A 62,246-nucleotide genomic window follows, 5' to 3' on the forward strand; every position below is an offset into this window, starting at 1 on the left:
GTCGCGGTACCTCCACTCAGAGTCAAAGATTCCAAATAATCCCTCGACTCCCACTTTCTGCCTCCTCCAAACCTGCAGGAGAGACACCGGGATTTGAAGAGAAATAACTTTCAGATTCTGAGTTTCAGCTGCAGCCGATCAGAGACGCTGCCAAAAGCCGAAGAGCCCCTAACCCCTCTGGGATCCAGGACCCCATTTCACTCCCATCACAATTAGAGCAGATAACAACTGTCCAACAAATGGGATTCGATTTTGGGTTTAAAGGCTTGGAGTGAAAGCTGGGATTCTTCGTGATTTCATGTTTTCACCAGAGCAGCGTTTTTTTTTTTAATTAAATAATATTTAATTCACTTTGTGTCCCCTTGCTTCCTGGAGGGAATATAGAGATAACTCTAATCTAAATTCTATTAAATTCTATTTAATCACGGAAATCCTAATGTCTCAGTCTTCTGTTGGATGGAGACTTTACTCAAGGATTTTGTCATTAACAAAAACAATTAAAGAAAAAGTTTCTTTAAACAGAACCAATCGAATTATAGAAAAATAAGTGAAATATGACGACAACATTTTAAATAAATCTTTCCCATTTTATTATTTTTTTTAACAGCGTAAAACCAAAGTTAGATACCAACAAACTAGGGATTCAGGACGGTGTGTAGTTCCAGAGCGGTGACGTGAGATGGCCGTGTTTTCCACCACGCCTGTTGAAAAAAATATGTATATTCTCACAAGGTTTGCGTTTCGTGAGATGAGCCTTTCAAGTCGCCTTTGCACCGAATCCGAAAAGCGCTACGACTGTCAGAACACGGCCCCTAGGGGCCCCCCAGCGCATGTGTCTGGATCTCCCACCTCAAAATATGTCGTAGAAGACGGGAGAGCTCCGTCTTCTCCAGAACAACAGGGGAGTTTGCTCAGCAGTTTCGCATCCGCGAATAATAAGCTCATCCCCAGAGGGGGATGAGCTTATCAAAGAGGGGCGGGGTTTGCCTCCAGATAGGCAGAGTTTATCACGTAGGGGCGGGGCTTGTCACATGCGGTTTCTGACTTGTAGAAACGAATGAGACTTCCGGTGAATTGTTGTCGTTAGTCGGATTTGGTGCCAAGCCAAGAGACTTAAGGCGCCCGGTGGAGGTGGAGTGTCAGGTTTCGTAGCCCAGCCCTATAAAGAATATCACCATATTAACACATTCATTTATACTACGTCTTATTTTACAGATGCAAGTTATTTACTTTGTTTTAAGATTCCCAAAAGGTCGTAGACTCAGATCCCAATGAATCCCCGGAGCCTCTGCTGGAGCTCTTCGCCTGCGGTTTCCGACGCTCCGTGGAAATGAGTGACACCTCTGCTTTGTTGTTGGATTATTTGTCCGATGCTAATTGTCCAGCGTTAGCCTTCTGGTGGAGGAGCGGCTCCACCTGGCGGTTTCCTCCAGAAAAAAACAGGAAATGTGGACCTGTTGCAGGTGCGGACGGAGCTGAAGAGGAAGCTCCGCAGTTGGAGGCAGGAGGTGGAGATACTCTGCTGTGGGCAGTGACTAACATGGGACTCGCGGGTGGAGACCTTCTCCATCACCTCGGCGCCGGGCCACCACCGTTCCTCGGGCTCCCAGAGGGGAACGCTGCCGGACAGCTCGGCGGGCCCTGACACCCTGCTCGCCGCCGATGGCTCGCCGCTGTGCCGCCCACCGCCGGCCACCGGGGGCGACGGCGGCGTGCGGCGGGGCGACAGGGAGGGCACCGGGGAGGGCTCCGCCTCCATGCCGGTCTCCTTCCTCATCCACCTCCGCGACCCGGTGGAGCTGCTGCCCCACGTCGTAGCCATAGACTCGGACTGAGACCACGGACTGTAAATACATCCTTTCCGTGTTGGTTAAAAGGTTGAATATTTTACGAGCAGGTAAAACGTGTGTGTGCTCAAAAATAAACGTGTACAGCGAAAGAAAAACAAAAAGGATTTTGTGTTGCAGCCTCTGCTGTCGTGATGCAAGACCAATACGATTCATTTATAACGAGAAGATCTTCTAAATTACTCGGGGTCACTCCGGCAAAAGACTCGCTTGTTCATCGCGATTCTGAATCTGGATTGAACCTAGTCTGAATCAGGAGCAGCTGTTTTCCAGTCTTTGGTTTTATGTCAATGAGCTCTGCTCCGATTCGCTGCCTGCTGGAGGGCGGGGCCTGTCAAGGAGCCTAAATAATATGCAGATCATCGACCCTGTGTGATGTCACTAAGGGCAACCGGTTGAATCGCCTGATAAAATAACCAAATAACGTTTTCCAAATAACTCTGAAAAAAAATTTAATTCACTGCCTAGATACGACAATAAGGTTTTTATTTATGGAAAGAGAAAAATGTTTTGTACAAAAAGGGACTTTTAACTGAGTAAACACTGCAGGAGACGATCTATGAAAATCTAAATGGTTATTTTCCTCCTTTTCACTGTGCGACGGATTTTTCAAATGGATTAAAAATAACAATAAATGTATGAACATGCAAGAGGTTTCTGCTCCATCCTGGAACTTCACACTGAACGACATTTTGTCCTTTTTCTTGTTTATTTTTTCATCTTTTTTGACAAAGATTTGTGGGTTTTTTTGTATTCATTGGATATTAAATTATTGAAAATAATTAAAAGGAAAAACAAATCCAGATGTTGGGTCACTGCGATCACTCAGGTCACATCTCTGCCGAGGCTGAAGTGGAAATCTGTCTGTTGTGGGTGTGGGTTGGGGTGCGGGGGCGGGGGGGGGGGCTGTCGGCCTTCACTCCTGCTGCGCGGCTTGTCTGCGGCGGGCGCCCCGGGTGCTGGGGGTGGTGGAGGGCCTGTATATCTGGCGGCCTGCTGGCATCGGCGGGGGGCCAACATCCAGGTGCCCCGCGCTGGGCACACTCTGCTACGTGTATGGGCGAGCGGCGCTCACGCCGGGTGGGGCGCCTGGTCGGCTGCGGTGGGGCGAGCCTCGCCATTACGTGGGGCGTGGTTGGGCATAGGAGTCCTCCATTTCGCCTGCGGGGCGGGCGGTTCGGGCGGGGTGTCGGTCTGTCGTCGTGGGGCGGGGATCCGGGCCTGCGGTCCGTGCCTGGCGCCCGCGGCCTGGGTTCTGTGCCGGTGGCCGCGTCTTGTGCCTGCACCTGGGGGTGGGTTGTATGTGTGCGCCCCTGGGGTGCGGCGTCTCCTCGTGCTCCCTGGGACTGGGTCATGCTCCTCGGGGCTGGACGTGTGGGGTGGCTTCGCAAGCCTCCGGCTTCTCTGGGGGGCTCGGGGGTCTTCTGTGGCCGCAGGGCAGGGTGCTCGGGGCTTTCCTGCAGCCGTGGGGTGTCTACAAGGCTGCGGAGCTCGGGGGGGCTTCGGGGCCCTTTCCGCTGCTTGGAGGCGCCGCGACATAATACCAACCTTATACACCAGAACCAACTGGGATAAGTTATGTACACTCACCGGTGGGTGGACACGCACCCGCACGCACACACACACACACACACACACACACACACACACACACACACACACACACACACACACACACACACACACACACACACACACACACACACACCCACACCCACCCCCCTCCTGGTTGTACCCCTCTCCTTTCCTCCCTCATTTTCCTCCATAACTATGACAGGAAGAGGCCAGTGATCACAGGAAGCTAATTCACTGTTTTTCAATCCGTGTTGTCGTCCAATGTTTATGTTTTTGTGTAAATGTTGTTTGGTTCTATGTTTATTGGTCTCACCTGTGGTGATTCTCCCTCTTGGAGTAGTAATGAGGATTAGTTGTTAAAGAGCAAAACATGGTAAGATGGTTCTCCAAAGAGAGGGGTGGTGGTGGTTGTGTGCTCTGCTCGTACCACAGGACAGAGTTGTTGCAGCAGTTGTTGATGAATAAACAACGAATAAAGAGTTGCATTGCGGGTTGACAAGTTGAACTCCACTCGCAGACTAACTCTGTCCTAGATGCAATGGAACAAATACTCTGTGTTACGTTATAGGAGTCAGTTAGTCGGTCTATTAGAAATCATTTTTTTTCCTAGGACATATTGTGTGCTATCACCGGGTGCGTTGCATTACATTTCACTGCATATATGTATGAAAGTATGTATATGTATGTGACAAATAAAAATCTTGAATCTTGAATCTTGTATGTCCAGCAGCTGAAGACACAGGGTAAAAAAAAAAAAAAAAAAAAAAAAAAGTGGAAATCCTTCAGATTTTTGTCAAATAAATTGCAAAATGTATACTTTACTTAACTGGAATTTATAACAAACAGCCATTCAATGTGGTGCGTTCCGTGTGTGCTCCTCTATCTGCAGTTTTCCATTGCTGGTGGTGGGGTCCGCCACACACAAATCGTGATAGGCAGCTGAAAATGTGAAGGGGAAATCTGGATGTTGAAAAAAAACCAACATTGCCATTTTGGAAATGTGGTGTACTCCACCCAACACATACCATCTGACGGATTACCACTTTAAATGTTTGATACAAAGTGGTGACATTTTGGGGTTTTTCTTTCCTCTTCAGCCATGTTTGACCATAACGCTGCAATAAGATCACTGTACTATTGTAGATAGACATTTTGTTTCTTAAAACAATAAATAAAGATTTATGTCACCTTTGAACCCGTGTTGACATGTTTTGGAATGTGTAGTTTGGAGTAAACATCAAGTCACAGCAGAGGAAAATAAAGATATTTTGTGAAATAATTGTGTCTGGAAGCTTTTGGAAGGAAGAGAGAGGAAGAGATTAGAAACTGAATGGTTGCACAATAATAACAAAATGTTTACTCCGTGATCAAGTAGTTCTGTAATAACTGGCACAAAAGGTACATTTTTAAGCGATTGGAACGTAATGTTTGCAATTTATTTCACAATACTGTCATCCCGCTGCACCCATTATTTACTAATTTGGGGTGGGGATGGCAGCTCAGGCGGTAGAGCTAGTGGTCTAGTGATCTAAAGGTTGCCGGTTGGATCCCAGGCTCCTCCTGCTAGCATGCTGTAGTGTCCTTGAGCAAGACACTTAACCCCTAATTGCTCCTGATGGCTGCGTCCGTCAGTGATTGAACAATTGTAAGTCGCTTTGGATAAAAGCGTCTGATCAATGTAATGTAATGTAATTTAGTCATATTTACTAATAAATGATTTACTCTTAACTACTACTTCTAATTTAGTGATTACGTGGCACAAAGGCATTTACGTGTAGAAATCACCATGATAAAGGCAATAAAGTAAGGAAGTTGTTTTTACTGACACAAAAGGTACATTTTTAAGAGATATTGACATGAATTCCATTGGTGTGACCATACTGAATCAACCAAACTGTTAGTAATTGTATAGGATTTACTGGTATAAAAATAACATTATTTGGACATTAGAAGCTTTATTTTGCAGTAAAAAAAACAAAAACGATTTACAATGTAATTAAGTAGTAATGGTTGAATTAATAATAATAATGGTTGAACAAAGACATTTTCTGTGGAAATAAAAATAAAAAAGTGAATATGCAGAAACGACTGAACTAGAAAGAAACTTGGACTAGACAAGTATATGACTAGTTAGTAAGTTCCTCCCGTTCCTTCTGGAACATTGGGCAACGAGCCCCCACCATTTGCTCCTTACCAGAATGGCTTCTCGTTGTTTCCGTAACATGCTGTTTTTTAACGGGGTGAGGTTGTTAACCCCACGCCCAACCCCCAACCTGGAGGACCGGGTGCTGACTTACCCGTGTCACAAAGGCATTGAGCGTTAGAGTACTCTAAAAGTATTATCTTTGAAGGAATAATTCCGCTGTCTAATCTTCATAAATCCCAGTATTTGGGAGTACAGTCAGACCTGGAGCAGCTCCTGCCCTGAAGCTCCTGGATCCTCAGAGGAGGGTGGGGGGCTGCAGCGCCCAGCAGGTGGTCCGGGTGTCTCCTGAAGTAGCTGTTGAGGTCCAGGGCGTCGGCCTAACAATTCTAAAACCCTGTGTTCCAAATTAAAATCCTGGATAATTGGTCTCGGAGGCTTTTTGCATGTTCACGTGATTCATATGAATGTTCACACGTCCCTCAAAAAAATTCTGCTTCTTCGCTGCCATTCCAACGCCCCGGCACTGGAAAACATCTGGATGTGATGATCCAACACAGCATCACTGAAGGCTGCCGTCGCTGGGAGATCCCTCCCTTACCTTCCACTCCTCAGGGAATCAATCAATGTGTGCAATTAGAAGAAGTGGAATATTGGGATTTATGAAACACAACCCTGTCTCGTCTTAAACACATTTGGGAGACGCTGATCACCTTTGGAGCGTTTTTACCGACTTGCATGACTTTGGTCTCCTATCCCATTGACTAACATGTCGTCACCTTCCTAAAAAAACAGCATAAGGCATTTTTTCAGGTTTTTCAGAAAACACAAAAAACTGAACCAAACATATATTTATTAATGATTTCATTCAAAAAGGTTATGACAATAGATGATTATTGACATACTGAGGAGGTGGGCGATTTTACCAGAGGTGGCCAGCATCATGAGGAGATGATTTAGGCCAAAAAATCACTTTTGTCAAAAAATGACATATGCCATTATTTTAGGAAGGCGACGATGTAAACATGATTGAAAACCATTCCACAAGTAGCCAGAGTGGGCAGCAGTGAGACCTTCATACACAGCTACTTCTTCAAGCAAGAGGCAACATTGCTGAAGTATCTGGAAGGTGCTCCCACGTGGGTGCTTCAACACAGGTACTTCCAGTACCTTCAAGGTGCATCCACATGGGTACTTCCAGTACACTGAAGGTGCTTCCACATGGGTACTTCCAGTACGCTGAAGGTGCTTCCACATGGGTCCTACCACTACCTTGAAGGTGCTCCAACATGGGTTCTTCCAGTACCTTGAAGGTGCTTTCACTTGGGTACTTCCACTACCTTGAAGGTGCTTTCACTTGGGTACTCCAGTACCTTGAAGGTGCTCCAACATGGGTTATTCCAGTACCGTGAAGGTGCTTTCACTTGGGTACTTCCACTACCTTGAAGGTGCTTTCACTTGGGTACTCTAGTACCTTGAAGGTGCTCCAACATGGGTTCTTCCAGTACCTTGAAGGTGCTTTCACTTGGGTACTTCCAGTACCTTGAAGGTGCTTTCACTTGGGTACTTCCACTACCTTGAAGGTGCTTTCACTTGGGTACTCCAGTACCTTGAAGGTGCTCCAACATGGGTTATTCCAGTACCGTGAAGGTGCTTTCACTTGGGTACTTCCACTACCTTGAAGGTGCTTTCACTTGGGTACTCTAGTACCTTGAAGGTGCTCCAACATGGGTTCTTCCAGTACCTTGAAGGTGCTTTCACTTGGGTACTTCCACTACCTTGAAGGTGCTTTCACTTGGGTACTTCCACTACCTTGAAGGTGCTTTCACTTGGGTACTTCCACTACCTTGAAGGTGCTCCCACATGGGTACTCCAGTACCTTGAAGGTGCTCCCACATGGGTACTTCCAGTAACCTCGAAGGTGCTTCCAAAATGGGTACTTGCAGTACCTTGAAGGTGCTTCCACAATGGGTACTTCCAGTATCTCGAAGGTGCTTCCACAATGGGTACATCTAGTGCATTGAAGGTGCTCCCACATGGGTACTTCCAGTAACCTCGAAGGTGCTTCCAAAATGGGTACTTGCAGTACCTTGAAGGTGCTTCCATATGGATACTTCCAGTACCTTCAGTTAATTCCAGAATCAAAGTTACTTCCACTATTTGCTTGTTAAGCAAACTGAGCATGACCATGCACGACTCTGTTCACATTGACTTAACATGTAAAGAATAATATTTAAAACAGTTTCACAAGTAGCCAGCAGGGGCAACAGTGAGACCTTCCTAAACTGTGCAGCTTCACTTTCAAGCAAGATGCGAGCACTGCAGCAACGTGTTGGAACCAATGCTGAAGTACCTTCCACATTGGTACTTCTGGTAACTTACGGTACTTCCATGATCAATCAGTAATATTTTATTCGCTATATTTGCTCTGGTCCCATAGACTTGTGACATGTTAAAAAAAGATGTATAAAACAGTTCCACAACGAGCCAGCAGGCGGCCACGTACCGGTTGCCGGGAAAAGGTACCTTAAAGGGTCAATCAGTAATATCAGTGGGCGTTCACAAATGTTATTGATCAGTTCCAGTCAGTCCATTTGAACAAAAGGCACAGAAGCGATCTGCCATTACTCCCGTGGGCGGTTCCACCTCATCCGGGGAGCTGTCTTTCCTTGTGCAATGACTTTTCAACAGGTCAATGCTTCGTTTCCGTGGTTTCGCTTCCAGTGAGCGGAGGCAGAACCGCTTTACGGCAACGTCACCTGCACGTGGGAGCGAGTGTGAACAATGGAGAAATCATGGTCTCATTGGGTTTATCTGTCTGTCTGTCAATGATGAGACCCGATCACGTGATAGGACGGCTGCACGCACGGCCCCGCCCCGACGCCATGTCGCAAATCAGCGGCAGAACCGCTTTACGGCGATTCGTCACGTGGCGGTTCTCTACGTTATCTGCGCCTGGGGGCAGGTGTAAAGTGGACAAACAGGGATGCAGGGAGATGAAAATGCCTGGTTTGATGGATCATGGATTATGACAGTTACACCTACCTACTGCTACCGCACTGCAACAACGTGAGGTGAGAGGTGACGACCGAGCCAGCGGCGTTTTACTACATGTAGGACACACAGGTAGCATCAGTACAACTTCATTTGCTCTTTTTCTTTTCCCCCGTTGAAAATAGCAACTACAACGTTCAAACAGGCAAGTAAAGGATACAAAAACATTGTTTTTGTTTATTATACTTTTAAAAATATATTTAAAAATCGGGACACATGGCTGTAGCACCGTGTGACTGTGTTCTTCTCTTCCTCATTGGGAAGTTTATTGTCTGAATCAATCGATACAGGCACAGAAATGGAATGTGACGACTTCACCATATTACATTACGTGGGCGTGGTTGGACGACTGAAATTTTTGCAGAATCACCCAAGCCGAGAAGACGTCGCTTTTCCAAATTTTCACCAAAAACATGCTGCTTGTTCTTTGCTCTTTTTTCCAGGTTATCCAATAAAATTCTTCTTGTTTATTGTATTTTGTAGGTTTATGTTATATTTCCAATTGTGATGGCTCCCACAGGTCACATGATAGTCAAGTCAAGTCAAGTCACACTTAATTTATAGAGCGCATTTCATACCAGGGCAACACAATGCGCTTTACAAAGAAATACAAAAAAGAAAGAGCGAACGTAGTTGTCAGCTGGTCATTACAAAATAATGCCCCTGGAACAACAGCAACAACAAAAGCAGCAGCAACAACAACAACAAAGACAACAAAAGCAACTCCAACCATAGTAGCAACAACAGCAACAGCGGCAGCAGCAGAAAACAACAACAGCAGCAACAACAGCAGCAGCAGCTGCAGCCACAGAAACAACAGCAGCAGCAACATCAACACCAGCAGCAACAAAAGCAAAACAACAGCAAAAACAACAACAGCAATGCACACACAAAGACGTCACCGGAACCGGAAGTGATAGCTCTCACCATTACCGGAAAAGTCACTCAAGTTAAAGATGTTAGAGATGGTTAAGTAGAGGCACAAGGCTAGAGATGTTCAAATCAAGGCATAAGGCTAGAGATGGCCAAGTCCAGGCACAAGTCCAGGGATGGTTATGTTTAGGTTCAATGCAGCATTGCAGTCTAGTGATTGGTCAACCACCGGGACCTCACCAAGATGGCGGCACATGCAGATGTAACTGACGTCAGAACTTTAATGATGTCATGGATTCGATGAACCCAAAGACAATCGGAATAAGATGTGTATTCGGGGCGGATCCAACATGGCGTCGTCCGAGTTTCATCCAGATCGGTTCAGTGTCGTGGGTGGAGCTTGTGATCAACTGTCACCACCTCACCAAGATGGCTCCACGCTCAGAAGTTTCCTGCCACGGAGGAATCCTTGCGCGCATGTGCAAGTTGATCACCTGAGTCAACAATCCAAACCTCCCCAAGACAACGCAATGGGACTTTAACTAAAGGAATATGATAAAAACTCTGAACCATACCAAGTTACTACGTGACAGGTATTATTTTATTATTATTAATCTTAATTGTGTTGGAAAATAATTTGTTCAAGTATTATCAGAAGACAATGTGATGAGACAAAGAGCAGCGTTTTAAACCTCATAAATATATACACTGCTGAGGACAACTGACACGCACCAGAGTAAGTTCTACAAAATAAAAACCCAATAACACCACTGTCAGAATTTATAGACATTACAGAGATATCAATGTATACAAACTTCCTGAATTCTATTTACTATATTATAGGTATTGTCAGCTATTATAGCTTTACTATAGCTATATTACAAACTACTATATTAATAACGATAAGCAATTATATCATACAAGGAACATGTATTTATTGGGTCTGTGTTTTGAAATATTTTCATTGTTTTTGTGTTTTTGGATTCCCTTACAGATCTCTCTCAGAAGCCCAAATTCCAAGGCAGCAGAGAGAGGATGGGCAGAACGTGCTGCTTTAGAGGTCAAGAGGAGGTCAGCCGCTCTCCTCTTAAAAAAAAACGAAAAAAAAAAAAACCACAAACACTTTCTGAAACAGTTGAACAAAACTCAAACGTAAGGACTACCTACTACTAGCTACCAAAAGTGCTCCAAGGAAGGACGACCAGTGAACAGGCGACAAGGTCATGGGCCCAAGGCTCATTGATGCACGTGGGGAGTGAAGTCTAGTCCGTCTGGTTCGATGCCACAGAAGAACTACTGTAGCACAAAGTGTTGAAACAGTGAATGTTGCTGTGATAGAAAGGTGTAGAACACACAGTGCATGGCAGCTTGCTGCGTATGGGAGCTCACAGTGTCCATGCTGACCCCTGTCCACCCCTGAAAGCTCCTACAATGGACACGTGAGCGTCTCAACTGGATCATGGAGCAATGGAAAAAGGTGGAGGTCTGATGAATCACCTTTTCTTCTACATCATGTGGATGGGCGGAGTTAGGGTCCGATCCGATTGAGCATCCGTGGGATGTTCTGGAACAACAAGCCTGATCCATTGCCCCACCTCCAACTTGCAGGACTTAAAGGATCTGCTGCTAACGTCTTGGTGCCATATAGCACAGGACACCTTCAGGGTCTGGTGGAGTCCATGCCTCCACCTAACAGCTGTTTTGGAGACATGAGGGGGAGCTACATAGTATTTGTGTTATTGTAGTGTTAGTGGTGGTTCTAATGTTGTGGCTGATTGGTGTATGTCCATCCATCTCTCTATGCATCAGTCTATAATCTATCCATCCATCATCTATTCAGTATCCATCCATCTATCATCTATCCATTTCTCCATCTATTTATCCGTCCATCACCCATTTATCTATCCATGCCTCCACTTTCTCTCCATCCATCTTGAACCTAAACGGCGGGTGGTAGTTTCCTATCGTGTCTTTTGACAGGACGTGGCTGAAATGTCCTAAATGCTTTGTGTTTGTCCTGATTCCATCCTGTCAGCGTGTGAGGGATGGAGGGCAGACTGCTGCAGCTGGAGAGGAATATCATTATTAGGAGTCAAGCCTGCATGACTGTTGTATGATTGTATGATTATATTATTATTATTATTATTTTTCCATTTGGCATTTTTCCGGCTGAAATTGTCTGGTGCACAGCAACCGCCGAACCCAAGGATACAAATTAAGTGTCTTTGGATTCAGGGCAATTATATCTATATTTGGAGCACGAATTAGTGAAAAGCCGTTGCAAATTGAAGTAGCCGAATATTGGCGGAGCGGGGCTGGCTGCGGTTTCACCACGTTTTCTCAAACAGAAAGCTCACAACGGACTGACTGGGATGTGTTATTTCACACTGTGTGTGTTAGTAGTTCCATCAGAGACCCAAATGTGTGCACAAGCAGTGAAAAAGTGAGTTTCTCATCATAGCTCCCCTTTAAAACGTTGTGCTCCTGGGGAGCGGTTTTCGGCGCCATCTGCAGGTGGGGAGATCCAGCACTGGCAGCCGGAAGGGGACGTAGTAGCTGCAGGAGATTGAGGCACTTAACAGAGTTGTCTAACTCTCTGTTAACTCTCTCTCTCTCCTGACAGCGGGGCGGGGCTCCATCCCCGGACGTAGCGACGTAGCAGCACGTGTCTGCAAGTGTCATTTTCATTTCAGTTGCTCTGAAAGGATCATGTACATGCTGACAAGCTCTTTTTTGTATTGTTTATTGTTAATTGTTGTTTGGTTTATTGTGTACTGCCAAAGTTTTTCCATCGTCAGGGAAATTGTGTTTATTGTGTTTTTCTTTGTTTTAAAGTTTGTTTTTCTGGTTTATTGTGAATGTTCAGGTTTATTGCATATCGCGTTAAATTCTAACTTGCCCGTTTTAATCACGTGAGCTGCTGCAATTTCCCTTTGGGGATGAATGAAGAATGCATCCATCCGCAAATCCATCCATCCATCCATCCATCCATCCATCCTCCCATCTGCATATTCATCCATTCATCTGCATATTCATCCACTCATCGATCTGTCTATCATGCATATCCATCCATCCATCCATCTATCATCTGCTTATCCATCTATGGATTACAGGACTAATATGACAAACCGTGTCCGCCACTATGGATTCTATAATTGGTCACATTTCAAAGTAAAGCGACCAAACAACCAGTAAAAATAAACATTTAAAAAATTGTAGAAAATACAAATATAAAACCACAGCAGATACTTTTATAATTCGTAGCATTGATCGGAGGCGGGACGGTTTTTAATCAGTCGCTCTGGTTCACTCCCAGTGATGAGGAAAACGAGATCCATGTTTAGAAAGATATCTGTTCTTCAACCTGGAGGAGTTTGCCTCTAACTTTCCGAAGTTTGTAGCTTGACTTGTGGTGTCGATCTCAAGTTTCAGCCCCGTTGCTCTGGACTCGGAGCAGACTCCACGGGGTCACCTCGCTGCAGGCCAGGAGCAGGAACACCGGGGGGCGTCCATCTTGCCTCGCTGACCAGGAACACCTGTCAGATCCTTACCCTGGCCTGCGTTTTTGGGAGGAAATGAGCCTTTAGTCCAAGATTTAGACGAGGAGGTCGATATCTCTTTCCTCACTGTGTGTCCAGTACAGAGCTAGCAACAGGCTGCGGGCTAACTGTGATAGCACAATGCATGGCTGCAGATGGGATCGACTAGCCTAGCTCCTGCGGAGTTAGGGAAATACACCTTCCAGCATCTCATGCTAACTGTGTTAGCTCAATGATGGCTGCAGATGGGATCGACTAGCCTAGCTCCTGTGGAATGGAAGATAGCCGTAGCCATCTGGGTGCCTCGGTAAAACATCAAACCTACAGCATATTTCAAATGAACCCTTTCAGACCCAATAACTCAAATTGAACAGTCGAATTTTATATCTTATCATAATGATCTCCAGCTGTCTGCTTGCTGCCAGTTCCTGCGTTTTATGAGCGTCGCGGGAAATGGAGCCGCAGAAAAAAAAAAATAATAATAAAAAAAGATTTTCCTGAAATGACTTTGTCATTTCAAAGTTCACCTCGAGCTGAAGAAATAATGAGTTTGAAGCAAAATATTAAAATAATATTAGGGTAAAAAAAAGAACAAGAATTCAGAAAGTTTGAAGAAAGTCCATGAAAGAATGTGTGAGATCTGGTCTCTGTAAGAACATTGTGGACACTAATAATTCATAATTCACACCTTATGTACCAAAAATGCATCATGCGCACAGAATCACACTTCTGTTCCTTTTTATAGATTTATTATTTCCGCACTTTATTTTTGGATATTATTGGATCTCTGGCCTTTTAATTATGATTTGGCTATTTTATTTATTTAGCAATCTTTTTATTATTGATTCAGATGTTTTTTATTTTTATTTGGCTATCCATTTTTACATTTGGCAATGTTTTTGCCATTTTGGTATATTTGGCTGATACACTTTTTGCATATTCTTTTAATTTGGCTATTTTTCATTTGGCTTTTCCAGCCTGTTAAACTGTTTTTATGCTATGCACCAATCACCAGCACGAAAAATTTCTTCTGCCCTAATTAGGTCCTGGTCCTGATTCTGGTCCTGGTTCTGGTCCATCCAGGACCTCATTTGGACCTCAGCGTCTGTGTGACTCTCCCGCTGTCGGAGCCGTCTGTCGGTTCCCAAAATAGAAGGAAAAGAGACGGGGGGAGCTGGGAGGGCGTGACACATGGAACCGGGGAAGAGGCCATGTCTCGAGTCCAATCAGCGGCTGCAATCAGACCCAGAGGGATCCGGGCGCGCTCGATCGTTCATTCACGCCTCTGTATATTTGGCAATTTTTATTTTTGCCTTACTTTTTATTCTATTATATATATATATATATATATATATTATTATTTTTTTTTTTTTCCTGCTAATCGTCTATAGCAACGCAACGATTCTCACGTTACAGATTCCTCGATCACCGAAATGCACCTGGAGGAATAAACTCATTCTGATTCTAAACTCGCTTTAAACCCAATGCCACAAACGTCAAGAAGAACAAACCGGGAGTCCATTCATCCTATGGAGAGTGGGCTTCCACACGCGATAAGTTCCGCCTCCACTGCGGTAAGCGTTTGGGGCCCACGCTATGACAGAAAGTGGTGTCAGTCAAGTTGTTTATTGGAACTGGAGTGAAACTCGGTAAATAAGTCACGAATATGAAAATAATTACGTTATTAATGTTGGACGTCATCATGAATCTCTCTTTATATCAGTGAATTTATTTTTATTTTGTTCGCTCTTTGCATATTCGATATCAAGGGAGTTGTAAACTCTTATTCAGGAACATGGAAAAAACAGGTCTCCTAATTTTCATGAATTATTTTGTGATGCAAAACTCAAACGCAGTTCATCCGGCGGCCACTGGGGGAGGATCCGATTGTCGGATCCGATTCCAGACTAGGTGACAAGGAGGCTTAAAGCTGATTTTCACTGAACCCCAAAAACAACAACAACAAAGTGTCTTCCATTTCTATGAAAAAGTCGGATTCCTCCAGAAATCCCAGAATCTCCCCACGGCTGGAAATGCGACGCCAAACTCCTGTGTCACATTTTGGATCTGACGTTACGACTGGAAGTCATTTATTTTCGCTACGAACTGGACTTAAAACTGAGAAAATAAGTTCGGTTTATTGAATAATGACGTTATTGATGTTAATGTTGGATGTCGCCATATTTACTATCAATAAATCTCTTTTTTAATATATTGTGTGTATTTTGATATAATATTTATAGATATTATATCACATGACATTTTTATTAACTCGGGGTTGTCGCCGTTTTTCCACAACATTTTGACGTGCGAGATCCAGACGCGTGCACTACTATTGCAGCCACTAGGAGGCGATGTTCCGACAGACTCATGAGTTTTCGTAAAGCGGGCTCAACCTGTCGACCTGCCTGGCGCTTGGAGACAGTTAGCCAATGGGAAGCTTCCTGTTTGCGAAGCTGGTGATTCAGTTCCTTCCGCGAATCTACTGTTGCACTTTAAGCTTATTTGTGTAAATAAATCTAATATTAAAAATATCAGATTATTATTCCTATTTGATCAGTGTTCCCAACAATGAAATATTCCCACAAAACTTTACCACCTCCTGTTTGCCACAAAATATCACATAGAACTGTGGTTACTATTATTATCATTATTATCATCATTATCATCAATATTATTATCATTATTATCATCATCAATATCATTCTTACCATTATTATCATCATTAATATTATTATTATCATTATTATCATCATTATTATCATTATCACCATTGTTATTATCATTAGTATAATTATCACCACTATCATTATCATCACCATTATTATCATTATCATATCATTATCATCACCATTATTATCATTATTATATCATTATCATCACCATTATTATCATTATTATATCATTATCATCATCATTACTATCATCATCAGCACCATTTTTATCATTATTATTATTATTATTATTATTATTATTATTATTATTATTATTATTAGCATCATTTTTATCATTAGTGTCATTATCATCACCATTATTATCATTATTATATCATTATCATCATCATTCCTATCATCATCAGCACCATTTTTATCATTATTATTATTATTATTAGCATCATTTTTATCATTAGTGTCATTATCATCACCATTATTATCATTATTATTATCATCATTATTATTATCCTCATCATCAACATTATTATTAATATTATTATTATCATTATTATCATCATCATTATTATCATTATTATTATCCTCATCATCACCATTATTATTATATAGTCCACATCCTCAACATGACACCTGACCCTGAAAATGTAAGAACCATAACACCCAAACAAGTTCCAGGTTGCCATCTGCGAGTACGCCCTGTTGTGACGCTGGACAAGTCTTATTTACCCCACGTGCTTTTAAATCCAGAAATGTCCTGAGGTTGGTGCATTTAAACACCAGAAGTCGATGCAAACAATTTAAATGAGGCCGACCCCGGCAGCCTGGTTCTGACAGTCCGGGCTCTAACAGAGTGTACACGACTCAGAGGATTCCCGACATAACCACAACCTTTCACGTGAAGTCATGTCGGTCTGTGTTTTAAATGCTGTCACTGTACCTCATTCCTTCAAATGTATCGCCCTGAAGGTTAACTCCTCCAGACATAATTCAGTAAAAGTGGAGGGTGTCGACAGACTCTGCTGCCTCCGAGGTGACTGACTTGATCAGTACAATAACTCACAGCTGCGGCGCCTCGGTGACTTTAACCGAAATGGGTCGACCAACGATTCAAACAGTTCAACGGAGAAGCGTGAGAACCTCAATCCGTCACAGCCGATTGATGAGCTGACCGCACCTCATCTGCGGGACCCGGTCGTCCTACAGGACAAAGTGACCGCCTCTGGAGTTTTTGGACTTGGCGTTAGTGACCACTGTCCTCTGGTCGGTGTTGGAGGTGCCAGACTGAAAATATCAAGCCCTAAGATTGTCACCAAACGAAATGTCAGAACCTTTCATGAACAGGCTTTCCTCGGTGGCCTCGCTGCCAGTGATACACATCACACAACCGAAAAAACCTTTTAAAAAGCTGAGGGTGAATGATAGATCAAAGCCCCTGGTTCTCCACATAAACATCATCATGATGTTCGATGCCAGGGACAAGGGCAGGGCTTGGAAGCAACCCGCCAGCTGACTTCAAGATTCAAGAGGTTTACTCGTCACATACATGTACATACTTTCATACATATACATACTTTCATGCATATACATACTTTCATACATTTACATAATTTCATACATATATGCAGTGAAATGTCAACGCAACAAATATGTTCCATACTGAACACAGGAGCTTCCTAGAAAATTTCTACTTGACTAACTGATTCCTAACACGTTATGCAGTAAGTTGCATACTATAGAATAATATAAAATATATATATATTTTTTTATAAAAATAATAATAATAATAAAATAACAAATAAAAAAATTAAAAACAGAAAAAAATACTAAAATGAGCGAAGTCGACCGGAGCGTCTTCCAGACAACTCGCAAATAAACGCAGATCCTCCCAGAGAAAAGCAAATGCCAAGTACCACAGTGACTTCGTCTCTAGCTCTCCTACGAACCCGTCAAAACTCTGGGAATCAGTTAAAACAAACAAAAACAAATCCTCTCCGTCTATTCCTCCATGTGTCATGTTTAGCGACCGCTTGATGAATAAGCATCAGAGACCTGCCTTAAACACACACTTTGATACTGACGGAAATCTGTTAGATGTGGTGAACTCAGGGTCCTGGGTCCATGTTCAGTTCACCCTACGAGCCTTCACTTCCTCTGTCGCGAAGGAGGCACTTCAAGCTGTCGATCACAGGAAAGCGACTGCACAGGATTTATCACAGAGCTAATGACATATATTTTAAATCCCTCTATCCCTACGGGAGTTGTCCCTCAGGTCTGAATTTCCAGACCTGAGGGACATGTGGTCCCGTTGCATTAGGGCGGTGACCCAAACAAGCTGTCGACCACTTTCCAAGCCGTCCTGTCTTTGAAATCCTGGATTCCCTGGTTAAGTCATTCCTCTCAAGAAGCTGCTTTCAGGGCTAAACATCGAGCTGTCCCTGCCTCCGCCTCGCTTACGAATGACATTGCTTCTGCCGTTGACAAAGGGCAATAACGTGCCGCCTGCCCTCATTGTCCATCCATGGAAAGCATTTGACGCCGTTGACCATGCTCTGCTCCGACAGAGGCTTTGTGAAATTGGCTTTCGCCATAATTCCTGTAATCGGTTTCAGGAGGACCTGTCCCACACACAGCAATGTGTGATTTCGCGGAAATGAGCGCTCAGTATTTCTACCGCTGTCGAGAGGGGTTCCACAAGGTTCAACACTGGGTCCCATCTCATTTAACGATTCATATCAACAATTTCACACCCTTTATAACAAACTGCAACGCTCATATGTACGAGCATGATACGGCTCTGTATTGAGTTGTTGATACTTTACACTCAGCCGCTGACATCCTACCACAAAGCCTTGGACAAATTGTGCGACGCACTTTTAAATTTGAAATGAGTCCTGAATTCATATCACCAATGTGAATGGACACAACATCGAGAGGGTCTCTGACTATAAATATCTTGGCATCTGGATCAAAAAGTCCCTTTAAAATTTCACATTGACACACCCCTCAGCACGCTGTGACAAAAGAAAAAAAAGGATAATTTGTATGGAAGCAAAGCTAATTTTTCGATGTTCAGTAGAAAGGGGACAATTGAGGATGTCTTCTCGTCTGTTTTAGATGATGGGCGACGTCCTCCATAGACACGCCTCTGCCTCCACTTTTAACCCTCGGATTCAGTTCATCACTCGGCTCTGAGGCTATCAGACAGTTATTCCACTTATCACTGCATCTCATGTCAAAGGGTTGGGTGGGCGTCTCTAACAGTAAGAGGTGACGGGAATTGTTTTTAATTTATTTAAAAGAGCCCAAAATGGCAACTTGCTGTCACGCATCACCTCATTATTAAATTGATCCTGGACTTGACACAATTGCATCTACGGGTTCATTTAGCTCCATGATGGCAAACCGCTCCGCCCATGAATCGAACTGTTTTTAACAGTGTTTGACTGTGTTCTGCTGTTGTCTGTGTTGGTTTTGTCATCCGTAGGTTTTTTGGGTGTATTTATCCATTAATTCTGATCTACTCTCGTCATCATTGTAAATCAGGGCATGGCCTCAAGGATTTTCAAGAATAAACAACTTGTTTGCATTTAACAAATCTATATTTGAACAAGTTATTATATGGTCTCTGGGGTCCCCAAAACATGTTTTTGGATTTTTCTTGCTGAAAATACCACTCACTGAGGCATTCTAACATCTCTCTAAATCACCGACTCTTGGACGCGGGGATACTTTGTTTCATGTAATCGTCGTAAAATTAAATAAATTAATCTACAATAAAAACACTGTTTTTATCGGTTTTGTTTGGAGAAACGCACAGCGGATGGGATGGAGCAGACGACCGTACAACGAAGTCCGCGTCCAGCTGACGCCAGCTCGTGAAGAGAGTAGAAAAACGGAAACGAAGCGTCCAGAACCTCCACAGCCATCAGTGTCATTTGTTGACCTCATTATTTGCAGAGGTGTCACAATTCTTGAAATCCACGGTTCGATTTCACTTTCGATTTTAAGGTCACGATTCCATTTTCGATTTAAACCTTTAAATCGAAAATCAGCCGACTCGGAGGAGGGGCCCGCCCCCTCCTGCGCACACTGCATTTGTTTACCCGCGGATCTTGACCACCCTGATATGGCAACCATGCCGGACAGCATTACCCACAAAAAGTAGGGGGAGAACGGAGAACCCGCTGCTCGTGATTTCGAAGTTGGAAATCGAACGCTCGTTTCGATCAATTTTCAATTTCGAATGGAGCACTCCTAGTTATTTGAAACTTTGGCCACGTCTAACATGGACATCCCGCATTGTAACATTATGCATAGGGCAGAAAACAATGGAAAGCATAAAAGGTCCCGCTTAAATGAGTCAGGAGTCTGAAATCACTGCAAAAAAAAAAGAGTGTGAGCGTCTCTATGGTAACGCCATCATCACAGCGGGAAGAACTGTCGGCGAAAACGTCCAGAGGTCTCAAGGTTTCCACGACGGAAAAGTCACGGATGACGTGTGGGAGGGTGACGGGTCGAAAGCGCCCCCCTCGCTGGCCCCGGAGGACAGGAAGCAGACGTTTGGCCGACACCTGAAAGGAATCACGTCGCACGAGAGAGGAGCGTTGAGTGTGGAACTGAGACGCCGCGGCCTGAGGCCTGCGCGGCCGGCTTCCTGCCGCTCGTGACCAGAGGGGGCGGCGCCAAGGTCGACACGTTCCATCGAATCCACGCGCTGACAGCAGTGCATACCTGGCAACCCGCAGGCGAGCAGGGGGTTGAAGTGCAAGACTCGAGAAAAAAAAAAAAAACGATTCGTTGATCGTGAACCGATCTTCAAAGCTACTCGGGAGTCCGGGGTCACCTGGAGGCAAAGGGGTCGTCGTTCGTTGGCGACTCGGTAACTGGAACCGAGGAGCAAATCCGCGCGGGAAATCGAGTGAAGACATTTGGAGCAGTTCATCTTGAATGTGAGTGATTTCCTTCTTCGCGCCCCGTCAAAATGAACAGTTCTGACGGAATGAAATGATTCTTGTGAGAATTCTGTTGGGAGCTCGGCGCAGAACAGGCTCCTCCTCCTCTCGTTCTCTTCTTACCGAATGACTCGCCGAGAAGCGAATCTCAGAAAAGAGTCGTGAAACTCGTTCTGATCAACACGGAGCTGCTGTTCTGCCTGGAACTCAAGAGTTAGTGTGGCCTTGCAATTTTGATCTTCCAACACCTGAGATTTCATTTCCATCATTTATGTATTTCAAGTGGAAGTTTTGGTCTCCCGCAAAAAAAAAAGGCTCAGTTTGATCGGTGCGACGTTGAAAACTCACAGTGGCTCAAATAATTATTATAAAAACAATAACAAATATAGCTTCAGGCAGAAATACACGGGTCCAGTTGAGTCGTCTTTGGTGCGTTTTACAGTTTTCCGGGTTCTCTGAAACACAGCACCATTTTCCGAGTTTACGTCGACGCCGCATCAGCTCCTCCCGGTCCGTCGTCTCCCGGTCGCTCGTCTCAACGTTATTCTACTTCTGGTAAAATTATGACAGTTTTTCCCACAAATTTCTGCTCCAAATGTAAGTTGATATTATTCAAACTCGAACGACAGGACTTCGGAAATGTCCCGGTTCCAACGAGACCACAGCCTTGTCTGTGAGTATTGGAGTTGTTGGGTTTCAGATACTTTTGGCCCGAAAAATTCCAAGAATATTAAAAGTAAAGGGCCTCTAATAAGTACCGGGCTTGGTCGGCACTAACAAATAAAAGCCTGCCTCAAATAAAGACGGGGGGAAAAGCTGATGGGAGCTGCGGTACCATTCAAACAAAGCAAATAAAGAGAAGGTTTTTTTACCGTAGATATATTTAATTTACTCCGTTTCCTACTACCGTGCAGCACATCGCTGCTGCCCTGAGGACCCCAGTTTATTCTTTCAAAATAAACAGATTCTGACGAACATTCTCTCTTTTTTGGGCAGCAAACAGCCTGCTGATGAGACGGACACAGGAGCTACTGTATGTACGGCAACAGATGTGGAAATGTTATGAGGTGGTGTAGAGGTCTCATCAGAAAGACGCCCACGTTCAGGAAGACGCCCACATCACACTTTGTAGACGTCTCAAATCAGACACGTCAACACCTCGTTGAAAAGGACAAACGCCGCTCGTCTCAGGACAAGTTTCTTTCGTTGGACGACCTTCTCGTGCAGAAAAAAAAAAAAAAAAAAAAACCACCACAGTTTCCGGCATTTAGTCCGATCTTACTTTTTTGTCTCAGAGGTTTGCGTCCCGCTACAAACCTCGCATTTTTGGACGTCAGAGGGGGAAAAATCTTCCAAAGTGAAAGGAAGAAGAAGAAGAAGAAGAAGAAGAAGAAGAATCTTTAATCGTCACACAGGCTTGTCCTTCCTCCGGGGGCACAGCCAGGAGCAGTGGGCAGCATTCGTCGTCGATGCCGCTGGTGACGAGTGTCCATCGCTGGTCAGACCATGATGGGTGCATGTTTTTGGTGGGGGTCCTTACTGACGTGAGGTGGAGGAAACCCCATGTGAGCACGGGGAGAACATGCAAACTCCACACAGAAAGGCTCCTATTTGAGAGATAACCCACCTGGAGCACGGTGCCAACAGCACCCCAGGCGGGAATCGAACCCAGGACCTTCTTGCTGTGAGGCAGCAGTGCAATGCACTGCCACCGTTCCTTTTCACTCCAATTTCGCAAAACCAGCGTCCGCGTCACAACCGCCACGGTTCAGAGATCCGCTGTTCGCGTGGCATGCCCGCCGCCGACCTTCTCAAACTGGGTTTATCATTTCAGGCCCCGAGAAGCAGCGCCGGGTGCAGGACCCCCGCCTTGTCTGTGGTGAAAGGCAAGTGAATAACGAGGTCACGCGAGGGGAGGGGGCGTTCGAGAGTCTCTCTCTCTCTCTCTCTCTCCCAGTCTCTTTCTGTCTCTCTCTGTCATTCTCGCTCTCTCCCTCCCTCTCTCCCTCTCTCCCTCTCTCTCTCTCTCTCTCAGTTCTGCCAAACGCCTTCCCACTCGGAGCAGCGTTCCTGGGGGCCGTGCCCGTCATAGAGGCCTCATGGACATAATATCACTAACGGGTCCACTTTGCAGGGCCGTAGAGGGCTTTCATCCAATTTGCCGTCCGTGTTCTGGGAAATTGTTTCCGTGCCGACTGGGGAGACAACTGCATTTCACCACAGCGACGTCACAACAAGGGAGGCAATTTCTACGGCGCGGGGATGTTCAGCGAGACGGGAGGAGGAACGTCCGCCTGGAATTAACACCACCGGGGCGTCAGGGCCCCAAAATGAAGCTCTTTGGTCCATAAACGCCCACGGACACCGCGGGAACACACCTTCAGATCCAGTAGAACCCCGGTCTTCAGAGCTGCGCTTTTCACTACGTTCCAGCCACAGTTTCCGCACAATTTTAATTGGTGCTGGGCGATAAAGTTATAATTATCATCATATTTTTTACCTCGATGTCAAAATAAAATAAACTCGATCATTACGATAAGAAAAATTCTGCAGATCTGTTCAATTCGGCGCTCGGCGAGTCGCAACGGAAAGGCGATCCGTTTGGACGATCCAAAGCTGACCTTACACCTCTGACCAATCACGTTAGCGGCTATATAAATAGGCCCCGCCCCCTCCCCGGTGGACAGGTTGTGCTTGTAAACACAGTGAACACAGAGCGCAGCGTCCACAACTCACAGGAACACAAAGATGATGTCATGTGACAAGCAGGACACATACACCCATAGTTTGGTGTTTTTTGAGATTTAAGTTCTGACCCAAAGCAGAGGCTGAGTATTCATTGTGTCAAATATGTCGACAATGCAAAACACCACAAACTGTTATATTTTAAGATCTACTTGTCATATTTATTTTGGATTTTATCAAAATTTTATTTTAGTTAAATATTAATTAAAGCAGCTGCACTTGTTACTTATTGTTCAGGAACGTAAATTATTTGTTTTCAAATCGTAATATTTGTTATATATATATATATATATATATATATATATTTTTTTTTTTTTTTTTTTTTTTTAATGTCATTAACTGACGGGACACATTTTATTTTGAATAGTCATGATGTCATTCTTTATATAACCTGCTTAATTCTTGTTATTAAGCTCAATAAACACAGATCATAATTGAAGAGAAGTTCTCCCAGGACACTCTGGTTCCAGCTCCTTCAGCTCCTTCCAGCGCAGGCCAAGTTGCTCGGTTGCCAGTTGCCGGGCATGGAGGCCACAGCGCAATACAGAAACAACGTGCCTGTCGTGCAGTACGACTTGGAGAAGTCACCGATAAGTATGGACGAGGCCGAACAGGGTCTGTCGCTATGGTAACACGAAGACCAGTCATACATAAATACATGAAAACCTGACTAACATGGCATGTCTCCATCACAAACTGGTTTCAAACACAGAACACCTTCAGGACGAGAGAGAGAGAGAGAGAGCGAGAGACAGGCAGAGTTATACACATTGTATATTATTTATAAATATACAAGTTTAAAAAATAAATAAATTGTGATGTAAATTGGAAGTTAAATTATATGGTTTTGCACTGGAAATGTCAGATAGACCGACCGACGGACAGATAGATAAATAGATGGAGTGAAAGAACGACAGACAGACAAACTGACAAGACAGAGGTTAAAGAATAAATCTAAAGTTAGATTTTCAGATCATAAACTGGAATGCTAAAACACACACACACACACACACACCTTACTTTCCCTATAATAATAAATGGTGACGACAGCGCTGCAATGCGTCTGACATTTCGGGGCCAGGGAGGGAGAGACAGAGCGGGGACGTAGAGAGTGAAGTGACAGAACTGAGAGGAAGCAAACAGGAAGCAAACAGGAAGCAAACAGGAAGCCGCGCCGCGTGTTCCTCAACGGACGGGGGCGACGCCCGTCGCCGTCCGAACAGACGACTGGAAGCGCCCGGTCGGGCTTCGCGCTCGTCGTGCTGGTGGTGGGAGAACGGAGCCGGAGCCTTGTGGGTGTGTGCAGCAGTGCGAGTGAAGCAGCGCGCCCACCTTGCACCAGATCACAACCAAGGCAACCACAACCCATAATATACCTCCCTTCACAAAAGCCTCAGTAATGCTCTTTATCCAATAAACGACAACAACAAACCGGAAGTCCATTCATTCCTCTGGAAAAGTCAGGTTCCGCACGTGAAAAGCTGTGATGCGCTGTGATCGGCCCCGCCCCCTCGGTCATAAGCCCCGCCCTCTTCTGCCATAAGCCCCACCCCCTCTGCATAATGTCCCCGTCCGATCGAGGCCACGGATGCTTCCCTTTTGCCAACTCATGCGACGAGTTTGAGTCGGAAACGACGACAGGAAGTGACGTCTGTCCAATTATTATTTTTTTTATTGGAACTGGATTAAAACTCAGTAGATAAGTCACAAAAATAAAATAACGACGCTATTAACGAGAGGTTGACTGCTCCACATTCACAATCAATATATACATTTTTGCATCAGTGAATTGTGAGTATTTAGTACCGGGGGGAGGGTGGGTGTGGTGTGGTTCAAGCAGCCACGCCACGTCCTTGGGGATAGGTCATTGGGCCTGGGACCACGGTGGCTGTACGCCTGTTGCTCATTAGAGCAACCAACGAGCAACAGGTAAAAACCCCATCCCCCCCACACACAGGAGAGGAGCCCCCGTCATGACATGTGTCCACCTGCTCCGGGCTTGCTCCACCTAGCCCACTCTACAATAAAACCGGTGTGTTTTCAACCCCGTCGCCTGGGTCTCCGTGTCGGAGGGCCCCCAAAAACGCCACTCGGGTGGGGTGCGGCGGGCAGACCCGCCGCAATCTGACTCTGGGATTATCTTTTAGGCGGTCGTTCAGGGCTAACTGGCTGCATGGTCTTCATAATGTCATTCCATAATCCTGGCGGGATCCTCCATTGAAGCACATATCACCAGGTTCCACAAGAGAAGGCTCCAGCAGCTGCTCCTGCCGTGAAGATTCAACCCATTTCTAGACGAAGCCGAATCAGTCATGCATCCATTTGTTTGTACGGAGAAAATATGAGTCACTGGAAGAAAAACGGTTTAATTGGTCACACGCCATTTTTTAGGTTTTCACAACTTAACACATTACATCCAATGCGTCTGAAATCTCCATGTGTCGGCGACGCTCGGGCGTTCATAAATATGACATAACTGTGTTGAAGGTTCGCATAAGAATACATTTAGTGAAATAAAGACTTGCCCAATCGACATACTGTACATAGCCAAAAAATACAGAACCGAATAAGCCAAACATGTAAAAGTACACAGACTATACAAAGTGTGATTCAATGCACGGATATGTTATTATGGGGGAATATGAGGTATCAATTATTACCATGCACTTGAACTGAATCCACCGTGATTGAGTACATTTTTCAAGACCGACGCGTCTCCTCTGCCACAGGCGGAGGCAGCGTTACACAATGAATGAAAATGAGAGATGGATAATTTGTGAAAATGGCTCCAAAGCAGAGTGACGGGAACCCCCCCCCCCGCTCCCATCCCCACAGCTCGATACGACTCCAGCAGATGTTTTGGCAAAACCTTGAAAGGGATGACTCACCTGCCCTCCCCTCCCCTCCCTCTCCTCCCCCTCCATCCCCAGATCTGTCCAGGAACGGCCCGACGGCCAGGACCACCTTTGACCCGGAGCCGTTTGATCCGGGCGTCTCCGGGTCTGAGGTCTGGAAGCGCCGACATCCCCGCAGCTCCAGCTCCAGCCCAGAAATTAAACAAAAAGTAGACGCGGCGGTCTACAGTGACAGAAATGAAACAGGAAGTAGACGCGGGTTAGCCTAAGCCTAACCCTAACCCTACAGTGACAGAAATGAAACAGGAAGTAGACACGCGGTCGATAGTGACAGAAATTAAACAGGAAGTAGACGCGGGTTAGCCTAACCCTAACCCTACAGTGACAGAAATTAAACAGGAAGTAGACACGGTGGTCAAAGATGACAGAAATGAAACAAAAAGTAGACGCGGCGGTCGATAGTGACAGAAATGAAACAGGAGGTAGACACGGCGGTCGATAGTGACAGAAATGAAACAGGAAGTAGACACGGCGGTCGATAGTGACAGAAATTAAACAGGAAGTAGACGCGGCGGTCGATAGTGACAGAAATTAAACAGGAAGTAGACGCGGCGGTCAAGGATGACCGAAATTAAACAGGAAGTAGACGCGGCGGTCAAAGATGACAGAAATGAAACAAAAAGTAGACGCGGCGGTCGATAGTGACAGAAATGAAACAGGAGGTAGACACGGCGGTCGATAGTGACAGAAATGAAACAGGAAGTAGACACGGCGGTCGATAGTGACAGAAATTAAACAGGAAGTAGACGCGGCGGTCGATAGTGACAGAAATTAAACAGGAAGTAGACGCGGCGGTCGATAGTGACAGAAATTAAACAGGAAGTAGACGCGGCGGTCAAGGATGACCGAAATTAAACAGGAAGTAGACGCGGCGGTCAAAGATGACAGAAATTAAACAAAAAGTAGACGCGGCGGTCGATAGTGACAGAAATGAAACAGGAAGTAGACAGTCTTCACTCGTGTCTGATCTACAAGGCATCACTTTAAAGGTTAATTCCCACGTGTATTGCTGTGCTCCAGGCTTGTGGGGACACCGCACCAGGACGCGGGATATTTTATGTTGTTTTGTGTTTGTGTTAATTTGCGTTATAGAAATTAAACAGGAAGTAGATGCGGCAGCCTATAGTGAAAGAAATTAAACAAAAAGTAGACGCGGCGGTCTGTAGTGACAGAAATTAAACAGGAAGTAGACGCAGCAGTCAGCAGTGACAGAAATTAAACAGGAAGTAGATGCGGTGGTCTACGGTGACAGAAAGTAAACAGGAAGTAGATGCGGCAGTCTACGGTGACAAATGAAACAGGAAGTAGACACAGCAGTCTATAGTGACAGAAATAAAACAGGAAGTAGACACGGCGGTCCATAGTTACAGAAATTAAACAGGATGTAGACGTGGCGGTCTATAGTGAAAGAAATTAAACAGGAAGTACACACGGCGGTCAAAGGTGACAGAAATGAAACAGGAAGTAGACACGGCGGTCTATAGTGACAGAAATGAAACAGGAAGTAGACACGGTGGTCTGACTCACCCCCGTCTCTGGTGCACATTGGCCCTTTCTCAATCTGCGTTCTCGTCTGTACTTGTGTTGTTGTGAAACGTCATCAGTCGCAGCCCAAGCACTGTTCCAATTCAAAGTCAACATCAAGCCAAGTCCAGTCCAAATGCCCGGATGTGGACTTGCTCCGCCCATTTTATGGAGGACGCATCGGTGGTGACTTGTGTGGACTTGGGACAGACAAGTTTCCCAGAATGCATTTCGCAGAATGACCGTCCTGCGTCCTCCCGTCCCAGTAGTCTGTACTCCCGAGTCCAACTTGCCAAGTCTGAACTAACAAGTCCGCAAGTCCGGACTTTGCGTACTTGCTGTTGAGAAATGGCCAGTCTTTTGGTGTTAAATCACAGGTGAGCAAATTGTCCCCACATGGGGGTCAAGGGTCATGCTCCTCCTCCTGCCATGTTTTTATTTCCGTTCCCGTGGAAACGTTATACAACAAACAAATGGATGCATGTCAAGCTACGATGGTTATTTTACCCTAAGTTACTCATTTTATTATTTTTCGATAATCATCACGATCAAAGTGCGGAGCCCATGAAGGCTGGTGGGCGGGGCCTCCGGTGGCATGTGGGCGGAGCCTCGGCCACCTGACCAGTACCTTTTTGCACAGGTTGCCAGAGTTACAAGTCTTATCACGTTACTCTGAGCAGCAACAGCTTGTGTCCAAACTGTGTCTCCAAGTGAACATGAAAATTCTAGAGATAAAATATTAAATAATCATAAATACGAAAACATCGATACGAACGAACGACGTGCCAAGGAACTCGTCGAGAAAATGAGGGGGCACCCGGATTTGAACCGGGGACCTCTTGATCTGCAGTCAAATGCTCTACCACTGAGCTATACCCCCGCTGCACACAAGGCGAGACCAATAATATGTATAAGCAACACCCACAATTTAACCATTCCTATCATTGTGGTTTATATTTCTTTTTTGATGAGGACATGGCTGTCAGACACGGGTTATTGAGCCAGTCAGCTCATCAATAAATGAATAAGACGAAAGCCACCTCACACTTTCGATAGTCCGCATGTTGTATGTACATGTTTTGTTTTATATATTTATATGAGTATATATTTGTGTGAATGTGTCCGTCACCGTTGTCAAACCGCTGCATGAACATTGAAAAGTGACTTTATTCAGGGAAACGAGTTATCTGACGGACCAGGGGTGACGTCGCATAGATATGATGTCACGATTTAACGTCAAAACACAGGGTTGCGTTGCAACTGATGTTGTCAGAGAAAACTTGAAAGTTAAATATGTTTAATATTCTGATGAGATTTTCCTTCTTTTTTCAACGCAATATCCGTAGCTGGGTTTTTTTTTTAATTGTGGAAAAAATAGCAGCAAACAGAAACATAGGGTTGTGAAATCAATCACACATTAATCGTAAAAATAAATAAAATATCGTAGTTTTCTATCACAATTCAATAAACACGTTGAGGAAAGGGAGACATTCACCTCCGGATGCGGTTTACAATATACACTATATTTCTGGTGATTTAAAAACTTTTTTTTTCTTAATATTTATCAGATGGAAAGGTTTGAGGAGTCAATGTAATTAACTGATCAAATTGGGGGACAGTGGGTTTGGAGTTTCCGCGGATAAAATAAGAATTTACCACGTAACATTAAAAAAAAAAAGTTGTAATATCGCGGGGAACTCCTTGTGACGTCATCTCCTCGCGACTTTAATTCGTTGCACACCTAGCCGTTTAGCATCTCAGGGGTTTTGAACTAATTAACAGCTTTGCGACATTGGCAGCAACATATGTGACAGAGCCCAGGTACCTGTTCTCATTGGCGTCAGAATAACAGGAGGGTGACGACCGACTCGGTGGAGGCGGAAGGAAAACGAATGAGATCGCCCAGATTTCCACCCTTCTTCCGGTCAGGGACGCCCCCTACCGGAAGTACGCATAACGGATTCCCAGGTGAACGTTATTTCCTTTTACTATTACTTTACTTGAAGTCTTTTCAAAGTCAACGTTGTTTTAATGTAATCTTCATCTACTTCTTTCACACCTTATTTGAAGTTATTGAAGTTGTTTGATATTATTAATCTCAAAGTTTCACGCTGGTGAAGAGGCCACGCATATCGATCCTTCCATCGTCTCATCTGATACGACGCGGTGATGACGTCACCTGACAGCAGGTTTGTAACGTCATAACTTTGAAAGTAATCTTAAATTAGTCATCGTAAAAGTAATTTACTTTTTTTCTATAACTTATTGAAAAAATTACTTATATATAAAATCTTATGTGTTAAAAAAAAAACGAGTTAAAGTAATTTAAAAGTCAGTCATTAACTTTAATACTATAACTTATTTCAAGTTATTTATTCCAAGGGTTCTCATATACTATGGAATCAAAACATATCGATTATTATAATAATAATTCTTATTTTCATTTTTATTTTTATTATTGGACATAGTGTGCATGTCATGCTTCCCCTCCTCCCAGCCCCAGAGCACCACTGTGCTCCATATATGGACTCCACACCAAGCAGCCTCCTGGAAATAAGAGCACCATCCCCTAGAGCCTGGTGGAGAACGCTCCAGGACTCCACTTTGTCTGGGCCTAGTTTACACACTTTATTTCACTTTACCTCCTCGGCTCTTATTTCTGGGGGAAGTGTGAATTTATTATCATCCATTTGTTATCCAGTCACCATGAATCCTCCGTGCGGAAGATGCAAGAAAGCTGTGTACCCCACAGAGAAAATAAACTGTCTGGACAAGGTAAGAGGTCAAATATTAAACTGAAAATATTTGGGATGCATTATGTCTGTATTGAAAATGTGTTTGTAAAATACTTTTCCAGCACTTTGAATACATAAGTATTCAAAAAATTGCAATTTATTATTTTACAAATAATCCATTTTGTCACTTTAAACAACGTTAACTTTTCTTGTACACTTGAGGTACATTTTAAATAGAAATTAATTATAATTTTTGTTAATCAGTTTCCCCACAGGAATTAATAAAGTGTTGTATTATCTTATCTTGTCTTATCTTAGTATATTCTAATATATCAATTGCACATTTACATTTCACTCAGAGTTTACTTATGAAATGTATTGTTTATAAATAAAGAGACAGACATGGATGGATAAACAGACAGACAGATTTTGGGGGGGTTATTATTATCCCCCAAAAAATATAAGATAATCAAACCATTGTGGTGTGTGACATCCACCCACCGCAATCGTTAGAATATTTTACATTTTTTGTCATTGTGCATGTGTGTCAGGGGGTAAAAACATACAATCATCATATTAAGAGTCATATCATATTGAGAGACATTAAGAGTCATATTAAGAGTCATATTAAGAGTTATATTAAGAGTTGTATTAAGAGTCATCATATCAAGAGTCAAATTAATAGTTATATCAAGAATCATATCAAGAGTCATTAAGAGTTATATCAAGAGTCATCATATCAAGAGTCATATTAAGAGTCATCATATCAAGAGTCATATTAAGAGTCATCATATCAAGAGTCATTAAGAGTTATATCAAGAGTCATCATATCAGGAGTCATCATATCAAGAGTCCTATTAAGAGTCATCATATCAAGAGTCATTAAGAGTTATATCAAGAGTCATCATATCAGGAGTCATCATATCAAGAGTCATATTAAGAGTCATCATATCAAGAGTCATTAAGAGTTATATCAAGAGTCATCATATCAGGAGTCATCATATCAACAGTCATATCAAGAGTCATTGAGTCATGCAGTGTTAAGATTCATATTAAGAGTCATCAGATTAAGAGTAATATTATATTAAGTGTCATTAAGAGTCATATCAAGAGTCATATCAAGTCATGTTAAGAGTCATATTAATAGTTATATCAAGAGTCATAATATCAAGAGTCATTAAGAGTTATTTCAAGAGTCATCATATCAACAGTCATTATTTCAAAAGTCATCGTATCAAGAGTTATATTAAGTCATATTGAGATTCATATCAAGAGTCATCATATTCAGAGTCATATTAAGAGTCATACAGTGTTAAGATTCATATAAAGAGTTATCAGCATGAGTCATATCATATTAAGAGTCATATTATATGAGGAGTCATAGTCTTAAGAGTCATTTTATTAAGATTTATTAAGAGTCATCATATTATGAGTCATATTATGACTCCTATTAAGAGTCAAATCATATCACGACTCATTAAGAGTCATTAAGAGTGTTACCCTTAGATCAGCCACAACATTAAAAGCACCACTAATAACACTAATACTGTGTAGCTTCCCCTTGTGTCGCCAAAACAGCTGTGAGGTGGAGGCATGGACTCCACCAGACTCTGAAGGTGTCCTGTGGTATCTGGCACCAAGACGTTAGCAGCAGATCCTTTAAGTCCCGGAAGTTGGAGGTGGGGCCCCCATGGATCAGGCTTGTTGTTCCAGAACATCCCACAGATGCTCCATCAGATTGAGATCTGTAGAATTTGAGGCCAAGTCAACACCTTGAACTCTTTGTCATGTTCCTCAAAAATTGCACTTTTCAAGAATTGTTCAGGAATGGTCCTGAACAATTTTTTCCATGTTGCAGTGCACATTATCTTGCTGAAGGAGACCACTGCCATCAGGAAATACCGTTGCCGTGAAGGGTGTACTTGGTCGGCAACAATGTTTAAGTAGGTGGTACGTGTCAATGTAACATCCACTTGAATGCCAGGACCCAAGGTTTCCCAGCAGAACATTGCCCAGAGCATCACACTGCCTCCACCAGCTTTCTTCATCCACGAGTGCATCCTGGTGCCATCTCTTCCCCATGTGAATGACATACACCGTCCCACCATCCACATGATGTAGAAGAAAAGGTGATTCATCAGACCTCCACCTTCTTCCATTGCTCCATGGTCCAGTTCTGATGCTAACATGTTCATTGTAGGAGCTTTCAGGGGTGGACAGGGGTCAGCATGGACACACTGAGCGCTCCCACACGCAGCAAGCTGCCATGCACTATGTGTTGTGACACCTTTCTATCATTGCAAAATTCACTTTTTCACCACTTTGGGCTCCAGTAGCTCTTCTGTGGCATGGAACCAGACGGACGAGACTTCACTCCCCACGTGCATGAATTAGCCTGACCATGACCCTGTCGCCGGTTCACCGGTCGTCCTTCCTTGGAGCACTTTTGGTCGGTAGTAACCACTGCAGAGCGTGAACAGCCACAAGACCTGTGCTTGTGGAGATGCTCTGACCCAGTCGTCCAGCATCACAATGTGCTCCTTGTCAAAGTGGCTCAGATCCGTAAGCTTGCCCATTTTTTCTGCTTCGAACACATCACCTTCAAGAACTGACTGTTCACTTGCTGCCTTATACATCCCACTCCTTGACATGTGCCATTGGAGCCAGATGATCAATGTTATTCACTTCACCTGTCAGTGGTTTTGATGTTGGCTGATAGGTGTAGAGTGTTGCAGAAATGAATCCAAATGAGTTAGCATTTTCGCACTTCCGGTTCCCTCATCTGAAAGCCAATGGGTTTTTTGAATGGGTTTTTGGTTATATGCCTGAAATAAGGTCTGTGCTTAACACAAGCTTAAGAGATTTTTACGTTTTGTTCTACGACATAAAATATGTTAGTAAATACCCCACTTGTGAATTTTGAAACTTTTACATGTCTTAAAAAAGGCGGTTGCTAACAAATCATTAAATGAGACTCCAGAGGTTTTCGGGGACAATAAACCTCATCATGCCGAACACGGAAAGTCATCAACTTACCAGTCCGCCTTTCCAGCCTCTAATTGTGTTTATACTTGCACTGTTGCAAACTATTCTAACTCAAACTTTCCAGACTTTTGTAGCAGAGGTTAACGCGCCAAATCAAATTACAAGTTGGAAGCGTAGCTGTGGTGTTGCTGAAGTCATGCGACCGTGGTGTAATTCGTTGAGCTTTTTAATTAGTTTGCTTTTTACATCTGGCGATTGTAATCATAAATGTGATGATTATCTTGCTGAACAAAACGTGTATTATAAACTTTTCTTTGCCACTTTTGTGTACATCTGCAATAATCCAAAAGCCAATGGAAAAATCCCATTGGCATTTTCAGCGATGCTGACTTCCCGGTTTGCCGACAATAATACCTCATCCCTGCAGCACTCTATTACGGGTCATATTAAGAGTCATTAAGAGTGTTTCATCATAAGAGTCAAGAGTCATATCATATTACGAGTCATATTAAGAATCATATCATGTGTCTTTTAGTTATGGTATCTGTATTTATTTTCAGGCCAATTGAGCTCGTTTGTGCAGGAAATAGAAGGAACGAGTCACAGCGTCACTGTGGGAAACAGAGTGGGGATTTCCACCGAGCGGTCACAGCAAATTTAATAATAATAATAAGTAATAGCTTCTGTAGATTTCAGACCCAGTGTATCCTGAAATAATGACAGGTTGCTGGGTGTTTTGTATTCAAATGGAAGCTGCTTGATGTGGGTATTTTGACTGGAAAGGTGTCACTGAGTGTTTGTTCTCCCTCCCTCTCTCTAGTTTTGGCACAAGCTCTGTTTCAGCTGTGAAGTTTGTAAGATGGCTCTGAGCATGAGCACCTACAAAGGTTTTGACAAGAAGCCGTACTGCTCCATGTAAGTCTCACTAATATTTACACTGTATATATTACTATCTAATCTTATTATAAGATAACACTCTGTTCATCAGGAGAAGCAGCAACAACAACAACAACACAGTGGAACTTAGGGAATTCTGTGGTTTTGTGATTTGAGCCTAAAATATTGGGTAACTCCAAAGCAGCTGTTCAGCCTGTGGATTTCCTCTAGCTTTATATGAAACTATTATTATTATTATGGTGTCAAGCACTGAAAGTTATACTTAGTTTTATTTTTTATGTTTTTATTATTATTATTATTATTATTATTGTTTTTATTCGCCATGTTCCACCCCGTCAATCTTTTTTGCAATTTTGAACATTGATCCCAATGGTTATAATCAAAAATTTGGAACTAATCGGACCATATGTGTCTAGCGCCACCACCAGGCAAAAGTCGCACATTGACTGTCACCAGATCAAACTGTCTGTCATTTTGAATTTTCTGAAAAACAAGCCTTTGAACATTTGTCCAATTTCATCCAAACCAACTTTGTCCAACTTGGACTCCCATTGTTCAAAGTGGACGTGTTGGTGAAAGAGCCACATGAACAGGAAGTAGGCGTATGTTCCTGCAGCAGTTCTGCCTGCCACAGGGCCCTCCGATGCAGGCAGAGATGCCGCAAACACACCAGTTTATTGTAGAGAATTGGCAAGATGGAACAGGCCGGGAGCAAATGGACCCTTCATGACAGAGGCTCTCCCCCTGTGTGTGTGGGGATGGGGGTTCTACCTGTTGCTTGCTGATTGCTCTAACCAGCAACAGCCGTACAGCTACCCTGATCCCAGGCCCAATTACCTAGACCCAAGACAGATGTGGCTGCTTAAACCACACCACTCCAACACCACATTTCCCAACACAGACTGATGATAAAATTTTAAAACATGCATGCAACTCACACTTTTTGCTCCATGATCCCAACAATTCCACAGTGGATCACTGTTGCTTGACGTTCATTCAGACACTCTGTGGTAGAACTTCTCACTATTTTGCTTCACACTGCTGCTTGCAGCTTTATTAACTATTAGGGGTCCAGTCCGCAGGGCTGGATCCCCTCTTGATATTGTTCAGGGAAATTTCTCTGAATTTAGAAACCTAAGACTATTTGAAACAGAATAACGGTAGAAGCTACGAACACGGCTAAGTCTTGTTTTAACCGGTATGTTACACCTCGTGGTTGAACTTTCATTCGAATCAGTCCACATCCAGAGCAGAAATTAGTGAAAAACAAACCAAATTTGACCAAAATCACAGACAGTCCAATGCATTCAACGCCAAAATATGTCCAACCCGGCTAAAAGTATCTGGAACACAACAATGACATAAGCTAGCATAAACACAGTTGAGGTTTTGTTTAACCCGATATGTCACAAACATCTCATGGTTTAAGTTTCATCCAAATCGATCCACATATGGAGCAGATATTAGTGAAAAACCAAACAAATTTGACCCCAAGTATTCAGCTGGTCCTGTTTGACCGACATGCCACAATTCATAAACAAAATAAAGAAGATGAGATTTACAGTTAGACGCTTCATGAAGTCATCATATTATTTACTATGAATGATATTTACAGTAAGACGCTTTATGACATATTATTTACTATAAATGATATTTACAGTAAGACGCTTTATGACATCATCATATTATTTACTATAAATGATATTTACAGTAAGACGCTTTATGACGTCATCATATTATTTACTATAAATAATATTTACAGTAAGACACTTTATGACGTCATCATATTATTTACTATAAATGATATTTACAGTAAGACGCTTTATGACATCATATTATTTACCATGAATGATATTTACAGTAAGACACTATTTATTTACTATAAATGTACAGGTTCTGGTTCAGAATGTACATTGGACATGTGTCCAGTGTGTGGTGTAGACTGTCACTCTGTAGTGGTTAGAAATTAAAAACTATACGTTTATGTGTATATTTATGTACTTTCTTACCTTTTTTATCTCTTTGGTCCACATTACTTTGCCAGATCCGTGAGAAAACACAAAAAAAGTAGTTCACAAAAACTTTGACCACGTCAAGTGGAATCCACTCAAATGTAAGACTGAGTGATATATTCTATTGCATCTGATGCATTCAAGCTGTGATATGGTAATTACCCACAGAAATACCACCATGTTTATCGTGTTTCGTGGAAACAAAACTTATTGAAAATGTAATTCAAATGTAATTCACAAAAAAGTCATCACTAAAATTACATAAATTTGACTTCTATCGTAAATTTCTGCAAACATGTAAGCCTGTCTGAATACGTCAACACAAGAGACACAACGTCACCTACAGTCTCTGAGACTGCACATGTACTTATATACAAGGTAAGTTATAACAATGAAAAAGTTTGGTTTAAAGTGAGAAATACACATATTTTAAAGAAACATCATGTTTAAACAGTTTCCTACAGCTAAACGTAGCAGATCTAACTGAAAAGATAAAGTGTTACGTATTGGCAAGTTCTTCCATAATAACTGTAACACGTACCTAAAATTTATAAACTGGGCTCCATGTGTTGCTGCCTGCAGCTATATTTATTATTATTATTCATATTGTTATTATTACTATTATTAACGTTTCGTGTGTTCGAGAATATAATACAAATTACATCTCAACACACAACACATCCAACATTGTGCCTTTTTAACACACCGCACTGAATAAAAACAATGCCTACTTGCTATTTGTAAGGGATAATGTAGAACCAGCCGATTATTATCTCCAAATAATCCAGACAGGTTGTTCAGGGTCTTGTATCACATAGCCTTCACCACTTTGAAGTATTACAACACTATATAAATACACTCAGGAAGAGAGGAAAAAAGCCAGTCTGTGGTGTGGGGGTGGTGTGGTTTAAGCAGCCACATCTGTCTTGGGTCTAGGTAGTTGGGCCCAGGATCAGAGTGGCTGTACACCTGTTGCTGGTTCAAGCAATCAACAAGCAACAGGTAGAACCCCCATCCCCACACACACGGGGGAGGAGCCCTTCTCATTTCCAACTGCTCCAGGCTTGTTCCATCTTGCCCCCTCTTTACAATAAAACTGGTCATTTTTAGTGCCATCGCCTGTGTCTCCGTGTCGGAGGGCCCTGAAAAGTCGCTCGGGTGGCGTGTGGTAGGAAAAAACTGCTACACCGACACGTCCAAAGAATCAAACCTCTGCAGGGAACACTGTGAACATCTGAACAAAGAAAAACAGGAAGATCTAGCCAACAAAACAGAAATGTATGGCTGAAGCACTTGACTCCATTTGATTTGGTCCCATAGAGAAGAACAAACAGCAGAAATACATACACGATGAACTACAAACTTTAGAATAAACCACCAAAGACTATAGAAAGCATCTAGATTCCCCAATTTCAATAAAATTGCAGTATTTATTGTTACACGAATGTTGTTGTTACACTAATCTCTTGTATCACATAGCCTTCACCACTTTGAAGTATTACAACACTATATAAATACACTCAGGAAGAGAGGAAAAAAGCCAGTCTGTGGTGTGGGGGTGGTGTGGTTTAAGCAGCCACATCTGTCTTGGGTCTAGGTAGTTGGGCCCAGGATCAGAGTGGCTGTACACCTGTTGCTGGTTCAAGCAATCAACAAGCAACAGGTAGAACCCCCATCCCCACACACACGGGGGAGGAGCCCTTCTCATTTCCAACTGCTCCAGGCTTGTTCCATCTTGCCCCCTCTTTACAATAAAACTGGTCATTTTTAGTGCCATCGCCTGTGTCTCCGTGTCGGAGGGCCCTGAAAAGTCGCTCGGGTGGCGTGTGGTAGGAAAAAACTGCTACACCGACACGTCCAAAGAATCAAACCTCTGCAGGGAACACTGTGAACATCTGAACAAAGAAAAACAGGAAGATCTAGCCAACAAAACAGAAATGTATGGCTGAAGCACTTGACTCCATTTGATTTGGTCCCATAGAGAAGAACAAACAGCAGAAATACATACACGATGAACTACAAACTTTAGAATAAACCACCAAAGACTATAGAAAGCATCTAGATTCCCCAATTTCAATAAAATTGCAGTATTTATTGTTACACGAATGTTGTTGTTACACTAATCTCTGTCGCAATGTAGCTTGAATGTTATTCTCCCTTGTAAGTCGCTTTGGATAAAAGCGTCTGCTAAATGACTAAATGTAAATGTAAAATAACTACAGGACAAAATCAAAACACTTAATATAGAGAATAAAATAGAGACCCCAATTATACTAAAACTCTTTAACATGGTCCTTTGTTTTCCGAGTGTCCTGAGTAAATCCCAAATTGGCTTTTTACCAAATGACTGTACATTGGACCATATTTCTGCCCTCAGCACACTAAGAACACTAATTGCCAACAAAATATACAAAAGCAAAAGCAAATGATTCTCCTGCTTGTTGATGTAGGAGAGAAATTTGGCCGAGGGTCTTCTGTACAAACTGATAGAAAGTAGAGAAACGTATCCCACTTGGAAGTCAATGTACAACAACAAACAGTAAGTCTGCTGCTGAGAAGGCACACACACCTCTTTCCCAAAAGCCAGGGGGTTAGACAGGTGGGGTTAGACAGTCAGGGGTTAGATAGGAGGGGGATTTGACATGTGGGGGTGAGACAGGGTGGGTAATACAAGGGGATGAGACAGGCGGGGTTTAGACAGGTGGGGTGAGACAGGTGTGAGGTGAAACAGGTGGGGTAAGACAGCTACATCAGAGATGTGGAGCAGTAGGCAGTAGAACAGTCAGCATCTCCCTGTAGACACCCAAAGCTGGGGGGCTCGACAGGTGGGGGTGAGACAGGGATGCAGCTTGAGTCTACGTAGGCAGTAGAACAGTCAGCATCTGCCTGTAGACACCAAATCTAGAGTTCACTGTTTGCAGATGACCTGCTCCTCTCTCCAACAGCTCTATAGCTACAGTATGTAGTTTATATTCCAAAATAAATCCAGCCTCCAGGGCCACAACAAGTATACAGTACATGCTGTCTTCAGTTAGATTAAATAAGCAAAGAAAAAAAAAACATACATATATATATATACATATATATATACACACATATATACATATATATATACACATATATATATATAGTTGTATGTATAGAGCTTTTCATATTTTTATTTCTATTTTTGTTTTCTATTAATTTTTTTTTTCTTTATCCTTATATTTTATTTTTATTCTTATTTTTATTCTATTTTATTATCTTATTTTTCTATTTGTACTAGACCCAGCACAGTCTCTGGAGGTTGCCAGAAAAACATTTCACTACATGCTGAACAGTGCAATATGTTAGTGACAAATATTTTGAATATTTAAATACAGTCGAGAAAAAGATACAAATTTAAATGAGAGAAGAAAAAACACACATGTACACATCTCCGAACATGAAGTAGCACTGTGCTAACTAGTAGCACTGTGCTAACTAGAGACTAGAAGTCCAAAATTTCAATTTTCTCAATTGAAACACGTTTGCTGATTTAATTTAACTGTTTATTAAGTAAACAATTTTACAATTAAAGGCCTTTTTGAAATTGATTTAATGCATTTCGAGACATTTCAATGGTGTGTGTGTGTGTGTCTCTTTTCCAGGCATTACCCCAAAACCTCCTTCACCATCGTGACGGACACGCCCGAAAACATCCGCCTCAAACAGCAGAGCATGCTCAACAGCCCGGTCAGACGCACACACACACACACACACCTATAACGTGTAGGAGACTGATGTTTGCATTGTGGGTGAGGGGACAACTTGCCCCTGTTTTGACGTATAACATGTGTCAGTATAACATGCGTGTTTGGATAATGTGTGTGTCTGTATGGCGTGTGTGTCTGTCTAACATGTGTGTTTGTATAACATGTGTGTTTGTATAACATGTGTGTTTAGTGAACGTGCATGTGTTTGTATAACATGTGTGTTTGTATAATATGTATGACTGTATAACGTGTGTGTCTGTATAATGTGTTTGTATAACATGTGTGTTTGGATAACATGTGGGTCTGTATTATATGTGTGTGTACTGTATGTAAAACATGTGTGTTTGTATTTATGTGTTTTTCTAATATATGTGTGTGATTGTACAAGATGTGTGTTTGTGTAACATCTGTCTCTATAACGTGTGTGTCTTTATAATATGTGTCTGTATAACATGAGTCTTTTTATAGTGTGTTTGTATAACATGTGTGTTTGTATAACATGTGTCTGTCTGTATAACATGTGTGTTAGTATAATATGTGTGTTTGTATAACATGTGTGTTTGTGTAACATATGTGTGTCTGTATAATGTGTGTGTTTTTATAATATGTGCCTGTTTGTATAACATGAGTGTTTTTATAATGTGTGTTTGTATAACATGTGTGTTTGTATAACATGTGTGTATAACATGTGTGTCTGTATAACATGTGTGTTTGTATAACGTGTGTGTTTTATAATGTGTCTGTCTGTATAACATGAGTGTTTTTATAATGTGTGTTTGTATAACATGTGTGTTTGTATAACATGTGTGTATAACATGTGTGTCTGTATAACATGTGTGTTTGTATAACGTGTGTGTTTTATAATGTGTCTGTCTGTATAACATGAGTGTTTTTTATAACATGTGTTTTTATAACGTGTGTGTTTGTGTAACATATGTGATCGTATAACATGTGTGTCTGTATAACATGTGTGTTTGTATGTGTGTGTTTGTACAACATGTCTGTATGTGTGTTTGTACAACATGTGTCTGTATAACATGAGTGTCTGTATAACATGTGTCTGTATAACATGTGTCTGCTTAACATGAGTGTCTGTATAACATGTCTGTATAACATGCTACATTTCTATTCTCCCATATTTATAAATGTTATTTATATATAACTACATATCTTGGGCAAAATGTTGGCACAAACAAGCCCTGCAGTCCTGCCGTCCTGCTGGAGCTGTCCTTCTCAACTATTTGTCGTGTGTTTCTTCAACATTCTGGGCGCAGTAGCGCAGCAAAAGTTGGCAAGATATATATATAATAATATGTGTAATAACAGTTAGGGGGAAGCACTTCCTGGAGCCTATACTCGCCGGCTGGGATGGAATGGGTGGGAAGGATAGTCATTATGGGACTCATTATGGGATGGAGGGGAGGACGTGTTTAATCAGAGCTGCTGATCCACGTCCTTGCGCCACAGATTTATTTTCCTGGTGTTTACGGGAGAGCGTGGCCGTCTGCCGAGCTGAAAGGTTCAACTGAGATGTTCCCCCGACGCCTTGCAAGCTGCTGCCAGCACACTAATGTGCTAATATGCTAACACCAGAGTGTGTGTGTGTGTGTGTGTGTGTTTGTGGAAATCACACTCAAACGTGCGTTAGATGTCAGTGATAATGAAGCATAATGAACTGTTGGATCTCTCCTATTAATACACCCTCATGCAAATTTGCACAAATTTCTATTGTTACATTTCTTGTTTGTTTTCATTGTTTGTTTTAGGCTTATTGTATATTGATTTTTTCTTTATTCTATTACTTTTTATCCATTCATAACTCTTTGAATCTATCAGTCGGTCGATCGCTGCTCTCTCTCCCCTCCTCGGAACGCCCCGTTCGCTCCATCCCAGTCAACTGTTTATAACCATAAAAGTCAATGCAGACCAACTCTCTCGCTCAGAATATTCCTCATAGCAGTGATATGACTCACTCGTGTGTGTGTGTGTGTGTGTGTGTGTGCAGACATGTAAGTCACCTTTAGGTTTCTGCGCTGACATTTGTACTTTTGTCAACTGTACTTGGTCACATTTCAGTTTTCAGAGCTCGATTTTATTTATTTCATCCGTTTATGATATTTTATGAAGTATTTTATTTCACAAGGTTTTATATGAAGGTTTTGTTTTTTTTTATCTCTGGATCTGGAACGATTTTCTCTCCAAAACTTCTGTTGCGAGAGACACCAAGTTTTGTAGTCGGAGTAAAAACAGAGTTGTTTTTTTTATCTATCCAATTATCTCTATCATCCATTTATCTCTATCTATCCCTCTGTCCATCCATCTATCTATACAGTACATCTTTCCATCCATCCATCTCTCATCCATCCCTCTATCTGACCCTCTGTCCGTCCATCCATCCAAAAGACTTGGTGTGACACTCATGTTAGCGTTAGCAGCTCAGGGTGTCATTTGGGGGATAACAGGCTGTGAGTGGCTCTTAAGCGGCTCTAAAACATCTTTGTAGCCGGAGTTTCTTTATTTTGATGCTAATGCTGCCGGCGGTAGCGTTGGGCGCTAAATGGCAGCTATTTGCACTCTTGGCAGAAACGAGTGGCGGCTCCGCGGATCGGGGACGATTAGCTCTGAACGCTGGACGTTTACACCTTAAAAGGACAAGGATGAAAGGATGAGATGGGATTCAACAACTAAGATAACAGACCTGGGGTCTACCAACACGAATTACTGTTTTCAGAGTTCCCGTGGAACGCAGCATCACTTCCTACAGACACAAATACATTTTTTTTGTTCCTGTGGAACGCAGCGTCTCTTCCTGCTGATGCAACTTACAGTTTTCTGAGTTCCCATGGAACGCAGCATCACTCGTTGAGATCACCCGACCGCTCTTTGTGTCGCCAGGCACGGAGCACGTTACTTCTTTATTTTGTCGTAGCAGCTGCTTCGCTTCCTTCCTCAGCTTCTCTCGGTCAGGAATCCTCAACTTGATCTTCGTCCGCTCCATTCGTGTTTGTTTTTTTCATGTCGCTCGGTGCTCGTGGTTGCTGTAAGCTAAACAACTGTGAACAAAGAGCTGTATCCTAAAATATGCTACCCAGGATGCAATGCGCATCATTTCATCATCCTCCTATTGGATGATGATGTCACAAGGCGCTATATTTAAGTTTTAGATGAAAATAAACACAAAGATGATATAAACATGAATTCTTTCTTTTTGGTATACGGTAGATTTGAACCCAAGTGACCACACCGTGGCCCCACGCAGAGCAGACGTTCTTTTTTTAAGAAACGCTTTTTAATTTGCTGAAGCTTGAGTGAAGGCAGCAGAGCAGCGTGAGTCAAACTGAATACTGCAGTTGTGTGAAAACTTTAGATACACATTTTGTATTCAGACTTTTTGATATACAGTTCATGTATATACAGTTTAAGTATATTTATTTATATATATAAAGTTGTTTTACATGTGTGTGTATCTGTGTGTGTATGCGTGCGTGTACCAGGCGCTGTACAAGGAGGATTTTGAGAAGAACAAGGGAAAAGGCTTCAGCTTCGTCAGCGACACACCAGAGATGCAGCGTGTGAGGAAGACGCAGGATCAGATCAGCAACGTGAGTCCGGCCACGTCCCAAACCAAACACCAGCAAACTACTAACGCTAGCTAGCAAGTACTAGCTAGTAAGCACGAGGTAGTAAGCACTAGGTAGTAAGCACGAGGTAGTAAGCACGAGGTAGTATACACCGGGTAGTAAGCACGAGGTAGTATACACCGGGTAGTAAGCATTAGGTAATAACCACCGGGTAGTACGCACTAGGTAGTAACCACCGGGTAGTACGCACTAGGTAGTAACCACCGGGTAGTACACACTAGGTAGTAACCACCGGGTAGTACACACTAGGTAGTAACCACCGGGTAGTACACACTAGGTAGTAACCACCGGGTAGTACACACTAGGTAGTCAACACCAGGTAGTACGCACTAGGTAGTCAACACCAGGTAGTACGCACTAGGTAGCCAACACCAGGTAGTCAACACCAGGTAGTACGCACTAGGTAGTCAACACCAGGTAGTACGCACTAGGTAGTCAACACCAGGTAGTACGCACTAGGTAGTCAACACCAGGTAGTACGCACTAGGTAGTCAACACCAGGTAGTACGCACTAGGTAGTCAACACCAGGCACTAGGTAGTGAGCACGAGGTAGTAGGCACTAGGTAGTAAACAGAAGGTAATATACACAAAGTTTACTACCTAGTGTATACTCGGTAAGGTAGTATACTAGGTAGTAAACAGGTAGCATGTGAACGTTTTCAGGCGCGGCGCTACGCCATGACTTCCTGCCGCCCTCTCGATCCGTTGCCTCCGATTGGATGCGTTTCGAGAGGTCAGAGGTCAGGGCTAACTAGGTCAAAGTCCAAGCTCTGAGCATCAGGGCGTTTGGACCGGACAAAGGAAACGCTGGGGACAGGCGGACCACGCCACCCAGCACCAGGGAATGTCCGTCCATGTGGGGACAGTTTACTGAGCACAGCTCTCCACGCTGCCTGAGCTCGTTCACCTTTGCCTTTCGCTTCTTGAGCGTGTGGCGGACCCCGCCACCAGCGATGGAAGCAGCACGTAGAGGAGCACATGCAGGACACGGACACGTCGGACGGCTGCTTCTGATTATACTGAAGTATCAGATAAAAAAAAAAAAAAAAAGTATCAAATACGAGCTGTTTTCAGACTAAATAATATGATGGATTACCACTTTAACGGCTGGATGTTCTATGGAGGCTCCGCAGAGAACAGACGGAGTCCAGGCTGAGGAGCCGCTGCCCTACATGGTCAGGGTTTCTGAGCCGTGCACACACACACACGGAATGCGGAACTGCAGTGACACAGGCTGAACTGGGACTTGAACCTTGAGAAAATAACAAAAAGCCTCCAGAACCTTCCAGAAGCCTCCGGGGTCCAGGCCCTCGGCTCGACCATGGAAGCCTGGGCTCTTTTGGAGCCCAAGCTTCATCACGACTGACTCGTTCACCATCCATCAGAAGAAATACCTTCTACAGAGTGAAATGATTGACTCCGTTCAAACCGACTCCTCTGACTCAAACCAACAAAGAGTCGAGACAATGGAACAATCACAAATCACTTTGACCTTTGACCCCAGAATGAGCTCAAGTTTTCATCATCATCACCGATCGTATCCTGGTTCAACCTCCACCTTTTTATGCATATTTATTGAGGGGCAGTGTTTTCTGCCAGTACTACTATTCCTTTACTCTGCTCTACCTTTACTCTACCTGCCCTTACTGGACCTCTACCTTTTCACTACCTCTATTCTACCCTTACTACACATCTACACTACTAAACCTCTACTATACCTTTACTACACCTCTAATCTACCTATACACCTCTATTTCTCTACTTTACTATACCTTTTCCTTTACTATACCACTCATATACATCTACACTACTACACCTCTACCTTCACTATATTAGACCTTTACATTTTATTAATACTTTACCTTTACTCTGCTCTACTATAATATTATGCTTTTTAATCAGAAAATGGACAAAACTGCTTAATTTGGGAGGATTTAAAATCTGTGTCTGTGCGTAGATTAAATACCACGAGGAATTTGAGAAAAGCAAGACTCGGAGCGATGCCCCGCCCCCCGAAAACAGGGAAGGTAGGACACGCCCACACAGCCGATCGCAGCCAACAGCAGCATGGTTCAATATTTACTGTACGTGTGTGTGTGTGTGTGTGTAGACTACGAACAGCAGCCCTCCAACGTGCAGAGATTCATTCAGCCAGCCGCAGGGCCTACTGATGTGGCGCCATCTGGTGGAGCGGTAAGGGCAGTGTACTTAAAATTTAAATCATTCATTTTATTCTGGTGGTAAAAATTGTCTCCAAAAATACAGGGAAAATGTTTCAATGATGCGTCGCTTGCAGGGCTAGCTCTGTCAGACCACTTGACCCCGCCACATGCTTCCATGCCCTTATATGGGCCTATTTGTGACCCACCGCAGCAAAAGCCGCCATTTCACGCATTTCTAAAACCGGAGCAGCCAAATAAGTTGGGGGGGGGGGGGGGGGGGAACCTTTCTTGAAGGGAAATAAGATTTTTCCAGATTCGTGTTCCCTTTTTTTTTTTATCTCATATTTTCAAAACCCAGTTTGATTTATAAATGGTAGATAAATGTTAAACCGTGGAGTTAAATATTCCCGTTAGATTACAAGTGGAAACAATTCAGGTTACACTTGTCCGTGAAAACTCCGTTAGGGATTACAAGAAGCGGGTGGAGGAAGATCTAAATCATATCGCGGACCTTTATCTGACCGGTGTGATAGAACCAAATCAGTGTAAGCAGCGCGTACTGGACTTCATTTTCCAAGATGGTCAGTTCTCAGACAGCGACACTGAATCTGATATTACTCCGGACTTGGAGAACATTTCAAACAGCGGATTTCAACCTGAACGTGACGATGAAACTGAATATTTTCAAGAACCACCGGAGGAGACAGACGATACCTGTTGTTACAAGTGAAGAAGTTGATTAAATAAAAGCTTTAAAAACAAAAATTGTTGTGTTGTTGACGCTGTTCAACTTCATTCAGCAGTATGTTATGTAGCCATGTGGCTTTGTTGGTCCTCCAAAACATTTGTATTCTAGGAGCTGGCTGAATGAACCTGGTGTGGGGGAAACTCTGAAGGTGATTATCTCAGAATCACAGTTTGCCACACCCTCGTCATTAACAAGTCTTAGCTATAAAGATTATTTGCTTGATTTGCACAAGTGACACCTTGTTTGGAAGCTCTGATTCTCCACTTTCAAATGATGCGGAGAATAAAAAAGTCGAAAGCCGACAAATGGCCCTAAAGTCTGCGGTGGGTCACATTTATGCAGCCAGTCCCTCCTGCCCTGCCTGGTTTGCTGCGCTCCCTCCACCTCCCCTTCTCCACCCGTTGCTGCTCTTCTATCTGATGGGGCGATTCCACATCACTGCTAAATTTCTGACTTACTGTTTACCTCGCGGGGAGTGACGGGCGTCGGCCCAAACTAAAACCATGCCAAATAAAGAATTTTCCAAGTCGAAACAGGAGGTTGTCAGAAATGTATTCAAGCACCTCTTAAGTACAACTTCCAACACAGCAAGTACAATTGGAGTGGTTGCAATTTATCACAACTTCAGGACATTGATTGTAAATATATAATTATTCTAAATACACTAAATATTTGTTCAGGTCAGTGATGTTTCACTGTATGCTCTGTGTTGCAGCGCTACCAGGCTCTGTACAGCTACGTGGCGGCAGACGCCGACGAGGTTTCCCTGCAGGAGGGCGACCTGATCCTGGACCCGCAGCCCGTCGACCCGGGCTGGATGTTCGGACGCAACCAGCGCTCGGGACAGGCGGGGCTGCTGCCCGCCAACTACGTCAAGCCGCTCTGAACCGCCACCATTTCTACGAGGGTGGAGACCGGCGGATCGGACCACTCCGTTCGGGGATAGGTGGAAAAAAATATATGTTGTGGGGCTTGTTCATATTTAGCAAAAGCAATAAGAATCCTCAAGGACGGAGCCTTGCAAAATCGTGACCGGGGGGTTCTGTGGAACATTATCTGTGCAGCAGAAACCCAGACCAGGTCTGGGATCTCTAAAGGTTATTCTGCGATAACGACCGTCTGGCTGCGCGTTATCCTGCTTGTTACCAGGCTACTCACTCAATATATTACATGGTGGTGAAATATTGATTTGAAATTCCCTAGTTTAAGAGCTTCCACTGAGAGAAACGCACAATACACACAAAACAAACCTATTAACTGTTCAATTTATGTCCTTATCCATTTCTGCCATTGTGGTTCCCATGCAGCGTCACCAGATGGCGCCACTAGCTTGTGTCAGCATGAGCATGTAGGCGGAGTGATAGAGGGGCGTGGATCCAGAAGAGGGAGCGGTTGCCCGTGACAACTGTCATTAGAAACACGGCGGTCCTTATCAAGAAAATCATTACTGCTATCGACCAATCAAAATCCAGTATTCCAGAGGAAATCTACAGTTAAAAAAAATTAGTGATTATATTGTTCTCTATTCAGAGTATTTGATGCAAGTTTCACAAAAAAAAAAAAACGATAACGAAGCAAAAGTGGAAAAACCCAGGTTCAGAAAGTGGAATTCCACTCCAGGATTCAGCGTCGAGCAGATGCAGCTGATCAGCATCAACAAGAAAGGAAAACACCGAAACTGGATTTTCACTTTCTGAACCTGAAGTGTGATTAAAGCGATCAAACAATGATGCAAGAACGACCCCGTTTAGAATCACATTTAATAAATATTGTTTATTAAGTTTAAAAGGATCCGCACAGTGAACCAAGCGGGACGGGAATAAAGAAAATAAACTGAAAAATGTTCAAAGAGATGCATCGACACGATTTACATCAAAAGATTTAAAGTGAAATTTGAATTTCCCTGCCAAAATTTCCCCACATGCGCCTTCACGTACTGTCCCTTTAACGGTCACCTTTTCCAAACGCATTAACGCCCAGATTCCAAAACAATGTCCCGTCTTGGTTTAGTTCATTTCAGTCAAATGCATTTAATCCTGGATCCACTGCAATAAAAACAAATGTTCATTAAAGTGAAATGTCCTTTAATTTCATATTCCGCATCAAAATTCTGCATATAAATCTATGTTAAATAAAATAATGTTGACATTTGAGAACCAAATATTAAAGGCTATAATTTTAATATTGTGCCTTTGCTTTGTTGTTTGCCTTTTAAAGGGAAAATGAAAAGTTAAATGATAAGTTTCTCTCCATTGTTCCAGGAATGCGCTGGAGATTAAAATCATCTTCATCTCAACTATTAATGCTACATTTTATTATTCTGATAAAATAATTTGAGTAATGTTTTCCTGTAAAGTGGTAAACTCATGAATTTTGATTAATTATCCAGATTACCACAACATCCCAGGAAACATGTAAGGACAAATTCAAGATATTAAATATTGTCAAATAGCCAACTGTAAAAGACATTTGTTTACAAAAAAGTTTATTTAATTTGTTTTAAAAGACAATTATTTACATAAAGGCTGATGTGCAAAGAGGAAGATTAAAATACTAAAGATGAAAAACATGTATATTTCAGTTCCTTTTCTAATAGACTAATCAAATCCGAACAAAGACGACGAAAACACAAAAAACTAACAAAGTAAGATCAGTTTAGCCTCAAACCGGGCTGCCCCCCCCCTTCAGTTCGCCTCCACCTTCCTGTCTGAGTGGAACCGCAGCCGCTTGTAGATCCTCTCGGCGAGTCGAGCAGGAAGCAGCGCCACCTGCTGCTCAAACTGCTCCGAGCTGCTTCCCAGCAGCTCCTCACACAACCTGCAGCAGAGTCACAGCCTTAAAGCCGGCAATCCACTATGAACCCACATGTGGTGGTTTGATACCCGCGACAGAACTGACTTAGTGTTAGTCACTTTGGACAAAGCAGCTGATCGATGACGTAATGGTCACAGGTCTGCTTCCCTCATTCCAACGTCAGATCACTGTGTGTCCTTACATCCAATAATACTTCAACTGCAGAGCCTGAAGGCAAATTCTATAAACGGTTTCACCCACATACGTTTTAGCCGTAAAACAGGGATCATGTGCACGTTTTCCTGCTTACTACACAGCTACTTATTTAAGATACATTCAGACGCAATATTGACTTGAACCTTCTCACTACTATGACGACAGTGTAAGAACTTCCACTGAGAAGGACTGAACTCCTCTCCTACATATGAATTAACTATTTACTGTTAAATTGGACAGTTAAACTTGGAAACTTAGTTAATCGTCAAATTATTCCACCATTGTAGTTCCTATGCAGCATCACCAGATGGCGCCACTAGTTAATGTTAGCATGTAGGCGGAGTGTGTGATCGGCGTGGCACCAGGGGTGGGTGTGTGCCGCAACGGTCATGAGTAGCAGGTCAGAGGTCACATGGTTTACCAGCCGCTGAGAGCGGAACTTAGTTTCCTCTGCACTTTGCGTTGATTAGGTCACAACCGCGCTTGTTCCAATGGTTTGTTTTGGTGCAGCTCTTTGTGGTTCAGTACCTACTTTAGGGCAGAGAAAGCTCCGTCCCACTGTCTGGATGTGTTTCCGTGAAAGCGCTTTGAGGTGGACGCACCTGGACAGGGAGTACGGCTGCGTCTGGAACACCAACACGTCCTGGCAGTGCTGTTGGCATGGAGACCTCAGGACGGCGACCTACACGTTAGAACCCAGAGGGGAAGAGCTTTAAGCTGCAGTTCATCCGACAGCCACCAGGTGCTGCTCCAGAAAACATCCGACTGAATGGAAGTCAAGGGAAAAAGAACAAACTTCTCCCTAGAAATCAGTGGCGTAACTCCTGTAACAAGATACATGCATCACATGCAGCTGCATTGGGGCCCCCCACGCAGGGGCCCCACTATGTATGACAACATCTGGAACACAGTCACAGTAAAGCCACAGTCACCTAACTTTCATGGTAAGTATTCCTAGTACTCAAGGAGTCAAGTCACCTGCTCTGTGGCGTCACATCCAGTCACCCTTCACCAAATAAACTCAAAACTTTCACATTTACAATCATAGTTTGACTCAAAACTGTTACTTTACTAAATTAAGTGTCAAAAATGATTAATGGACTATTTGATGTTCAGAAAAGTGCCCGCATGGAATTCTGGGTAATGGCCATTTGGACATGCATCCGCTGCTGTGTCGCCAGAACCCAGACAGGAGAGTGAACACCAAGTACGAGAGAAACGACGCAGCACAAACAAACCCAGGTTTCAGACGCGTCGGTTTAAATAAGCGACCCAGCCTCCGAAAATAACTTCCTTAAAAAAAGGGAAGATGACGGAGCATAACCGACCTACACGCTGGTGAGTGGATAAGGAGTTTCTATGGATCAGACATGAATAATGGTGTCAACATGCGGGCTGGGCATCACCCAAATGTCTGTCGATTCTATATCTAACATTTAATTGAATATCCAATATTTAGTATCCAATATCCAATATTGAAGTAATGAGTGCCTGGTTGTGATTTTGGACGTTGGATATTAAGGCTTAAGGTATATTCTAGGGCGTGGTTCCCTTGATCGACAGGTCCGTCTGTCGTCGGCGCAAGGTGGCCGTGTCTCTTCCGTCCCGTCCCCGGAGCACCGAGACTCCGCCCCCTGCTGCCCAAATCCATAAAGCTCCCACTCAGTTCCCTGCCACGATGGCGGCAGGCGTCAACCCAAACGCGAGGCTTCAAATCGTCTCTTGAGAAAGCGACGGATGGCGTCGGCGCCATCTACAGGTCCGACAGGTTATTACTCTTCATCCCCTCGGCTCAAACCAGAGCCAGGGGGAATCGAAACGCTGAGAAGCAACTGCAGTAACGCGTAGCGTCAAAAACCGCACATATTTCCACGCTGAAAAAACAAGGTGCGGTCGTACGAACTGGATGTGCGTTCCTACGTTCCAGTAGGACAGGTATCACACCTGGACTCCACCAGGGGCAGTAGAGAACAGCCGTTCCTGTAACCAAACATGTTCCTCCAGAAAATACTTCCACTCCATGATGAGCAGAAGACATTTTATTTTAATATAAGAAGGAAACCATGTTAGCGACCAGACTCTGGTCGCCCTGTCGGTTTCCTGCTGTGCGGGCGTGGTCCTGCAGCCGGAGCTTCGTGCGTTTGCGGGCGACACATTTGGGAGCAGGGCGACAGGCGAAAGAAGCGCGTCACAGTTCCTAGGGATGGTTCCACCGGAACGCTTTCATTTTGGGAAGCGCTAAACCTCGTCCCTCAAGCACCAGAAGTGGCCAGCTCTAGGATCAGTCCAAGTGCGGACGTCGACGTGAAGATGATCACGTGAACAGGGCGCGGTTCCCCTGCTTCATGTACCACGTGTCATCATGAACAGAGACGACGTGTTGTTGTCAATGAAACTAAAGCAGACGTTTAAAACTGCGCCTGGGGAAGCGGGTCTGATCTGTTCACACAACACAAACCTGTTTTAAGCTTCTGGAAACAGGAAGTGAGCTCATTTCCTGTTCCCTCGTTCGGGATCGTCACGACGTCGGTTCATGGAGGTTGGGCATTTTGTTCATGAGTGAGATGAGCTTTATGAGAAGTTATGACAACTATTTCACACAAGTTCCTTAAAAATAAGTAAAACTTTAATCTTTTCATTAAGGATTAGTTTATATTTTTTCAACTTAGTTATTTTTTGTTCAACATTAAAAGTGTCGATGGAATGCTGATTTTACCAAGTTGAGATGGATTTCCCAGAAATTTGCAGTAATTATGTACTAATCAATTGCAAATATGTATAAAAATGTAAGTTACTCAATTTTAAAAATGACATTACATAAATACAGTAAATACTGTACGTAAAACATTTAACCGGTTAATCATGAGGCATTACTCTTGTCGAGCAGTCTTCCTAGACCCAAAATGTCAACTTTTATTTTGAAAGTCTATTTTCCCCGCCGTACCGAGTCCACCTGGATGCAGAGGTCCTCACTTCCTCCGAAGACGACCACGTCGTTGTCCCGGCCCGGACACGCCGAGTGCCACAGCCTGGAACACAGCAGCACACCGCCAGCGCGCCTTTATTTGGCCAGCGCCCCGAGGGATCATGGGTAATAACGGCAGAGACGTCGGTCGGCGAGGCGACCGCGTCCAGGCCGCACGCGGAGTCCAGGGGCTCTCAACGCGGGGTCCGGGGACCCACCTGGGGTCCTTCAGGCAGTTCCAGGGGGTCCCCCGGCGAATTGATTAATAGTTAAAACTTGAGTTCTTTTGATTTAAGAAGACGCTGAATCATAACTCATCATAAACAAAAACGTGAAACGTGTTTGAGTTCTTGAGTCGATAGTTTTACGTCGGGATCAGTAAAAACCTTCAGGGAGAAAGTCCAAGACCTATTTATAAACACTGAAGTAATAATAAACAAACATCTTTCTCTGTAAAGCATATTTCATACACAACGTGCAGCTTTACAGAATAAAAATACACAATAGTCAGAATCAAAGCAAACACATTAATAACATACTGTACATTATACTTCCTTCAGTTTCTGATTCACTCAGAGGATTTTAATTATTTATCTCAAATGTGTTTCAGTCCAATAATAATAATAATAATAATAATAATAATAATAATAATCACCCTAAAGACAATCCATGTTTGTTTGTCTCAATGATTCCTGCTTCGTTTCAGGGTCAATCACGTTTTAAAAAGATGGATCCTTTTGTGATGACGTTTTTAAAACGAGGGTTTGTTGTTCCTGTCGGGATCGGTGTCCACTTGTCTAAAGTAAACATGATACGCAAATGAGCGCGTGTGTGTGTGTGTGTGTGTGTGTGTGTGTGTGTGTGTGTGTGTGTGTACCTGGGCTTGTCCTGGTGTTTGTGCGTCATCTCCTTCCACTCGTTCTTCAGGGCATCGAACCTCCAGGCGTCACCTGCACAGAGCACCATTTCAACCAAAATAAATCAAATGTAGAAGCACAGAATGTTTTATTTTCATTACGTGATTATAAAACGTATCAGTTCTCAAGTTTGAAGGACGTTTTCTTGCTCAGCATTTGTTTAAAAGAAAAAACAAAAAAAAACCGATATATTTTCTCAGAACAAACCCTGAGTGAAAATATTCAACATTCCTGAGGAGTCTTCCCTGAGCGTCTGCACTGACCCACAGCGAGCGACTCCCTCCGCCGAACGCACTTACTGCGAGCGTCGCCGTCGCCCCCCAGGCCCCCCACCAGCAGCAGGGTGTGGTCCGACGTGGGCGTGAGCGTGTGGAGGCAGCGGCCCGGGGGCGCGGGCGGGTGGAGGCAGCGGCCCGGGGGCGCGGGCGGGTGGTTGCTGGGGGGGGGGGCGCGACAACACAGAGGTCAGGACGATAACATGAAGCGAGTCGAACAAAATGAACTCAAGTCAGATGGTGGAGGGTGGGAGCTGTACAAGCGAGTCCAGGTCCACGTGTCCAGATCCAAACTGTAAAGGTCCAGTTCTCTGGTTTCCTGTCGAGACAAAATTTGAATCAAACTTTTGTTTTTAATCAAAGTGAATCTGAAACACTGGGGAAGGGCGTGAAACGAGCCGGACAAAGCGATTCATACGGATCAGTTTTTACAAACTTTACCAGGATAAAAGATCCGTCTTCTCCAAACGGTCATGGAGGCGTTTAGTGTTTATAAGGTTGTCTACATCATCATCCGTATGAATAATAATAACAGATCATCAGGAACGCTGCATTCAAGGGTGTCGTTTTGTTTAATCGCCTGCGCTCACCAGGCCTCCGCAGATGAATCCTTTGTTTCCCAGAACGGCGGCGGCGTGCCAGCCTCTGGGAGCCGGAGCCGGACCCTGAATTCATCGATTTTAAAAGATCATTACAACTTCATTTAAAGCTTAAAGTAGTGACCTGCAAGACTCTGCCCAAAAAATAAATTGCACATTCGATCGTTTATCCAGCACTGGCTTGGAAACAGCCACGCGATTCATTTGCGTCCTGCGTGTTCTCCGCAGTTTATGCCGTTCCCACTGTTGGTGGCGGGGTCCGCCACCTCACGCTGTAGTTTCTATGTGGCGTCACCAGCTGGCGCCACTAGCCAGCATTAGCATTAGCGTGAGGGAGGTGGAGCCCCCTGAAACGTCTCCACACGCCGGTCGGACCCATTAGTTTGCGGGCGGTAAAGCCGTGGCTCTGGGCCTCACCGTGGTCTGGGGCGTGGTCCAGGCGTCGGTGTGGGAATCGAACACGTTCACCTCGTTGTTCCAGCCCCAGCAGCGGAACGACGTCGTCCCAACCACCGACTGGAGGGAAACGCAAAGCAAAGTTTAACAAAAAATAAATAAAGATCATTCCGTTGACTGCTCCACCCTGCGGGTAGCACCTCCTCTACGTCGCTGGTCGTCATAGTGACGCCGCATGAAACCGCCGTGACGTCATCAATGGAGGCTGTAGAAGGGACGGTGTTGATTCTTTTTGCCATTTAATGAAATAGTTTAGTGAATAATAGTAAATACAAATAAAATGGCCGCTACAGCAGCTGTTATTGACAGATTTAAGCAGGACGTCGTGCGATGACGTCATGCGATGACGTCACAGTGACAATTCTGACCAATCAGTCGTCCGCAGCGTTCTCACGCCACCTTCTGGTATCACCTCCGCTCACTTGGAACCTCAACGGAGATGATACCAAAATAAAGTTCTGGTAATATCCACAACCGTCGCCCGATGGAAAAACAAAAACAGCGATTGAGTCGAGTGGAGCCGGTTCCAGGCGGCGGCCAAGCAGCTTGTGTCAGAATAGAAAATGTAAAACAAAACATTCGATAGATTCTTGATCGTTCCTGAGGGGAAACCCAACGGCCACAGCAGAAAAATAATAATATTAATAACAAACCGGCAACATGCCATGAACACTCCCAAAAACAAAAAAAAAAATCTAAATAAATTTGAGAAATCTACAATGACCTCGCAAACAAATCTTTTGGGTTTGTCAATTTTGAAGGTTTATATTTGTTCATCATTAGGTATTTTGTAATTGCCAAATTTATTTTAATTCTAAGTGTATTTTTGTTTAGTTATTTGATCTTTTTTGTAGGTTAATTTGTTATTTAATCATTTTTCCATCTTAGTTAATTTTGTGGTTTTTCTTTTTCATTACCATCATTATTAATAATGCTTATTTGTTATGCGAGCTGCTGTGACGTTCTGCTCTGGGATCAATAAAGTGCAGTGATCATCAGGTTTGAACAGCTTGGGGGGGGGGGGGGGGGGTCTCCACCCACCCAGGACGTTTCCTCCACGATGAAGCTGGAGGACGACGAGTCCCGAACCTCCTGCAGCGTCTTGCTGCCGTAGCCACCGAAGAAGATCAGTCTGAGGAGGAAACGCCGTTATTCCACTCAATCAAGCTGCTGCTGCTCCCAGTTATGCCCCTCAAAACAAATTCAACGTATACTTTCTCCACCGCGTTGGCGGGAGTCTAGTGTCCGACGTGCACGACGGCAGATTCTAAAACCAACGCCTGAAATTTAAACTTTTTAAAGAAATCAAACAAAAAGTCAGTTAATCCAGCGATGTTCAACCTCTGCCTCCTAGTGGTCCACCAGGAGACTGCACGTGTTCATTTAAATAAACATTTACAAAACCCCCAAATTGTACTTTGTTGTTATGGATTTATTATTTATCATTCATAATAAAGCCTGAGAAGGCATCGCTACATGATGAACCAGCAGAAAAAACCTCCGAACGTTAAGTCTGAGTTTGATTATTTTATAATTATTGTGAAACACATTTTGCTCGTTTATTTTGTGTCATCGCTTTCTAGTTTCCTTCCTCCGTGCTGCACCCGCACTCAGCGCTACGCAGAACCCGCACTCAGCGCTACGCAGAACCCGCACTCAGCGCTACGCAGAACCCGCACTCAGCGCTACGCAGAACCCGCACTCAGCGCTACGCAGAACCCGCACTCAGCGCTACGCAGAACCCGCACTCAGCGCTACGCAGAACCCGCACTCCTACGTTTTCATGTTTGAGGTACCAGACGTCCCCGCAAGCTGCCGGTGTCTGCCCTGCCCTCTAGTGGTCGAGTTGGAAAACACATTGTTTTGAAGCGGAGCTTTTTGTTTTTGTTTAACGTTTAGAACGCTCAAGCTGCCCCCGCCAACATGGGAATAAGGGGAGAACCGCCACATCATTTCTCCGCTGCGCGTCCCCGTTTCTCCAGACGGAACAAGAACAGCGTCTTCATTTTCCTCCGTTTCCTACTTCAACGAAAAACAAAAACACTTTGACACACGACAAGTCTTGAAAATGAAACCGCTCCTTCCGTTTTCCTTCTTTCCCGTCTTTCAAAAACAGTTTAAACGCCGCGTCTCACACAAACATTCAAGACGCCGCCAACCGGCGGTGATGTTCCGACCTGTCCTTGTGGACCCAGCAGGAGTGCTTGCTCCTGGGCGTGGGCGCCACCCCCCGGGCGGCGGCTCTTCTCCAGGCGAGGCTCTGCGCCGTCAGGTCCACGGTGTACATCTGAAAACAGGAACAACGTCACGGCGCCACCCTCCTTCAAGGAGATCACGTCGCAGGGTCTCCTGAAATAATCACTCACTCAAGCGTGGCGCTCACGGTTGTAGCGTGTTCCCTGCTCTTACTCTGTAACTTCTAAACTTTCCCATTCCCTGCATTTGTTTTATAGTTAATGATCCTTTTAACAAGGTGCCGCTTGTCTCCAGACAATTCCTAGAATGCAGAAGGCGGGGTCCTGCCCGCCATCTGCATTCTGGGAGCCTGTTTCCTGGGAGCACGCCGCCGCCGCCGGCTGCTGCCGGTTCCGCAGATTTGATGGAGCCCTTCTCCGCCCTCTCCCCCCACAACAACCAGACGGAGGATGATGTTTTAGTGGAGGAGCCACGTCTCCTGCGCCTGCTGTTTATTTGTTCTTGTTCCTTTAAAACGTCGTTTGGAGAAGCGGCGTCAGCTCCTCTTCTTCGTCTCAATTTGAGCACAACAGAATCGACCCCACAAAAATGTGGCGGCGCTTCGTTCACGGTTCGATACCCTTTGTAACATCATTTTATCAAAGTGGTTTCACCTTCCATCCACGGAAGGATGATCTTGATCCCCGTGCATTAAAGAAGCGTAGTTGGTTTCGTTTCGCTGTTTGTTCGACCACTTGTCGGTGAGTAACCTGCTGATGAGTACGTAGCCTCCACTTTAATATTTACTACGTTGAGATTCAAAACAACCTGAGGAGCACGAACGCGCTATAATCTCATTTTGTCCGATGTGTCTCCAGGCACAGCGCCGCGAAACGGGCCGGGACGTGGGTGCAGTCCCATCCAACAAGTTGGATGACGTCACGCCACCACTTCCAGTGCCTACGTTCACGGTTTGTTAGATTTTTTTGTTTGTTTTAAACCGGCTGCTCCTACAGATCTGGTCCCATGTGGATAAATCTTTGACCTCAGCATGTCTGGACTGCCCCCGATGATGTTATTTAGTTTTGTGTCGGTGGTTCCACGGTTTCTGAGGTCAGACACTTTCAGCTGGAGAACGGCGAGAAGAACAGTGGGATTAAGGGCTCCTGACCGTCAGACTGGACCCCAAATAATAATACTAATAATAATACTGCCTCCATCTCTCTCCCCTTCGCCCTGGAACCCTTATAACATAAATAATAAATGCAACTATAGGGTGCGGCACTGCCAGCAAACTTAATTGCCCCAGCAAACTTGTTCTACCAACATGCCAATGTGTTGACATCACACTTCAGTTACAGATAAAAATAAATGTATCTCATGTCAGGACCTTGGTCTGGAGGCAGCACTCACTCACTCACTCCTTCCAAATTGATGAAAATCTGCATAGCAACAGAACACACACAGCAAAGGATTCATCTGTTTGAAAGAATCCAGAGCGAACAACCACTTCAAACCATAAACACGGGGCTGTAATGTCAGGTTTGTGTACCAAACAGCGCCAGCCAAGGAGGTGGAGGAATGGTCTCTCGCCATCCTTCACCGAGAAAGAAGCCTCTCTCCGTCAGGTTGCAGCAGGTTCCGCATAGTTTCCCTTATTCAGGACCCGTAGGGCGGCATTTTCCACATTCCTGAACCGACCCTGGTACAAAAGGCGGTGATGCCGCCCGTCCCCCACCACCACCACCACCAGCAGGGAGGGGGCTTACCATGTTGCTGTATCCCAGAGCGGCGCAGCCTCCAAAGACGTAGAACGACCCGTTGAGGTAGGAACCAGAAAACCCGGATAACTCTGGAGGAACCTCCCCTGAGATGGACCGCACCTCCCTGACGAAACAACCAAGTTAAAGCAAGTTGAAAAAGTCAGATTTGTTTTTAAAATGTGTCCTTCAGCGCTCATGAACACTTATTTTGAAATGCATATAATCAACACAGTTGATATCTCTTACTGGGAACATAAACAACCTCCAGCAGCTGATCTAGGTCAGGGCCAAGTCACGTTGACTTGGTGTCACGTACGGCTGATAGACCCAGAAAGACCCAAAGAGGAACCCCAGGGGGATCATAGGAAGACCCCAGGGGGATCATAGGAAGACCCCAGGGGGATCATAGGAAGACCCCAGGGGGATCATAGGAAGACCCCAGGGGGATCATAGGAAGACCCCAGGGGGATCATAGGAAGACCCCAGGGGGATCATAGGGGGATCATAGGAAGACCCCAGGGGGATCATAGGGGGACCCCAGGACGACACCCTATCGCACCATGTCCCGCTGTCCAGGTCGTAGAGCCAGATCTCGTCACTGGGCAGAACCAGGTCGTCGCCAGAATCCACCTGAGCACAAACAGGAAGTGGTTACCGCCCTGAAGAACATTCCAGGTGGACGCAGTTTGGGCGACTTCAGACGAGAGCTGCAACTAAGCATTTCATCAGGGACCAATCTGCAGCGCTACTTCAGAGCTCCACTACGTTTTGAAAAGAGCATCCGTCCGATCACCTTAACTTTAGTTTGCACAGGAAATAAAACCAGGATTCTCATTTATATTTGTTTACATTGGTAGGAGACCGTGTGGACTTCACTTTACGTTCTCATCGGGAAAATGAGAATCATCTGCAGAGAAGCTTCGGTAAAACTTCAGGAACATTATACACTTTGTTCTATCAGGACATGTACTTCTGTTGTTAGTACTTCTACAACTTTTAAGATTGTACTGAGATGAATTGCCCCCCCCCTTCAGTATTTCCGAGTCGATGACGTCACTTGGTGCGTCTTAAGAACGTTCATTTTAACAAACGACGATGACGAAATCACCAACTCCCTGAGCGCACGTCAGACAGCAGCTGCACGTCACGCCGACGAGTTACCTGCTCAGCACCTTTTTTTTATTTGACTTGTTTCTCCTCCGCGAAACGTCCTGATCGTTCACTTTGAGTCATTAAAACCTTGAAGTTACTCGTCCAGGAACTTTTGAGCCGCGACCTCGTACAAAACGTTCTGGACCAATAAGGTTCGTTGTGATCATCGGACTTAAAACCAAAAAAAAAATTTTTAAATGTAAATTTCCAAAAAAATCCAAAGCGCACTGAGACGCGCGCGCCCTACCTGCAGCCCGCCCCACGCGCACAGCTTCCCGTCGTGGATCAGCGCCGCGTGGCCGCTGCGCTCCAGCCGCAGGACGCGTGGGGGCGGCGGCGCGGCGCGGGGCTCCATGGGCAGGTGTGCGCCACACGCAGGTGGGGTGGGGTGGGGTGGAGGAGCGGCGCGACGCGGCGAGGGTGGAGGACCTGCAGCTGGAGGAGAAGGAGCGCGAGGAGGCGACACGCCGAGTGACGGAGCTTTGTCTCCTCCCACGGAGCAGCTGCACCCACTGGGATCCTAATTGGTCTCCAGTGGCACTCCCTCTCCAAGGTGTCTTCAATGCAACTTATTTTAGTATTTTAGAAATTCAATGCATGTATTTATTCATCTTATATGACTATATCCATATATTACTATTATAAGTATTTATATCTGTTTGTTTGATACATTTATTCATGTTTTACTTATACTTATTTTAATTTAAGGCTTTTACTTTATTTCATGCTGGCATTGCCTTGTTTTTTGTTTTATTTTATTGTATTATTTTAATTCAATGTGTTTTCTTTACATTACTTTTCTAAATTGATTTTTCTACATTGACATTTTGCTTTCAAAAGATTCTTCTTCTGTGCACATCGGATTCCCCTGCTGGAAACAACCTCATATCAACAGCTAATGGAACAATATAACTTCTTAATATGCTTCTTCAATAGAATGCGTGTTTATTTATTTGACATAATCTTTCTAAATTCAGTACATTTCAAAGTTCTCCTGTGCAGATTGGATACTTCTGCCATAGCGACTTTAAAGCAGAACTATGTACATTTTGGTATTAGGTATTTGGGGTGCAATTCCAGCATTTTTACACCACTGTCATAAAACTCGATCCGGTGTCGGAAAATCATTTATTTTACCAGCCAAATATTTAAACCTCATCGGTCACGTTTCAATAACAGTCTTTGTTACAAACACAGATGTAACATACACCGAGGTTGCAGCGCCCCTGGCTCGGACCTCGCCGCTTCCTGGAACCGTGGACTTCTAGTGCTTGGCCCCCTGCTGCCTCTAGGTAGCGGATGTGCTTGACCCCCTGCTGTGTGTAGGAACCGGATGTGCTCGGCCCCCTGCTGCCCCCTGCTGCCTGTAGAAACTGAATGTGCTCGGGCCCCTGCTGTCTTTAGGTACCGGATGTGCTCGGCCCCCTGCTGCCTGTAGAAACTGAATGTGCTCGGGCCCCTGCTGTCTTTAGGTACCGGATGTGCTTGACCCCCTGCTGCCTGTAGGAACCGGATGTGCTCGGCAGATTGGCTCGCACGCCCCGAGTACATTTTACCAGGAAAACAAACGATAATTACCGGAGTCAAACATCAGGGAGGTGCCTGTACCGTAAAGTGTAACGCACTTTTTCTGCGGTTTCGTACCCGGAGACAGAAGTTACAAAGTGCAAGAACAGGTGTTGGGGCAGTGTGGGAGGGACTGAACTAGGTGCCATTCTTCATATTACAAGTCAGTGTACCATCAAAATGACTCTGAAGACACAAACACACACACACACACACACACACACAAACCCCTATACAGACACACAGTCAGACACAGAGCTGACACCCACCGGGTGTCACGACATTTCACTGCATACTGTATATGTATGACCGTATGTACTGTATATGTATGTGACAAAAAAACACACCCCTACACACACGCACACACACCACTGAAACTCAGTGAGTTTCCTGTTTCAGATTTAGGATAAATAAATAAAATGATCCTAAACACACGGTTCAGTCGTTCCAACTGTTGCACACACACAGTGCGTCTCCAATGGCTTTCAACCGTTTCACAAGCTCTCACTTGATCGATTAGGATTGTCTGTTTTTAGCTTTTTATTCTTCTTTAATATCTCGTAAACCTCTTAGAAGTACTTTAATATTTGTCTTCAGTACACAACAGTGGTATAC

The 62,246-nt window shown here is 44.0% G+C and overlaps 3 protein-coding genes across 4 annotated transcripts in view; 2 read left to right on the top strand and 1 right to left on the bottom strand.

Annotated features, from left to right (window-relative positions):
• The window catches only part of LOC307245669 (glucagon receptor-like), a gene marked incomplete at both ends in the record, with an annotated part of 32,454 nt that extends 30,919 nt beyond the window's left edge, over positions 1–1,535 (top strand). The window contains one exon of the mRNA XM_080021316.1: positions 1,464–1,535. Within this exon, the coding sequence (XP_079877442.1) occupies positions 1,464–1,535 (72 nt within the window). The remainder of the gene's footprint in view (positions 1–1,463) is intronic.
• A 28,900-nt stretch (positions 1,536–30,435) lies between these two features.
• On the top strand, positions 30,436–49,042 carry LOC307245724 (LIM and SH3 domain protein 1-like). 2 transcript variants are annotated; one of them, XR_013844684.1, is made up of 8 exons: positions 30,436–30,614; positions 34,380–34,474; positions 40,098–40,182; positions 43,697–43,804; positions 45,802–45,871; positions 45,955–46,037; positions 47,470–47,700; positions 48,062–49,042. XR_013844684.1 is itself a non-coding variant. In XM_080021374.1 (7 exons), exons 1-7 carry the CDS (start codon positions 30,546–30,548, stop codon positions 47,638–47,640), a joined length of 681 nt encoding a protein of 226 aa, XP_079877500.1. In that variant the 5' UTR covers positions 30,436–30,545; the 3' UTR covers positions 47,641–49,042. The 2 variants fall into 2 exon arrangements, 1 of the variants encoding a protein (XP_079877500.1); XM_080021374.1 differs by having other exon boundaries at positions 47,470–49,042.
• A 396-nt stretch (positions 49,043–49,438) lies between these two features.
• Positions 49,439–60,463, bottom strand: LOC307245671 (kelch domain-containing protein 1-like; the record flags this gene model as incomplete). Its single annotated transcript, XM_080021318.1, has 13 exons — positions 60,313–60,463; positions 59,473–59,543; positions 58,920–59,037; positions 57,153–57,262; positions 56,017–56,107; positions 54,937–55,035; positions 54,511–54,585; positions 54,181–54,239; positions 53,945–54,081; positions 53,606–53,678; positions 52,708–52,792; positions 50,366–50,445; positions 49,439–49,571 (listed from the first exon to the last, which is right to left on the bottom strand). The coding sequence occupies exons 1-13, from the start codon at positions 60,418–60,420 to the stop codon at positions 49,439–49,441; spliced, it is 1,239 nt and encodes a 412-aa protein (XP_079877444.1). The 5' UTR covers positions 60,421–60,463.
• Between the last annotated feature and the right edge of the window lie 1,783 nt (positions 60,464–62,246).

Source organism: Zeus faber (genome assembly GCF_960531495.2).
Source record: "Zeus faber genome assembly, chromosome: 20".
NCBI lineage: Eukaryota > Metazoa > Chordata > Actinopteri > Zeiformes > Zeidae > Zeus > Zeus faber.

Bases quoted from the DNA above. Each gene is read 5' to 3' on its own strand.
- LOC307245724 (XM_080021374.1), top strand. From the start codon at position 30,546: ATGAATCCTCCGTGCGGAAGATGCAAGAAAGCTGTGTACCCCACAGAG. The intron at 40,183-43,696 runs GTCAGACGCACA...TGCGTGTACCAG, and splicing joins AGAGCATGCTCAACAGCCCG to GCGCTGTACAAGGAGGATTT. The intron at 46,038-47,469 runs GTAAGGGCAGTG...TCTGTGTTGCAG, and splicing joins TGGCGCCATCTGGTGGAGCG to CGCTACCAGGCTCTGTACAG.